The following is a 72,089-nucleotide window of genomic DNA, read 5'->3' as shown; positions in this document are numbered from 1 at the left end:
CAAGTAGGGTTTAAAACTAATTTTTATTGAACAAAAATGCTATAGAACATATATGTGGCGCTTAAATAAAGTTTAGAATTTGAACTTTGTAGATGACAGTGAAATACTTGCTGTTGAAAAATGATATTACTAACTAATATTTCTACTAGTCTAGGAATTACAAATTTCTAAGTTTGTTAACAGTTAGACATTGCTATGTTTAGCAAATTATTTTGAGAGATTGGGTTAAAGGGTGATGTAGTGTTATAGCTCGATTTGGTAGTCTCATATGCCATCTTGAGTACGGTGACGATGGTTTAGGTCCAGAAGCAACTGTTTAGTTTTTATAGGCGCTTTAAAATTCGTGCACGACACGGTCTCGGGCTAGTTGGCCGCGTGGGCACGGTCACCACGCTCGGGCGCTCGACGTCGCCACGTTGGCTGTCCCGCGCGCACGCGCGCTGCTGCGCATGGCCGGCCACGGCTGCTCTACCCTGGCTGTGGTCTGGCTGCCGCTGGCCCCTAGCGCACGAAGACGCTGCTGCTGCTTATGTAGCGAGGCGGTGTTGCCGCCGGCCCTGCCGCGTTGCCACACTGACGACCCGCCTCGTGCCGCACCGCAGCCGCTGCCGGTGCCATCGCCTCGCTGTCATGTCCGTGCCTCCCTCTGCATCTCTATGCTGCTGCTGGCCCAGTGCGATGCCGCCTCTACCGCACGCACGTGGTCGAGCTCGCCGTCGCCTTGTCATTGATGGCACTGCGGCGCGCGGGCCACGCCGGTCGCGAAGGCGCGCACCTGTCTGCTAGCGCCTGAGCGTGGGCCTCCACGATTACGCCGACCGCATCCCGCCAAGGCGAGGCCGAGCCAAGCCCACCTGCCGCGCCCCGTCTCTCTCTTTCTCTATTTCTCCCTCTGTTGCCGCCGTCGAACCGCACCATCAAATTACCCAGTGAACGATCACCTCTGAAAGGATCAAGATGCCCAAGAGGGGGGGGGGGGTGAATTGGGCTAATTCTAAATTTCTTTGCAATAATTAAATCCTATAGTTAGCCCAATTAACCCCTTGTGCCTAGAGAGTGTTCCTAATTGTTCTACCGCACAAAAGACTTGCAACCTAAGTTCCAATCCTACTCTAGCATGGCAATTCTAAGAATGTAAAGACATGAAATGAATTGCTCAAAGTAAATGCTCAAAGTAAATAGAGAGGAAGGAACGCGGCGATGTTTTGCCGAGGTATCGGAGAGTCGCCACTCCCCACTAGTCCTCGTTGGAGCACCTACGCAAGGGTGTAGCTCCCCCTTGATCCGCGCAAGGATCAAGTGCTCTCTACGGGTTGATTCTTCAACACTCCGTCATGGTGAATCACCCACAACCGCTCACAACTTGAGTTGGGTCACCCACAAGCTTCGTCGGGTGATCACCGAACTCCCAATCACCACCAAGCCATCTAGGTGATGGCGATCAACAAGAGTAACAAGCACGAACTCTCACTTGACCACGATAAGCCTAATGAGAAGGTGGATGCACACTTTGCTACTCTTGATCTTCACTAATGAGGGCTCTCTTTGGGATTCTCAAATCTCAATCACCTCACTAGGACCTTGCACTTCTTGGCACTCTCTAAGGTGTTTCTCAGCTGTTGGAATAAGCAAAAGTACCCCCACACATGAGTGGAGGTGGTATTTATAACACCGGCTGAAAAAACAAACCGTTATGTGCCTCTGTGGGGTGACCGGACGCTTCGGTCATGTTGACTGGATGCTTCGGTCAGTATACCCCTAACTCTAGTGTTTATAGTGTGACCAGACGCTGGCCAGCGTCCAGTCAGCACTGACCGGACACGTCCGGTCATGATTTTCTCTCTTTTGAACCTTACTGGAGTCGACCGGACGCTGGCCCTCAGCGTTCGGTACCATGACCTAGCAGCGTTCGATCACTTCCAGATGCTTTCACCTTGGTCAAATAAACTGACCGGACCCTGAGCAAGCGTCCGGTCACACTGGAGCCAATGTCCGGTCAGTATTTGACCCTCCATTCACTTCCAACTCTCGAACATATGTGAATGAAGTTTGCTCCATTGGATCAAAGGGCTGTTGTGGAGCTACCTAGTGCTAGTTTCAACAAGTGTGCACCACGCCTAACTCACTAGACTCACCCAGGTCAAGCTACCCATTCATACCCCTCTTAATAGTATGGCCAAAGGACAAAACAAAGTCCTAAACTACTCTAAGTGTCTCTCCAACTCTAATTGACACTTAGAACTAGTCTATCCTTAACCTTGTCGTCCATCCTTTGAAAACCAAAACGATTTCCATCGTAGGGGCATGACAACCATGATTGCCCGATCGATCTCCATTACCATGACCTAACTCAATTGTTTCTACAAAACACACATTAGTCACAGTAATCACGTATTGTCATTAATCACCGAAACCCAACTAGGGGCCTAGATGCTTTCAATCTCCCCCTTTTTGGTGATTGATGATAATACTACCTCGAGTATGTGAAAGAGATGAGGTTTTTAACATGCTTGGATCATATAAGCTTTAGGCAATAAGAACAAAGGTGTTAGACAATCTTATATGACCCAAGCCAACATGATGTACTCAAAAGATATGAAATAAGCATGAGTACAAGTAATAAAGCTCATTTGCATCGGAGTATAACGCGGAAGCAAAGGCAAATGAGCAACACACAAGTGATATGACATACAAAGGATTCAAAGTAGAGAGCACACAAGTCATATATCACGATCACGTAGATATCACTGTCACATAAATATAGTAAACATGAATGCATAATATATCTCACACATAAAAATTCCAAATGTAAATAGATAAGCTAATATAATAATTAAGCTCCCCCTAGATAAGTATCTCCCCCTAAGCCTAACATACTCAAACCCTCTCCCCCTTTGGCGTCAAACACCAAAACCTACAGGTCGGTCGGTGGGGCTGCAGCGGACGAGCCAGACACTAAGGTACGAGAAGCAAGGTGGAACTGGGTGCCATCATCGTCTAATCCTAAGCTCTGGGCTGCCTGACCCTCTGAAGCTGGAAGTGATGCTGAAGCAATCTGGGCCAGATCAGGAACTGGTGCTGCTGTAGACTGAGCTGGTAAAACTGAAGCAACTGGCTCTAATGATGCCACTGAGGAGGGGAGCGTCTTTGTCGTCGCTGTGATAGGTGCAGCCATAGAAGGTCCTAGAACATGCAGGTATGGAGGAGTGGGCTGCCCTATTAACTCACTGAAGGAGGCTCCAAGACTCCTAGAGACTAAAGTGTCTGGCTCAAGTAGCAATGATGTATGTGCCGGTGTGAAGCCTGTCCAGAGTGGTGTGAACTGCGGGGCTACCACTGGCGAAGCAAACCACTAGGTCACCTGCTCTGTAGGAGAAGCATACTATGCTGGTGGTTGACCCTGACTCTGAAGCCCACTAGGCTGTAACGCTGGAGTCATCGAAGTGGTAGCAGGCTGACCAAGCTGGGGCGTAGGCTGTGGCAGTGGGGCCCCAATCGCCTGCACTACATGCTGCATGAACCCGAGAAGCTACTGCTGCTGCATGAGTATCTACTGCTAATGCATAGCCTGCTGCTGCTGCTATAGTGCCTGGGTCTGCTGCTAAATGACAAGCTGCTGGCGCTAGAATTTGTCCTGCCGAGTCTAGAACTGTGCAAGTGTAGCAGCTGTCTCCTAAGCCTGTCTGGCCTGGTCCTGCCTCATCCACTCAAGTATAGCTAGAAGAGCAGGGTCAGTCTGTGGGGCAGGTGGCACTGAACTGGAGCTACCATCCTCAGCATCATGTCAGTGTGGAGGCATCTGTGGAATGGGCTAGTAATCATCATTAGAACTGTCACTGGGCTCGCTAGTGACCAAACCCTCCTGCTAAGCAAGCTCCTCCTCCTCTGTAGCTACAATACCCCTGATGATATCATCCTACTGGGCTGTAGTCTCTGGCACCTCTGGATGATGGCGTGGCTGACTCGGTGCCTATGGTGTACTGTGCCGGATCATCTGAGACAGGTTATAAGCAGGGAACTCTGTCGTTTTACCACTATACTCAGCAATCATCTCAGGCGACTTCATAGAAACAGCTCTGTGGATAAGAAAAGTGACCTAGTGAGCATAGGGTAGCTGCCTATGACCTTTGAAGCCCTTAGCTATAGTGTCCTCCATCTCTGATAGAAGGAGATCCCAAATCTCAAAGACTGTCCGCTGCATCAGAGAGTTGAGAAGTCATAGCTGAATCTGAGTCAATCCCTCTCTGTATCCCATCCTCGGGAGTAAAGTCCTCCTCATAACAGCCTCAAGCATGTGAGCAGTGGGCGTGAGATCACTAGGGTTCCTCCTCGAACCCTCACCAAAAGGCTCTATAAAGTAGTGACGTACCAAGTCTATAGGGGGTACCATACCACCATGAGAACATCTAGGGGTGCAGTCTATCCATAGCACACCTCATGGAGCCTGACTGGCTGCTCCTAAAGCCTAAGGATCTCCCTGACCCTGGTGCTCGTCAACCGATAGTCTCTGCCACCAAATGCAAAGTGAATGAACCTATGGTGGGGGTCAATCCAGAGAGATGCGTAGAACTAACGAACCTAAGATGGAACATATAATCCGGTCCATCCAATCAGATCTGTCAGCCCCGGCAGATATGCAAGGTAGGGGCGAATGTGCTCTCCAGCTGCTGCAACAATAGACTCAATGTTGCATACTCTCTGAGGTCTAAAGACTGCTCCACTATTCTGATAGGCATTATAGAAGTCCTCCTGTAGGGGTGTATAGAATCCCTCTACTGCTCTCTCATCCCTCCTAGGTGGAAACCATACCTCAAAGTCAACAAACCACAGCTGCTGCACCTGCTTGGCCATGACGGCCCTCAGGTCAAGATGGGTCACTAGAGGCGGACCCTGTGGTCGAGGCGGTGGATGGGAACCCCTCCACTGAGTGACTGGCCTCGGTGAAACTGGGACACGAGTACGACAAGAGCGGCGTAACTATGGCTGTGGTGCCATCTCTATCTCCTTGGCCTGCTGGACCTGCTCACCCTCCTGAGACTGCTGTGATGGCTGTGGCTCCTAAGTCTGCTGAGCTGGCTAAGGCTGCTGCTGTGGCTCCCCCTGAGGCTGAACCTCGTCAATGGCAACATGTCGTCCTCCAATCATGAGGGTCCTAGCTAGACCACCATGAAGACGCTCAATACGCTGAAGTGAAGCCATTGCCTCTGGTGAAAGCGGATCGACAATCCAGACTCCACTACGAGCGCCTCCTCTCTCGGCATGCTCTGCGGCCTCTGCAACTATGGTGGCTCTCGCTGTATCTGCATCTGGATACTTGCGCTTCCTGACTGCCAGCTTCTTAGTCGCCTTGCCTTTAGGATCTATAGGCTAGTGAGGCGGGGGCCTCCGATCCTCATCACCGGGACCACCACCGACATTCTTCACGAGCCATCTGATAATCTAAAGAAAAACTATCGCTAACAAAGAACAACTATCAATCTATCACTTCCGAGGCTTGGCCTCGATCCGTACTCGTGAGCTTGGCCCCGAGTTAACTGACAACTGCTACACGATCTCAACGGCACCAACTCGCTGCATGATGGAATAGATAGGATATACAAATAAATATGATATATCTAATAGATGCGAAACCCTAGGAAGCAAGCAATTTAGATACAAAATTGAAATGACTGGCTTGCTACCTGATGAACCAGCAATTCGATGAAAAGATAAGCGATACATGGGGAACCACCGAATCTAGGGTTAGGGTTGTGGTGAGCAGTGAATCGACGACCCTGAATGAGATTGAAATCAGTGCTGTGATGAATAGCAAGGTCACATCGAAGTCATGATATGGATGCTAGGGCATGATGGCAGGGTCTTACCGGTGCTGTGCAGAAGCTGGGGCTAGATCAAGGCAAAGCTAGGGCACGGCGAAGACGTTGGCGCTGGAGTGGGGCAGTGGCGGTGCAGGGGCGCAGTGCAGCGCGCGGGTGAGCGGCGGCGGCACGCGGGCTACGGTGACGGCATGAGGGTGAGCGGCGGTGGTGCGTGGGCTAGCGCGGGAAGAGAGGCACGGCATGGAGCAGGGCTGGCACGGCGGCTGTGGTGGCGCGCGGGCAAGCGGCGATGCAGAGCTCGGGCGGCGGATCCGACGAGTTGACGGCTAGGGCAGGGAGCTTGGCGATGGCGGTGGATTAGGACTTGGTAAGGGCCAAAACGGCGTGGTGCAGAGATAAATAGGTCTCCCGGTGGATCCGAAGAGGAAAGGAGAAAAGAGATCTGATGCCACACGTTTTCTACTGACCGGACGCTCTGGTGGTAGCGATCGGACGCTACCACCCAGCGTTCGGTCGATTCCAGTAAGGTCCAAAACCCCTGGAATCACGACCGGACGCGTCTGGTGGACACCGACCGAACACAGCTAGAGTCCAGTCACCTAGCCTTGATGTCTTCATGAACGACCGGATGCTGAGAAAACACTGTTTCAGCGTCCGGTCACTCCTTCAGCAGCATGTTCATCTCCTGTGAACTGACCAGACGCTGGACATCAGAGTCCGGTGCAGCGTCCGGTCACTCCTTTAGCAAATCTTCAAAGTCCTTCGCGCTGCCTGTTCCCAATCAAGTCCCAACTTGAATAAGATCCAAATAAACATCAATTGGGACTGATGTGAGTGATCTCTCTCAAACCCTCAAGTTTTTCAAAATATTTTGCCTTAGGCTATAATTCTTTTTAAGAAATTAGGCAATAAGAGGGCAATTTGAAGACAAACGACAAACAACAATCATGCATATGCAAAGCAATACTTGAAAGTAAATCTAGTTGCTTGTCAAGTTTGATCCAAGGTTAAGCTTCTTCACACGCTTTTCGGCGGTTATCTTAACCATGTTAGACAAGCCCTATATGCATTATAAAGCATTAAACATGTTGTATATTACAATGCAATGCAAGGGACAACACAAGCTTAATTTTTAGTGAAGTTACTAAAATCAAGCACATTGAGCTCATTCCGCAATCTACAAAATGTTGCCTCATCTAGCGGTTTAGAGAAGATATCCGCCAATTGATCCTCGGTCCTTACACCTTCTAGTGATATATCATTTTTAGCAACATGATCTCTAAGAAAGTGATGGCGGATATCTATATGCTTGGTGCGAGAGTGTTGAACCGGATTATTTGCAAGTTTTACCGCACTTTCATTATCGCACAAAAGAGGTACTTTATCTAGAACTACACCATAGTCTAGCGAAGTTTGTTTCATGTAAAGTATTTGTGCACAACAAGCACCCGCGGCAATGTATTCCGCTTCGGCGGTGGACAAAGCCACACTATTTTGTTTCTTGAAGGACCAAGACACAAGTGATCTACCAAGCAAATGGGACCCTCCGGATGTGCTTTTTCTATCAACTTTGCAACAGGCATAATCCGAATTGGAATAGCCAATTAATTCAAATCTAGCTCCTTTGGGATACCAAAGGCCAATGCTTGGTGTGTGCTTAAGATACCTAAGGATTCTTTTTACGGCAATTAAATGAGTTTCCTTAGGATTAGCTTGAAACCTAGCACATATACACACACACTAAACATGATGTCGGGCCTAGATGCGGTCAAATATAACAAGCTACCAATCATAGAGCGGTAGAGAGTTTGATCAACCGGGTTACCTCCCTCATCTAGGTCCAGATGTCCATTAGTTGGCATTGGAGTCTTGATTGGCTTACATTCATCTATCTTGAATCTCTTGAGAAGATCATTAGTATATTTCTCTTGAGAGATAAAAAATCCCTTCTCTTATTTGCTTGACTTGAAAACCAAGAAAGAATGTAAGCTCTCCAATCATTGACATCTCGAACTCCTTCGACATCAATTCACCAAATTCTTTGCATGAATCTTCATTTGATGATCCAAAGATGATATCATCAACATACACTTGACAAATGAAGATATGCCCATCAAGCTTCTTGGTGAATAGTGTGGTGTCGACCTTCCTAATGATGAAGCCCTTCTCAATAAGGAAGTCCTGAAGGCGCTTATACCAAGTTCTTGGGGCTTGCTTAAGCCCATATAATGCCTTAGACAACCTATAAACATGATTAGGATATCTAGGGTCTTCAAACCTGGGAGATTGATCAACATAGACTAGTTCATTAATAAAGCCATTTAAAAATACACTTTTCACATCCATTTGATAAAGTTTTATTTCATGATGTGATGCATATGCAAGGAGGATATGGATGGCTTCTAATCTTGCAACCGGGACAAAGGTCTCTCCAAAATCCAAACCTTGAACTTGAGAGAACCCCTTTGCAACTAGTCTTGCCTTGTTCCTCACAACAACACCTTGATCATCCTGCTTGTTTCGGAACACCCACTTTGTTCCAATGACTCTTGCACCTTTTGGCCGCTCTTCAAGAGTCCAAACTTCATTGCGAGTGAAGTTGTTCAACTCTTCATACATGGCATTGATCCAATCTGGATGTTGAAGAGCTTCCTCTACCTTAGTAGGCTCAAAGCAAGAGACAAAAGAGTGATGAGCAATAAATGAAGTAAGTTTTTTAGATCGAGTCATTACACCCTTTGAAGGACACCCTATGATGAGATCTTGTGGATGATCTTGAAGTAGAGGTGTATTTCTTCTATTGACCACTTGAGGGGGAGGTTGTGGAGCATCAACATCTTGTGCTTGTACCACCATTTGTTCATGGGAGACATGAGTATCTTTATTTTCTACTCTTCCATCTTTTTCATCATTTTGTGGCACACTTGATGAAGAAGGTGGATCAATCACTTGTACATCATCTTCATCATCTTTAGGCTTGATGTCTCCAACTAGAATGTTTTTCATAGCCTCCCTCAATGGTTCATCACCTACATCATCAAGATTCTCATGTGCTCCTTGGGAGCCATTAGATTCATCAAATTCCACATCATATGTTTCTTCAACCAAGTCGGTGGCATGATTAAATACTCTATATGCTTTAGACTTTGATGAGTAACCAACAAGAAAACCAATATCACAACATTTTTGAAACTTCCCTAGGGGTTGCCGCTTCTTGTAGATGTAGCATTTGCAACCAAACACCATAAAGGAGACGTTCGACTTCTTCCCATTGAGCAACTCATAAGGTATCTTGCCAAGGAACTTTTGAAGGAATAGGCGGTTTGATGCATAGCATGCGGTGTTGATTGCTTCCGCCCATAGAGCTTCGAGGGTGTTGTACTCATCAAGCATTGTTCTTGCAAGAGTGATCAATGTCCAGTTCTTCCTGTCAACTACACCATTTTGTTGAGGAGTATATGTTGCGGAGACTTCATGTTTGATTCCAACTTCATCACAATAAGCTTCTATGTTTGTGTTGTCAAACTCTTTCCCATTGTCACTTCTTATCTTCTTGAGCTTCACTTCAAATTCATTTTGTGCTCTCTTGGCAAACTTCTTGAAGCAAGATGCAACTTCGTATTTGTCATGAAGGAAGAATACCCATATATACTTTGAATAATCATCAACAATCACAAGACAATAAAGATTTCCTCCCAAACTCTTGTATGTTGTTGGTCCAAATAAATCCATGTGAAGGAGTTCTAGCATTCTTGCGGTTGACATGAAAGCTTTTGTTGGATGGGTATTTGCAACTTGCTTGCTGGCTTGACTTGCACTACAAAGCTTGTCCTTCTCAAACTTCACATCCTTCAACCCTCTCACCAAATCATTCTTCATAAGCTTCTTGAGTGAGCTCATCCCAACATGAGCAAGTCTTCTATGCCATAGCCACCTAAGTGTTGTTTTGGTGAATAGGCATGTCTTCAAGTTTGCATATTCGGAGGTGAAGTCCACTAGATATAGGTTGTTGTATCTAAATCCTTTGAATATCACATGATCATCATCCTTCTTGGATACAACAACCTCCTTCTTGGTAAATAAGCATTGGAAGCCAAGATCACACAATTGTCCAACGGATAGCAAGTTGAAACTCAATGAAGCAACATATAGCACATTGGAGATGGAATGATCATTTGATATTACCACTTTGCCCAATCCTTTGCCCTTGCCCTTTGAGTTATCTCCAAATGTGATTCTTTCTTGCCCATCTACTTCTTCATCTAGTGAGGTGAACATACGAGGATCACCGGTCATATGTTGTGTGCAACCACTATCAATAACCCAATGACTTCCACCAGTCTTGTAGTTCACCTACACACAAGAGATCAAGCTTTAGGAACCCAAACTTGTTGAGGGCCCTTCACCTTCTCAACAAGTGACTTTGCAACCCAAATTTTCTTAGGCCTATTCTTATTTGGAGCTCCTAAGAACATCACTTTCATCTTTCCACTAGAATCCTTTCTAAGCATATAGTGAGCATTGAAGGCAAAGGGTCTAGCATGCTTGGGCAAGGGTTGTGGTGGTGGAGTTTGGCACTCATGAGCAAAGTGGCCTTCTTGTCTACACTCAAAGCATCTCTTTGGCTTTGGCTTTGGCTTTGATTATTGTTGTTGAGCTTGAGCTTTCTTCTCTTTGTTTGCCATGTACTCAATGCCACTTCTATCCATTTTCATGATGGTATTCATTAGGAGCTCACTTTGAAGATATTTGCCTCTAGTGAACTTGCTTAATCCAATCTTGAGATGCTCTTTTTCCAACTTGAGCTTCTTGTTCTCTTCCTTGAGTGCATCACTACTTTTATCTTCCTTGAGTGCAACCTTGTTTCTTTCTTCCTTTAGTTTCTTGTTTTCTTCTTTTAGCTTCTCATTCTCAAGAATCAAGTTGCCATCATGATCAAGAGTTTCTAGCACAATGGTGTTGTGGGTTTTGAACTCTTCAAACTCTTTCTTTAGCTTTTCATTGTCATGCTTGAGCTTGACATACTCATGATAGTCATTGCACTCAACCACTTGCTTGCCTTTGCCACTAGATCCTTGCTCAATGCTCTCATCAATTAGATCATCACATGATGTAGCTATATCAATCTTAACAACATCATTAGTGGCATCATGTGGCTCATTGGGTAAAAATTCTTGAGCAATAACAAGGGTATCATGATTAACCTTAAGAGTGGTATATTCATCCTTTAGCTTGATATGACTAGTGATGAGCTCTTTGTGCACCCACTCAAGTTTATCATGTTTATCTTTGAGCTCTTTCTTAGAAGATTTGAGCTCCTTGAGTCTGGATGACATAGCATCATTTGCTTCTCTAAGCTCAACACTAGCCTTTTCGGCTATCTCACATTTAGCTAAAAGAGAATCATTCTTAATCTCAAGCTTTTCATTTTTAGCTCTAGTCTTTATAATGATCTTAGTGTATTTCTTTAGTAATTTAGCAAGATCATCATAAGTAGGTGACTCATATTCATCATTGCTATCACTATCACTATCATCATTATGAGCATGATCATCACCACTACTATCATCATCATGTGATACCTTGCATTCACCCTTGGCCATAAGGCATAGGTGTGTAGAGGATGATGGAGGTGGTGGCGGTGAAGATGATGAGTCAATAGCAATGGCGGCCACCTTCTCGTTGTCACTTTTATCATCGGATGATCCACTAGATGAATCAATATCCGTGAGCCAATCACCGACGATGTAAGCCTTTCCACTCTTCTTCTTCTTGTGGAAATCCTTCTTCTTGCCATCTCTATTCTTGTATGGCTTGTTCTTTTTCTTCTCATCTTCATCCTCATTGCTTGAGTCATCTTTCTTGCCCTTGTTCTTGTTCTTGAACTTGTCTTTCTTGGGCTTTGTGCATTGGTGAGCTAGATGACCAAGTTCTCCACAATTGTAGCAATCCATCTTGGAGATTGGCTTCCTTCTATAGCTTGTGAAGAACTTCTTCTTCTTGCCATCAAACTTGATGCCACTCTTGTTGAGCTTCTTTAGCATCTTGGCGGTCTTCTTCACCATGAGAGCAAGACTTTCATCATCAACTTCATCATCACTTGAGCTCTCATACTCAAGTCTTGCCTTGCCCTTCTCTTGGCTAGCTTTGAATGCTAAGTCCTTATCTTTCTTCTTGGTAGAGGATGAGCCATCTTGTGGAGTGATGTGCATGTACATCTCATGAGCATTGATCTTCACCAAGATTTGCGTCGGTGTAGCGGTGGAAAGATCACCTTGATGTAGCACGGTCATAATATGCCCATATTTGTCAATGGAGAGGACACTCAAGATCTTTCTTATAACATCGGATGGTTGCATTTGAGTGAGTCCAAGCCCATTGACTTCCTCTACAAGAACATTTAAACGTGAATACATTTCATTAGCACATTCTTTAGGAAGCATTTCAAAAGAGTTGAGCTTTTTCATGACAAGATGATAGTGTTCCTCATGCTCACTCATAGTTCCCTCATGGAGCGCACAAATGTCCAACCATAGTGCATGGGCGTCTTTGTGGTTCCTCATCCGATTGAACACATCTTTGCAAAGGCCTCTAAAGATGGTGTTTTGAGCATTTGCATTCCACTTCTCATAATTTACCTCATCGCCTTGTAGGTTAGTAGTATCCCAAGGTTTTGGGAAGCCTTGTGAGGCGGCTCTAAGTATACCAACATCTAGATCCTCTAGATACGCCTCCATGCGAATTTTCCAATAAGGAAAGTCATCTCCCTCAAAGATAGGAGGAGGTCCATCCCCGTGAGACATCTTGCTCTCGGTAGTTAAGCCTAAATACGTGAACACGAGGATCTGATACCAATTGAAAGGATCAAGATGCCCAAAAGGGGGGTGAATTGGGCTAATTCTAAATTTCTTTGCAATAATTAAATCCTATGGTTAGCCCAATTAACCCCTTGTGCCTAGAGAGTGTTCCTAATTGTTCTACCGCACAAAAGACTTGCAACCTAAGTTCCAATCCTACTCTAGCATGGCAATTTTAAGAATATAAAGACATGAAATGAATTGCTCAAAGTAAATGCTCAAAGTAAATGCTCAAAGTAAATATAGAGGAAGGAACGCGGCGATGTTTTGCCAAGGTATCGGAGAGTCGCCACTCCCCACTAGTCCTCGATGGAGAACCCACGCAAGGATGTAGCTCCCTCTTGATCCGCGCAAGGATCAAGTGCTCTCTATGGGTTGATTCTTCGACACTCCGTCGTGGTGAATCATCCACAACCGCTCACAACTTGAGTTGGGTTACCCACAAGCTCTGCCGGGTGATCACTGAACTCCCAATCACCACCAAGCCATCTAGGTGATGGCGATCACCAAGAGTAACAAGCATGAACTCTCACTTGACCACGACAAGCCTAATGAGAAGGTGGATGCACACTTTGCTACTCTTGATCTTCACTAATGAGGGCTCTCTTTGGGATTCTCAAATCTCAATCACCTCACTAGGACCTTGCTCTTCTTGGCACTCTCTAAGGTGTTTCTCAGCTGTTGGAATGAGCAAAAGTACCCCCACACACGAGTGGAGGTGTTATTTATAACACCGGCTGAAAAACGAACCATTATGTGCCTCTGCGGGGTGACCGGACGCTCCGGTCATGTTGACCGGATGCTCTAGTCAGTATACCCCGTACTCCAGTGTTTACAGTGTGACCGGACGCTGGCCAGCATCCGGTCAGCACTGATCGGACACGTCCGGTCATGATTTTCCCTCTTTGGAACCTTACTGGAGACGACCGGACGCTGGCCCTCAGTGTCCGGTACCATGACCTAGCAGCGTCCGGTCACTTCCAGACGCTTTCACCTTGGTCAAATAAACTAACCGGACCCTGAGACAGCGTCTGGTCACACCGGAGCCAGCGTCCGGTCAGTATTTGACCCTCCATTCACTTCCAACTCTCGAACATATGTGAATGAAGTTTGCTCCATTGGATCAAAGGGCTGTTGTGGAGCTACCTAGTGCTAGTTTCAATAAGTGTGCACTACACCTAACTCACTAGACTCATCTAGGTCAAGCTACCCGTTCATACCCCCATTAATAGTACGGCCAAAGGAAAAACAAAGTCCTAAAGTACTCTAAGTGTCTCTCCAACTCTAATTGACACTTAGAACTAGTCCATCCTTAACCTTGTCATCCATCCTTTGAAAACCAAAACAATTTCCATCGTAGGGGCATGACAACCATGATTGCCCGATCGATCTCTATTACCGTGACCTAACTTAATTGTTTCTGCAAAACACACGTTAGTCACAGTAATCACGTATTATCATTAATCACCGGAACCCAACTAGGGGCCTAGATGCTTTCAACCTCCATTCAATTCATCGCATCCACGGCTTCACCATCTTGCACTCTCGCTGTCCGACTCCACCTCACCATGAAGAAGGCACTGCCAAGCTCCAATTTTGGAGTTTCCCCACCGTCATGCTGATAAGGCCGCGTCTGGCCGTGGATGTGGACAGCCCTCCTACTGTCCCTCCCGAGCCAATTCACCTGCACCACTAGCTTCACCTTGCCTTTCTCTCCACCTTGTGCACGCCAGCGAAACCGCTACCGCCTCCCCGTCATTGCTGATGCGACCACGCCACCATGGTGCGCCGCCGCATGGCTTGGCCGCACGTGGCCACACCTCCTCCGCCATCCTCCACCCCAACCGTCACCTCGGCTAGGTCCACGGTAGCCTTCTTATGCTCGCGCGCTAACCAATTAGGCCTATAGCTACCCCAGCTCACCAGAATAGTGGCGTCACCGTCGTGGATGGCCACGCGCTGCTGCAACCTTCCCCAACCAGTCATGTCACCCCGCACTGCTACATAGCGTAGCTTCTCGGGTTGAAGATGGTGACCGTGCCGTTAGGTGGTCTGTCGCAGGTCCCTGGTGGCCGACACAGCTGCCGCGCCGCTGAGTGCTGGGTGAATTAGGGAAAGGCCAGGGGGTTAAGTGAGAAGTTCTAAAAGAGGAGAAAATAGTGTTAGTGCTTAATTGTAAATTGGGAGGAGTTCGAGGTCCCTTTTGCAAAGTCATCTTCGCGCACGAGATTCCCCGACGTGGGCCGGCATCACGTGGGCCGCGCCTGCGGGCCGCCGCGTGTGCTGTGTCGCATGGGCCGCACGGGAGATTTTGTTTTTATTTTCCTAAGGAACTAGAAATGATTTTCTAATTTAATTTTTGAGTTGATCTTTGGTAAATCATATAAAATCACGTAGGTGTCCAAAAATTGTGAAACAAATTTTGTTATGTTTCTAAAATTGTGCTCTATCTGTTAGTGTATTTAGTTCATATATGTACATGTTGATACCAGGAGCTATTAAATTATTTAAAAATGTTTAATATTGTTAGGAGAATTATTGTAGGAATTTTTGTGGTAAATTGGTGATAGCTTTAGTTCTGAAATTTTTATAGTAGCTTCATTGTATTATTAAGTGTTCGTTGTAATTTTTGTAGCTTTAGAATAGACTAAGCATTATGGTAGTGAAATGCTCTTTGTTTCAAATACACATTAAATCGTTAGTAGAAATAAAGATATATCCTTTATTTATAAAGCTAGGTGTTTGTTAGTTGAATCCAACACTTTATTTGGTAAAGATGATAGTTAGCTTAGTACCTTAGTCATTAGAGCTAGCTTAGTAGCTTAGTATGTGTATTCTTAGTTTAGGAGTTGCTATTGCTTAAATGTTAAGTGTTGCATTATCATCGCATGCATGTAGAGAATGAGTTGGCGGAGATCGTGACCACCGACGATCACGAGTTTGAGGAGATTGTCGAGGAGTACGAGGAGGAGATTCTCATGTAGGAGGAGGTCCTGGAGCCGCCACTGACTGACTCAGCTGACACCGCGTCTGCCCAAGGCAAGCCCCGGTGCATAACCCATATTTTTTATAATCACTGAATATATATATGTGATGTGCATTTACGTTACAGGAATTTTATAAAAACCACATGCATAGATATATCTGTCCTATGAGTCTTACTAGTGTAGGTTCGAGTAGATGCTATGCTTAGGTTTTCGGTAGCGTGAGTAACCCGCCGTTACTCACAATAAGTGATTATTATTACTCTCATAATAAAATGATGAAAGGAAAAATGGAGATGGGGCGGGGATATGGTATGGGTATTGGTGGGTGTAACAAGTTGTGTCCCGCGGCCAACGGGGCTTAGCTTGGTTACACTGTTTTTCCCTATTCGTGTCGATTAAGGACCATCCATTGCTGTGGATGGTAGTCAGATCACAGACTTATTATCCTGAGCACATAATTGCTTATGTGAGCGGGAAGGCTCATTACACTCTTATCGTGGGTTCCGACTCTTTCCGGACCGACTGTTTGGGGCGGGGAAAGGTGGAGGTCTAAGCACCATATTGAGATCGGGTCTCAAGTGTGGGGGCTTGGAGTCCCAGTTTGGATAGGTACCTGGATCTCGTGACAGGAGTGGAATGGGTTGGTCTTGTTTGTGCCTGGGGTACAAACGAGGCGTGTGTTTCGGGGTACCCAGCTGGGATACATTGGTTCGTGAATCGTCGTTTCTGTGAGACGGTACGACTTGGCTATGGTCAGCACCGTAGTAAGAACTGGAAGATAAAAGATGGTAAAATGGTTCTGATTGCTCAATTCTTGCTTGAAAGTAGAACAGGTGCTTATCTAGAATGGTTGGCTAATGAAGTAATCATGACTGCTAATTAAACTTGATCTTAAGGACGTGCTTCTAGTAATGCTTTTGTAAATAAAAAAAAGAAAACAACAAACACATATTGCCTATCATATCCTTGAGAGTCGGAAAACTATTTCCACTAGTCGGGTAAGTCTTGCGAGTACATTGTGTACTCAGGGTTTATTTTACCCCTGTTGAAGGTGCAGCTTGAGGAGTAGCTCTTGTGTGGAGGATTCTTCTGGTGGGCATAGACGGATCCTTGTATCGTTTTCGATAGATGTTTATTTTTATTCCGCTGTTTAATTATCGCACTCTGAACTCTGGTATTGTAATAAATAATTTTCAAGAACTCTTGTTGTATGAAATGGACTAAGTATTATAACTTGTACTCATTATTGGATTTTGGATGTAAAACGTGGATTGCTTCGAGTTCTCCCTTAGGGTGTGCTTGACGGAACTGTCCAATGTAGCTCACTTTCGAGGTGTTTAGTGTCTAGTGGAAGACGAGCGTCTCCGAAAGCGTGTTATTTCGAACGGTTCTGTCACAGTAGGTATCTACGTTAGAGTGCTAATGATATCCCTGTATGGGCTGGAACAAAAATAGGTAGATCAGTAAATCCAAATATTGCTTTGTGTTATCGTTTTCTTCAGCAGGCTGAGTGTCAATGCCCCTGTGCATCTAATTTCATTGCCGGTGCACATAGGTTCCTGAGAAAATACAGTTATTAGTCCCTGGTTATCTCTCTCATATTTGTTATTGTGCACAACTACAATAAACTTCATTCCTCTTGTGATCTTATGGAAAGAACTAATTTGCAGCCAGAATATGGAAACCATTGATTCTTAGTTTCTTATTGATATGTTTATATTTGCCTTTACAAATTACAGTACTAAATTGGTTAACCAAAAGGAAACAACTTCCAGTCCAAAAACTTTCCCATTCTAAGTTGCCTCGATTTTCCATGTCATAAGAAATTAAGTGAGGGCATTCATGTTTGGTTAGTATTATTGTCGCTCTTTTGCGTACCTTGGCTTTCATATTAGTTCCCCCTTTCTAGGTTTATATGATCAATATGATTTTATTGCTTTTGCAGCGTGCAACGTCAACAACATGTCTAATTCCGTGTAACATTAACATCTCTAATTTGGTAAGTATATGCCTGTTATTTACCTGTGCTTCTCACCTTTTTTTTTTGAAATTTTGCAGAAAGAAAAATAGGACTCTTTGCCTCTTACAGCCTGACAGGCTGGACAGTGGACATATAGAGAAGATTACTATGGACATGGATAAACAAAAGGATATAGTAGAGACATCATATGCTTTTTTTTTTCAAGATGATCCTTTGTTATTGTTATTTTCATGCACCGATTTAACATGTATGTTTAGAACTTTAGATGTCCCAATACATCATGTATTGTTTGCCTACAGATACTTCTTTTTATTCAACTTGCAATTTTTTGCAGTTCTTTTACATATTTGGCTGGCCATGTAGAATATTTTTGGTCCGCTGCACGTGAAACTCTAATCAGCAGTTAGTAAAAAAATGTTTATACTTTTCGGCAGCCTTCTATTGTGTTTAGTTTCCGCTGGGACTCTGCACGGCTTCTCCTCTTCGTCATTAAAAAAACTGAAAACAAATCGCAGACAGATCGCTCGCCCCCGCACCAAATCGCCCCCGTCCACTCCCACCCTCGCTTCCTCCGCTAGCGATCCCGCGCCGCCGCGTTCCACTTCCACCTCCGTCGCCGTCCGCTCCGAGAATCATCACAGCGCCTTCCTCCGTGCCTCCCCGCGATGGCCTCCAACAAAACCCTAGCAGCCACCATCATCGTCGATCTCAAGCCCCGTGCCGCTGCCCTCTCTGACTTCTCCATAGCGGCCGCACGTGCCTCTTGCCGGTGACTAGCTTAGCGAGCTTCGGCCACGGCGTTGCCTGCGGTTTCGGTCACATCTGCGGGCCACGACCTTGCCATGTGGGCGATACAGCGAAGCGACGGTGGCGTCTAGGTCAAGTGGCCACGCCTCGCGACGCGGCACGAGGCCGGCACCCAGCACCGCGACATCACGTTGCGTCCCGTCAAGATATCTCCGCCACAAGCCAGTCGTCCGCCGCGTCTCCAAGCGAGGACGGAGGAGCCAGACGGTGGCCTGCATCAAATTTGGTGGGAGCGCGATCCTCCTCAGGCAGGACTCTGCACCTACAGCGGCAGTTTGGAAACGCCAGGTTGTATGGTGTGGTTTCAATCGTGGATATCATCCAGATACAGTTCTGTTTAGTTTGATTAACAAAGTTACCTTTCCTCCATCTGTGCTTAATGTGTATGCCCCATGGACAGTTACAAATTACACAAGGATATGGACGGTGGCTTGCATTGCAGTACCATAGCTTAGCTTCTATGCCCCGTTCGGCTTACCTTGTAATCCGCACTATTCAGCTTATTTTTTCAGTCGGAATAGTATTTTTTTCTCACAATAATTTAACCAGAACAGTATTTTTCAGCCAATTCAGCCAAGTTTCGGCAAGCCGAACGGGAGGGGCCCCTATTTCCCCTGCCAAAATCATGATATCCTTATTTAGTTATCTATATTTACCTAAAAAATATTACCCTCTGTATGCCATTTACATTTTGAACATGATCAAATTTTATGGAAACCCCATAGGAGTAAACAAGGTATATTAATTTCATTTGTTTGTACTATTTTATCATTAGGGCTTCAGTAATTTGTGTATCATTTTCAACGTAACATAATTTATGTTTCCTTATTCCAGGCTTCCTACAACAAGAAGAGCTGGCATGTTGGAGCAAATCCTTTTATTGCCTATCTTGATCCAGAAATCGTAAATGCTATTTTTATTTATTTATTTCTCAAGTGAGACTGTGAGAGGCTCCTCTATGAGACCTTCAAGCATTTGGAGTGATTATGACTAATCATTCTATTGTCACCTACATCAACTTTGTCTTCGTGTGAGGCTGTATAATTTGTTGTTATGTGCAAATGATCTTAGGCCCTGTTTGGAAGCTCTGTAAATTATTTCATCTGTAGTTTGCTTCCGTCTGTAAATTCTTGCGCACAAGAAGACAACCGGAATATCTTTCCCTTGTAAAACATTGTTTGGGTGAATTGAACTGAAAACCAAGCAGGCTATAATCCATGACCATGGAGGAAACGAGCAAGAGCCATGAGCGTAGGAAGGAGAACTAATCAGGCTCCAGGCCGCGTGCTCAGGCTGCCACTCGCCGAAGCCATCGCGCGTCCAGGCCGAAGCGAGCCGAGGCCGCCGCACACGCCAGCCGCCGCCCAGGCCAGCTCGCGTGCAGCTTACCACTCCTCGTGCACGGGGCAGGAGCAGGAGGAAGCCGCGGGCGCCCGCACGCCCCACGTCATGACCGAAGCGCCTCGCGCCGCCGCTCGCCATGGATTTGCTCGCACCGCTGCCGGATTTCGTAAACCACTGCGATATTCGTCTTGGATCCGTACGTGCGGTGCCTCAGTCGAGTCGAGGGATCAAGGAGCCCCTAACCCGGCGACGCCGCCACTAATCCCGCGCAACTACGACCGGCGAGGAGTCTACCGTGAAGACGAGTCAAGCGGAGAAGCCCGACATTCGCCGTTTTCTTTTCCAGGCCGAGGGAGGAGGCGTTTTTTATTTTACAACGGTATTGGCTCATTCCAGATGTAAAATTAGTAGCCTCACCGACCATCCAAACAACAAATTTCTATTTCAGTTGTAAAAGTTTACAGGCCTGTAATTTGCAAGGGTTTTGACCTAATTACCGGGCTTCCAAACAGGCCCTTAGGGGTACATTAGTACCTGATTTATGCATGCGAACCTATATAGTCTGTAGTTTTCTGCTGATTATTTGGGGGTACATGAGTACTTCATTTATGAGCTGCAGCCTTATTTAAAATGTGACAGGCAACAACCAAATGGGTAATTTCTTCTTCCCATTACATTTGACTGAGTAGATTGACTGTATTGCTTACTGGGGATCTGATCTCAAATGTGTTTTTCTTTTGTTCTTATCTTTCCTTTTGGTTCTACACAGGTCCAAGAAAAGATGGAAAGGTGTTGTGTTTGCAGTCTGATCTGCTTCAACTGCTGCAGCTGTTCGGCGTGATCTCGAAGATTGCCGTGCTGCATGCCAAGAACCAAGTGGGTAATTTCTTCTTTCCAGCATTTGACTGAGTAGATTGACTGTATTGCTTACTGGTGGTTGTTTCATGCTGTGGCCTCTTCTGTAGATGGAGCACATACATGTGTCCGTGAGTGCGCATGTCAGTTCTGTTCAACCTAGCAATTACAAATGCAGTCTATGCGTATTGGCTGCAATGCTTTATGGATGCAAAGGGCTCCAAGAGAGATATCCATACATGTGTTACAATATAAGCTGCCAGGTAGCATGGCCATATGCCCGGTAGATAATGTGTAAATTTATGGATGCCGAGGATATATTTTTTGGGCTTTTTGTTGTGATAAGTGTTGAGCTTAAGTAGCCTCTGTTTAACAATTGCGTTTGGCATTCCATCTTATATATGATTTATCATTTCTGTGCATCATGTAATTGGTACATTACAGATGACATTTTCTTTTGATACAGATGTTTGCTTCATTAATTCCAGGCCAGAGGTTTCTCATCTAAAGTGGTACATAATAAGTTAGTTTTTTTGCGGAAGATGTAGATTTCCTTTTCTATCATGTCAGTATTAAATTTGCCTTTGTAATTGCCTTCAAAACTGGTGTGTACGTGCATTTCCTATGCTATTAGTTTCATCCCATCTTAGTTTATTTAATTTGCATCGAAGGACCTTCTGTGATTATTATTGTTCTTGAATGGATATATATAGAGACTGAAGTGTTACAGTACTGCTGTTGATTATTCACTACCGGAATCAGTAGGTAAGCCGAGTCCAATCCATCGGGCACTTGACAAACAAGCTCTTTGCCGAGTGCTGCAAAAAAAAAAAAACTCTCGGCAAAATAATTACACTCGGCAAACGAGGCAAAAAAACACTCGGTAAAGTTCGACACTCGACAAACTAGAAAAAAAAGCACTCGGCAAAATTAGGCACTCAGCAAAGAAATATGTTTGCCGAGTGTAATTATTTAGCACTCGGCAAATAATTTTATTTTTTTTCTCTTCTGACCTTGAAACACGTTATGGAAAAAAGGAAAATAAAAAAATGGGTGGCACTCGGCAAAGATGTGGCTTTGCCGAGTGTCCCGATCCGACACTCAGCAAACTCGCAACCTTATAAACTCGCCCGGCCGCCGCCCCCTCCCCTCCCTCCGTCTCCCGCCGATGCCCCCTCCCTCTCCCGCCGACGCTGCCCCCTCTCCTCCCTCTCCCGGCGCCGCCCCCTCTAATCCCTCTCCCCACACCGCCCCCTCCCCTCCCTCTCGAGGATCATGTTTCTTGTGGGGCAACGTATCAGGTGCAAACCAACCAACCTGTGTAAACTTGAAAACTATCGACCAGGACCGCTAGATGTTGATCCAATGGATGGGGTGAGAGTTGGGATTTTTTTGCGCTTAAGCCCCCTCACCCCATCCATTGGATCAGCATATAGTGGTCCTGATCGGTAGTTTCCAATTTTGCACAGGTTGGTTGGTTTGTACCAGATATGTTGCCTTCTTGTGGAGGCGCACGTGGATCTCGAGGATCCGGCCGCGGGCTTCCTGGACGAGGCGGCGGCGCTTGCCATAGGCATGCTCGAGGCGCCGCTGTAGCTCAGTGGTGTGTGCCTGCGCCCGCTCCAACTCTACCAGCGCCTCCACCAGGTGTGCCCACGCCGCCATCATCTGCAGGTTGCAAAGCAACGCCGTCCATCGCCTTGCTCGCGCCGCCAGCGTGTGACCCGGCCCTGCGTCCCTAACCCCTCCGCGTCGCCTCATAAAGTTTGGAATCCAAATTTAGATCTGAAACAAATACTAACATGTGCAGGCCTGAAACCAAAATTCACAAAACAATTATGATTTGAGACTTGAGAGCCTTTTTTTCAGTGTATAAATAGACCAGTGCGCTTTACCTATTATTATATATATAGATGAGAAGAGCATAACCAAATACAATGACATTAGGCCTTTATGTTTAAAGTTATGGTAGCCTGACAGGCGGCGTCCTAATAAGCAAGATAACTGAACCATCTTCTATTGGGTTTTGGTCATCTAAATCATTCTCTACTGGTAGAAAGTAGAAAGGAAGCATATCAGTAAATTTATAATTACAAAGCCTGCCAACGTATTTAAAAAATGAGTAAAAAAATATACCTTCTACAGATTCAAACATTCTCGAATCAGTTTTATATTGTCAGAAATTGAGCATAGGACTGAAAAGTTTCAGGTTTATAAACATAACAATTTAACTCAATGAACATGAAGACCTCAAGAGTACCTCCGGTTTGTCCATGGCGCCAGTCATTGCCTGCAGCCCAGTCGTGTGCCGGCACCACCACCAGCGAGGCCGCAATATGAACCAGATCAAAACCAGAGACCTGAAGGGGCCATAGGGGATGGAGTGAGATCCGACCTTGTCGCGGTTAGGGGCTACGACGATGCGACCTTGTCACCCGCTCCCGGACACGCCGTTGCGTCCTCCACGGGCACCGGCGCTGGCAATGCCGGCGCGCCCTTCTCCTCCTCGCCCGTCGGGCGTCAGAAGGGGTTGCCGGCCGGAGAGGCCCTAGATGTGCACCACGAGGGCCTTCAGGGACTCCATCAGTGCGTCGCGCCTCCAGGGACTCCATCAGTGCGTCGCCATCCGCCGATAGGGCTTGGGGTTTCGCGTCCGCCGGGGCCTGTCGATCTGGGAGTTGGGAACCGCATCTCGTGCTGCCGCCGGAATTGAGAGGTCGCTGTCGCTGCTGCCTAGGGAGGGAAAGGCGAGGCCGCCGGAGATTGGCGGCGCTGATGAGAACGAAAGGACAACCGCCCACGGAAGGAGGCGCCGAGGTGTCAAAGGCCGAAAACAAAATTTAACTGAAGAACACAAACCTAAGAATTTCCTGAATGACGAAGATGAAATAGGGCAGCAGGTTGCCGTGCATGAACCCACACCTTGATGCCAGGTTGCTTGCTATTCGGCGATCAGTGGTAAGCACATGCGTCCTCGGCGTGGTCTCTTCAACAAATAGAAGACACGAATTCACACCAGCAGCAGAGATTGCATCTTTAGAATACCGCGGCGGGGGCGTACCATGTCGGTGCCCTTCTCGATAGCCTGCTTGGTGTGGAAGGTGCCGTTCTTCCCCTTCATGCCCTGGCAGATCACGCGAGAGCTCTTGTCGACGAAGACCACCAGCGACGGCGCGGCCGCGGCCGCCGCGGCGAAGCCCCGCGCGTGGAAGACCTCGTCCGTCTCGACTTCCGTCTGGTGGCAGTTTGGCGGTGGCAAGGCGATGCCGTTCTTCCCCCGCCGCGGCGAAGCCCCGCGTGGAAGACCGGCGAAGCCCCGTGCGTGGAAGCCCTTGTCCGTCTCGACGTTCGTCTGGCAGTTTGGGGGTGGCAAGGCGAACTACTGTGTAGGTCGGAAACTTAATTACGGAGGCCAAGAACCAGTTCTAAATTAAATTTGAAAGATAGACTAGTACTTTCGTGTCTCGGAAGTTGCTCCTTATCTCCCTGTGCTGCACTGTTGCCCCACCTGCTGAAGCTCCTACATGTGCCACGGCCGCCGGTGCTCCAGTAATCCTGCCGCTACTTCTCGTGGTGCTCATACCACCAGTGCATGGTGGATATGTCACCGAACTACTCCGAATGGTATGGTCCTGAATGCTGCAGTGCCTAAGAGCAAGTACAGTAAGGGGTGCGTTTGGTTTGAGAACAATGATGGATGGAATATATGTATCCATGAATTTCTGGATATGGTTATCCATATAACGTGTTTGGTTGGATGGATATGAGACGAGTTATATATTTTTCTGTTTGGTTGAATGGATAGAAAAAAAATGCTGAAGTGGAGGAGAGAAGAGAGGAAAGCTTGGCTCACATGTAACCAACAAGCTGGATATGGATGCATATACAGTGGTGGGTCCATATATACATTAAGTAAATGTAAGGAGGATTAGAAAAGAGAAGGTGAGACATGGGTAAAACTAACGATAAAAAAGTTTCTTATAGACAAATAAAAGATCACTATTATATAGCTTACTCTAATAACTTACAGCCTGTTCGGCTGGTGCTGATACGATCGTATATGATCGTGGATTATTATTGTTGGCTGGTTTGTTGTGAGAGAAAAATATTATTCTGGCTAGAAATTTATGATCGTTTACGACCAAGCGAACATGCTGTTAGCTAATAGCGAAACACTTGGCTCTATTATTGGACTTGCTTGCAAATCAATTTATACCTCTCCGTGATTTATCCAGCCCTAGCCCGACAAGATAATGCATTTTATTTATTACTTTGGATGCTGCATGTTGTTCATCATTCGTACGGCCTGTTCGCTGGTTGGTTTCTGGGTTGGTTTGGGCTGGCTGGTGCTGGTTTGTTGTGAGAGGAAAATACTGTTGGCTGGCTGGTTTGGGCTGGCTGAAACCAACAAGCGAACAGGGTGATAAATGGTAGTGTCTTTAATTTCTCTGAACAAATATCATTAGCAATCTCCACAGAGGTTACGAACTGACCGGCAGCTTTTCCTAGAGAGGAAACAGCTGATCTTACATAACGATCTTGATAAATATGGCCAAGTCATGCTCTTTGATTTTGGCTTATCAGTAATCAAAACTTTATCCAAAATTGTGTCGCCAAATGGATCATCAAAGCATCCAGAACAATTTATATTGGCTTCCTTTCTTTCCGTTTCAATTTTCTTCACTGACAGTGCGTCTTGGATTACAATTTATCATGCCTTTTCAGAGGGGTGATCCGCGCGCTATAAAGTTCGGATTTTGGAAGGAACAGGAAGACTGTACAAAGTGGGGTGACTAAGAAATGCATCTGCATGTCCTATGACGTCTTAGTCACACTAGCTACGGCATGAGGTCAAGGAGCTGAGGTGACTAAGAAAATGCCACCCGGAGTATTATTATTACTGTGAGTCAGCTCAGCTGAAAGTGTACTCGTACGTTCAGGCGTTGCTTCGGAGAGGGCTTCAGTTCTGGAAGCATCATCTATCTCGTCTTTCATTGTTTTCTCTGCTTCTTCCACAAACCCACATCCCACGGAGCTGCTTTCTCATGTTGTATGTATATGTAAACATCAATCATCAATGGAAGAATTATTAGCACTCTCTGTGACCTGAAAAAGATTAACTTGGCTCGCATTGGCACCACCTCTAAGGAGGCAACAGGTAACGGGTATCTCACCTTGCACTGGCTCCACGGCCTCGCGTTCCTCTCTGAAGCAGGGAAAGACCACCATAATTACGCCCGCAACAATGGGTTAGGGCATTAGGCAAGCTGGAGGGAGGATGTGAAGAAAGGGGATTGTAGGCAAAACCAAAATACAATTAACTTTATGTGAGCTCAGCATCAACAAATATGTATGAAGTCCATGGCTTGGTTATCTAACGAATTGTAATGACAAGTTTACAAATAGATTAATAGTGTAATGGTGTCGTGACATTTATACTAGCATGATTCCAACTAACCCATTACCTTTTGGGATCATCAACATTTTTTAACTAATGATAATGCCTATCAGCCTATGACATAAGCAGACAACACAGCACAATTGATAAGAAAATCTTGTACAATTCACCCCCAAAATAAACAAATATGTATTTTTTTTTACATAACAGAAGGGTTTGCTTCATAGATAGATATATTAATAAAAGGAGATGTTACAACAGGAAAAAGAGAAGCAAATTGATACATTACACACTTCAACAGTACATTTAGAGAAACATGATAGAATAAGCTAGTGGTGATTAATATGAACACCACTTAATTATTGAGTAAAAATATATTTATCTCTGATAGCATGCATCTCGGCAGCAGCATCGTTCATTGACAATCGCCCTGTGGGCAATTGCTTTGAACAAATGACACCAAGCTTAATGACAGCCGATAAGCATTCCCAGGTTCTTGTTATATGCGCTATATCATTGCTATTGTTTACTCCATCATGTAGCCAAATGTTGGAATCTGCTATCTCCATGATATTGTCAGGAAGAGCAGCCTTCGCATAATAATGCAAGCTTATCCCATCTCTAAACATATCATCTGTCGGGTTCTTCCCTGTGAACATCTCGATCAAAGTGATGCCAAAACTAAATACATCTCCACATGTTGACACCGCAAGCCCTTCTCCATATTCTGCAGTGGAATAAAATATGAGGATACATAAGTATATATATGTGTAAAACTCAAAGACTACTTGATGTGCATCTTACTACTAGTAATTGGATAATCCTATTGGAGCATCCACACTAGTGCTCACAAGCCTAGACATAACTAAAATTAAATCCAAGATTATATTTTCTCACAAAAATACAAGGCATCGGCCATCAATTTAGTATACTATAGTTATCAATGGCGATAATATGCATTTGATATGTTGTGCTTTCTAAAAACACACACCTCTGCCGTTCTAAAAAATCTTAAATGGCCTTTCTGTCTTGTATATTTAAATTACCAACATATGACATTGCGAAAACTAACTTAAAATAACCCCTCGTCTTCATCTAAATTATCCATAATGACATCATGAAAAATAACAAAGAGTGACCATTAAAATTTGCTTTTGAATTACCCACTTGTACTGTTATATTAACATTTTAAAGTAATCCCGAGTCTGAATCTAGTAGCATGCATCTGTTGTTTTTTTTAAAAAAACTATCTAAAAAGTAACCGTATACATTTTCCAAGTTATCCACTTATGGTATAAATGCATGATGTGTGTCACTATGTAGACGAGGGACATGTTTGAGGGAAGCATTCAATATACCAGTTTCCATGTCCAACGCATAGTAGAAGCTAAGATTCAAACTAAATTCAAACATATGAGCAAATGGGAAATAGCAAAGATAGTAAATTTTGTTGAGCTCTAACCCAATTATTCATGAATTTCTGACTTATTTTTTTAACAATTACTAACCCACGCGGCAGCACATATTGATTAGCTAATATGGATAGATGCTATAATTTGAAGCATGAAATAAAATAATTTGAGTTACCTGGAGCAATATATCCAATGGAACCTCTTATTCCTATGGTGCAACTGGAATTCACATGATGTTTACTTGTTGCTTCATCTAGAACTCTAGCAATGCCAAAATCTCCGACACGAGCTCTCATGTCCTGATTGAGAAGAATGTTACTTGGCTTGAGATCGCAATGGATGATCGATGGTTGACAACCGTTGTGAAGATAGTCCAAAGCATCCACAATGTCCACAGCGATATCCAACCTCTGTGACAAGCTGAGTGCTTTGTGTCCATTTTGGCCATCCAAATTTGGGTGGATCCATCGATCTAAGCTGCCATTAGCCATGAACTCAAAGACTAGTGCTCTGAAGTCTTGACCCTGGTGGTTGATGCTAGAACAACATGTAATGATCTTTAGAAGGCATCTGTGCCTCACTCTTCTTAGTGCCTCACATTCAGCCTGAAAGCTTTTGTAGGATCCTGATTGTTGGAGATGAAACACCTTAACAGCGACGACAATGGCTTGATTTTCTAGCGTGCCCTTGTATACTGTACCATATCTTCCCTTTCCAAGCACATTTGCTTCTGAAAATCCATTTGTTCCCTTCATTATATCGTTGTATGGAACTATTGGAAGCTCTATCTCTGCAAATTGTGGTGCCAAATCTTTCTTCGGTACTGTCTTAAACTTTCTGTGGTGATATCCAGCCCAAAGCAGAAAAAGTAAGATGAGACTTCCTATTATTGGGATTGTTATTATGAGAAACTTCGGTATGCCTTTCCTATTCTTTCTTGCACAAGAGCTTGGGCATTTTGGCAGATGGAGCTGTGGTATCCCCCCGCATAGCCCATTGTTACCAACAATTGATAGTCCGGTCAAATTTTTGAAAACTCCTTCTTTGGGTATTTCACCTTGCAAATTGTTGTAGGACAGATCTAGGCGAAGCAACGATGTTGAATTACCTAAAAGCTCTGGGATTGTTCCGGATAAATTGTTGTGGCCAAGATACAACTCTTGTAGGTTGGTAAGGGTAGCCAGGTTGCCAGGGATGCTTCCATTCAGCTTGTTGTCCATTAAACCAAGTACCGTCAAGCCTACCATGTTTTTGAACGTAGAAGGTATGCTTCCTTGGAATGAATTGTCATCCATATAGAGGATTTCCATGGCCCTGCAGTTGCCAATAGTATTGGGTATCTCACCTGACAATTTGTTTCCATATAGGAAGAGTTGTTCAAGAAGTACCAAACTGCCAACTTCTAGCGGAAGTGGTCCCTCCAGCATGTTGTTGGACAGATCGAGAAACATTGAGATCGACGGCAGCTCCATAATTTCGTTAGGAATCAAGCCAGTAAGGTTGTTATTGTACAGACTTAGGGCCAAAAGTTTGCTCAAGTTTCCAATGCTCGGTGGAATTGGCCCCTCCAAGCTATTGTCGCGTGCATAAAGTTGAAGTAGACTAGAAAGGTTTCCGATGGAGGATGGTAGATGTCCTGAGAGGTAGTTTGAAGTGAGGCCTAGCTGCTGCAATCGTGTAAGCTTTCCGAGGCTTTCAGGAATGACCCCAGTGAGCAAGTTGTTGGTAAAATCAAGCATCTCAAGACCTGCCAAATTTCCAATATCTAATGGGATGACACCGGATATGCTGTTGTGTTCCATCGTCAGCCGATGGAGATTTGTAGACAGATTAACCAACGGACCTGGCAGTTTTCCTGCAAACCTATTCCATCCAAATATCAGTTGTTGTAATCTGCTACAATTCGCCAAAGAACCAATAAATTCCCACTCTTCCTCGTTGTTTGCCTCTAGCATGTTTTCATACAGAGCAAACACTTTAAGTTGTTGCAATCTGCCCAATTCAGCAGGAACAACTCCAGTAAAATTATTAATTCCTAAGTCAAGAAGCTGGAGCCTGGAGAGGTTGGTTAGTGATAGCGGAAGAGCTCCAGTAAATCGGTTTTCTCCAATCCCAAGCTGTTGGATACTGGGAAGGCTATTCCCCAGGTCAGATGGTAGATGGCCACGGAGCTGGTTGACAGCCGCATAAAAGAGAGAAATAGATGACAGGTTGAACAGGGAAGGAGGGAGGAAACCGGAGAGATTATTAAGGGAGAGGTCAAGCACTCCGAGATACGGATTGTTGCCGATGCCTGCAGGGATTGGTCCCTCCAGGAAGTTCCTTGACAAGGACAGGAGTGCCAACCGGGAGAGGTTCCCAAGAGACGACGGGATGGTTCCGGTGATGCTGTTGTTTTTCAGCACTAGAACTGAGAGCGATGGCATGTTGCCAATCTCGGCTGGGATGATTCCCTGCACTCCCTTGTTGCTGTAGATGTGCATCTCACGGAGGCTGATACAACGGCTAATGTTGCTCGGAATGACGCCGGTGAGCATGTTGAGGCCCAGGTCAATGTGTCGGAGGCGCCAGAGGGAGCCGATGCTGGGAGGGATCTCTCCCTGCAGGCCATTGGAGCTCAGGTTCAGCCAGCGCAGGAAAGTGAGGTTACCGATAGCAGGGGAGATGGTGCCGGCGAGCCCCTGGGAAGTGAGGTTCAGGGCTACCACCCTCCACCGGTGCTTCCTGCCGCAGGTGACGCCCACCCAGCTGCAGTAGCTGGTGCTCTGGTTCCACGAGTCCAGCACGCCGGAGTGGCCAGAGATCTTGGCCTTGAAAGCCACAAGAGCTCTCTCGTCGTCAGGCCATGGGTCATGGCCTGGCGGATACAAGGTTGCAGCTGCACTGGTTGTCGCCACGGCGGAGATCAGCAGGAGCAGCTGCAGTAGACGCCTGGTTGTCATTAAGAGTAGGAGCTGCATGACCGGCCGGTGATGGCCTTGGGTTTATTGCGTGGCGGCGTAGAGCTTGGTTTCTTTGCATTGGCTGAGAGGGAGAGAGAAAGCGAGAGAGAGATAATCGCTGAAATGCGCAGATGGCCAGATGGATTGTCTCAGCTCAGGTTCCATGAGCTTTTTATTATGGAATGGAAAGTTCCTCCACCGTAGTGCTAGTGCGCTCTGCCTAATCATTCTGTTCTGCCTGCCTAATCATGAGCGCATGGTTTTCAGAAAGCAGGATTTGACCGTTGACTGACGTCAACTTGTTTTATGCTTCTTTTAGACCATCTGGAAGACTGAGCAGAACCACGTTGCAAGTTCTTCACCTGGATGCTAATGTAGAAAAATCTTGATAGCAAACAATCTACAAAAGAGGGGATGGCCAAACAATCTTATATGTCATTTATTCATGACCGATCCAGAAGACCAGAACACCCAAGCATCTTTGCAAAGATTACCCCTTCACTGAAGTGGATTCAACTATTATCCTGCCTTGCTTTGATCTTAGGCATCTTCCAAATCTCTACAAAGTGTGGCGGAAAGCAAGGGGTACAATCTAGAAAGGAGAAGAGAGATTAATGCGGCATTATGGGATTTTGATAGAACATTTGAAAGGAGCACAATCGAAGAATATTTCAAAATGCATCTTTACAACCATATACTATAGCTCGCAATTCTGGTTAAAAAGGGAGCTTTGCTATGGTACTATCAAATAACTGTGGACCATTGATGTGGATGTCAATTATTACATATTACCTCCTAGGAAGCAATACGAGAAATATAGAAGAATTTATTCCTACTAGATCTAATATACATGATGCAACATGATGAGATCTAATGTTTTATATAACGTGTACAATAATGGTACACACGCATGCAATAGTTGGACACACTGCACACATGTAGAGACGTGTTTTATATGACGTGACAGTTGTATTTAGAACTAATACAAAGATGTTTGTATTTATCCTTTCATATTTAATATATATTTTTCTGGTAACTGGCTGAAACTGGCTGGAAAACACTGTTCTGGCTAAATTGTTGTGAGAGAAAAATATTGTTCTAGCTGAAAAAAACAAACCGAACAAGCTGAATATGGAGTAAGCTGAACAGGGCCAATAGACCTATTTATTTTGGGTGTGTAATAAAAGAGTTGCATTATAAATTTTATATGCATGTAACATTTTTTATGATACTTGGTAGGTCCAATCTTTTTTAAGTAACTAGCAAATATGCCCGTGCGTTGCAACGGGAGAAAAAAAACTACTAAACATTTATGCAAAACGATAACGTGAATGGTACATATCTACTTATGTTTTTTGCTTTTTTAATTTTTTTCATGATGACCATCACATCCATAATATAAGTTAATGGTGACAATAAATAAAATCCTATTAAACCTATATCAAATTAAAATACACCTTAATATATTTTTTCTTCCGTTGCAAAGCGCATAATGATTTAGATATAAATATATCATAACTTTGTAGCTTTTTCATACTAACCATGTGTTTCTATAACTCAATATCAACCTTTGTAGTTTTTTTGACGCATCATATCAATCTCCGTAACTTTTTTACCGATGTGTCAGGCCAATGATTATGACAGGAGATCTCTTGATTTTTCACATGGCAGCCCTTGTCAGGAATTACATAAATACATTTGTTTAGATTTTATTAGTCAATAATCTGCCCAAGATTCCGGTTCAAGAAATAATTAGTTTTACCATTGACTAATCCATATTTTAATAAAAATAAGTTTTATTTCTTATCAAAACTACATCAGATGGTGTAAATCTTTCTTTTCAAAACTTAATGCGCAAACAAACATAATAAGTGCTGAAAAGTAGGGGTTATGCACCGGGGCTTGTCTTAGGAATGAACTGGATAGCGGAAAGTTAGTGAAGGCTTTGGGAACACCGACAACGAGGACATCCTCCTCGTACTCCTTCGGCCACCTCCGTGTATTCCGTGTCTGCCTCTGGCACGATCTCGGTCATCACCGAACCTATATGCATGCAACATATGCAAGGATGATTTAATACACCTATAGTCAAAGCACAATCTAAAAAGATTCATAACATCTATGGATAGATCATATTTTTATGAAGCTAACAAAACTGGTTTGGAATTTTTCTGATTTGTCTATGATTTTTGGTGAATTTTGCAAGATCTCTGTTTTTTTAGAAAAGAGAAAAATGAAAGAAAAGGAAAAAGGCTCGCATGGGCTTGGTGCAACGCACAACGAAGCCAGCCTGACTGCAAGGATTCGGCCCAAGTCGGAAAAAAAGCCCACTCGGATTTAGACATTTTGCATCAGAAATCCGATCTATTTCAAAAACTATAGCCCTCCCATCTTTTCTTTTTTATCTAATATCTTTACATCTGGAACTCTGTATTTCTTTCTATTATCTTCTCCACTCATAATCCCTTCTAACTGACAGACCGACTCAGAAACATATACGGGCGGACAAGGCTAGACAAACAAAAATTGATGATAGAAATTTTGCCTCTTTAGTATTAGGTATGGATTAACGTAACGTATCTTTTTATGAACATGACTTGTCCATTTTTATAAAAAAAGTTATAACTGTCAACATTTTTTTCACAAGCATCATGAGCATACCCTACACTTAAAAAATTCCATTAAAAAAAAACTCATATATTAGTTCTAAACTTTTTGGACGCTGCAGTGTTCTCCCGGTCGGTCCAGTACACTGTCGGACGGTCTGATAGGACGCGTGGACACCCGTAACATGCAAAATCGTGAACTGTCCATCACTCACCTCTCTTGGGCTCACTTGTCATACCACTCACACACTACACCCACACCAGCCCTCTCTCCCTCTCCCTCCCACACACACATTGCAGTTTACAAAGAACAGAGAAAGGAGAGAAGAGAAGCAGAGGTGAAAGGAGAAGATGAGAGGAGGAAGGCCACCACCACACCGGAGCCTTGTTGCAGGACGTCGCTGTCGAGCTCCTCCACACCATCACCTCGCCGGAGTTGGAGGGGAACCCATCCCCCACAGCTTCATCTTCTACCTCAAGCCATGGACGAGCCCCCAAGTTGATCTCCCTCCTCAAGCAACCCCAAGGCAAACTGCTGCAGTTAGAGGTCGTCCACGACATGGTGAACAAGCCCTAATCCATCTCCCTCCCCATCCCCCTCTCAATCACTCACTCCATTGAGCTTCAAGGTCATCCATGGCCACCATACCATGCGTCCCCTGAGGCCTCCCATGGATCCGGAATGCGAGCGCAAAATGCCTTCTCCTCGCCATGGCCGTAGGTAGTGTCTCTTTGATGCGTCCTTCCCTAGCTCGCGTGGCCTCCGCTCATGGCCAGCCCGAGCCGGTGGACCTGAGCACGCGGCCGACGACGGCCTCCGCTCGTCGTGGCCCCATGCTCGCGGCTGGCGCGCCCTCGGCTGCTGCCCCCATGCGGGGGGCCTACTTCCTGGCTTCATATGCGAATGAGAGAGATGGAAGGAATCGGAGGAGACGCGGTTGTAGTTGGAAGACAGGGTGAGGAAGGAGAGGATTATGTTTCATTTTTCAAGAAAAAAAAACTCCCTTGAGGGATCGAACCGTCGCCATGGGGCGGGGGCGTGGGGTGTTGGGGGCGGAGGGAGACGGGGCGGTAGGGACGCGGGAGTGGGACACTACAGAACCATTGAGCGATGACCGTTGGATTTGGTTGAGTAACGAGAGAGAATGAAGGTGAGATGATCCGGCGTGTATGTTTCTAGGGTTTTGTATTTCTGGGTGCATTTGTTGGTGTAGATGGAGTAAAGGTCATTATGTGGAGCAGCTAATTGTGGTGTGGATCTAGGATAATTGTAACCGGGAGTTTGTTTAGGGGTCAAGATAGAGATCAGATCCACTCAGCAACAGCAATCTGGGACCATGGCCTAAGTAAGATCAGAAGGGGAGCGTGGGCCAGCGACTTTGTGGATGCGGTTGGCTGAGTTAACAGGCTGCCCAAAAGTGCAAGAGAGCTGAGGAGCACGTGGCAGTGCGGTTGTGTGGAATTGCCTAGGCCTCCAGCTGAGCTCGGAACGAAGGAGCCCACAAGCCGAAAGCCCGAGAGACATTTAAATGAAACATTTTATTTCGAGGTTCGCACATAATTCTTTGGCCCTGAGATCAAATCTAGAAAGGAGGGGGATGCAGATTGTGCCACGCTGTGTTATGTGCAATTATGTTGGAGAAGATGGCTGGCACCTGTTTCTCAGGTGCAAACATGTGAAAGATCTGTGGTGCAACGCGGGCCTGGAAGAGGTGCGACAGAGATTGCTAGCATGTAGGACGGCGATGGAAACTGTCAAAATGATCTTGGCACTACGAAGCGGTATCAGACTGAAGGTGATATTCCTGCTATATAATTGGTGGAATGAGCGTAATTCAGTCAGAGAAGGGGAGAAAAGGAGACAGGCAGCACACATAGCCGGCCTTAGCTGGAAGCAGGCGATGGAAATTGAAAACCTGCACAAACCAATGCAGCAAGAAAGTGGAGTTCGAAGGAGGATGAGGAAGTGGCAGCGCCCCCAAGCGGGAAAATTGAAAATCAACGTTGATGGAGCTTTTAGGGAGCTGGACAAGAATGGAGGCTGGGGATATGTCATTAGAGATGAAGACGGCAGGGTCATCCAATCTGGCTCAGGTAGACAACGTTATGCCTGCAATGCCATGCAAATGGAGCTTCGAGCTTGTATTGAAGGCGTGAAAGCAGCTAGGGAGCTGGGCATTGGAGAGATTATCCTGGAAACTGATGGTGCACTAGTAGTGGAAGCGCTCCTCCACAATGCCTTCAGCCTGTCCATGGTCGGAGGTGTGGTGCATGAACTTAAGGAACTCCTAGCTGAAAATTTTATCTCTACTCAGGTCAAATATGTTCCACGTGAATGTAATCGAGTTGCACATGAGCTCGCGTCATATAGGGAGTGTGAGTAACGAGGGTATTCCCTATGTGTTGGCCGGAGTGCCGGATTGTATTATGTTTATGGTGTCAAGCGATTCAGCTGACATGGTCGAGTAATGGAATTCAAATTCCCCTAGAAAAAAACTACAAAGCAACGCGCGGCGTTGCCACGCGCCTGCGTGGAGTTCCTAACATTTTGAACAAGTTTGGTCATGCATTTATGTTGCCACGACCTCGTTGGTTGTTTCTTTTTTTATGAAGCAATGATGCACAATTTGGGGATTTGGCTACTGTGGAATTCGGTGATTGTGTATCGGCTAAGGATTGTAATAGAACAGCCAGTAGGTAGTTCGTCATGGAAGGACATTAGTGGTTTTGTTGCCGATTGTACTGGTAAATCATCATATTTTTCTGAACTAAAACAAATTTCGTATGAATTTTGCAATATTAAATGAGATTTTAGGGTTTTAATTGTATAATTGTCAAGGAAAAAAATATTTGGATAATGTTTGGTAAAATATATTTTCATAACTTTTTGGTAAAGTCTATTTGACCCTTGAACTATCAATGTAGTTCATTTTATCTCTCTCATGACTGATGTGGCGCCACGTAGGTTAATTAAAACCGACGAAAAGAAGAAGAAAAGAAAAGTGGTAATATTTATGAATTATGATAATATAATATAATTTTATATGGAGACATAAATGTTCATAAATTTTATATAAACTTGGTTAATAATAAGAAAATTTGACATAGTTTAAACATAGAGTTATACTTTTTGGGATGGAGGGATTAGGAGCAGCAGGTAACTAAATTTGTACCTGTTGATATAGTGATTTGCTAAAAATATGCAGCAACACTGCGAAATGATAATGTTTCCAGCTTGATGTCAGTTACGTAGGTCCTACTTAGCTAGCATACTTTTAGCTTGAGCAATCGGAATAGCTAAGAACTTATAAATGATTAAATAATAAATGATCGAATTTATATGGACCTTGTACCTTCTGAAGGGGGTCACTCCTATGCAGAACGAAGAGGTGCAAGATTCTAGGTTCACAGATTTATATGTGACACAAGCTAACTAATGAACCTATATATGCTATAGTTTTTGCAAGGTTGACTTAAACAAATACAGTAGCTTCTGCTACAAATGCTCTGAATAAAGCCATCTTTGCAAGCCCAAAATTGCAGTGTTCATGTTAGACCTCGGATATCTCTTATTTCTATCGTTCTTACCCTGTATTCTTACGTTCAAATATGATTTCAGAAAATCTACAATTGATGAATTTTTTGAGATATGCTTTCATCACCTCCTTCAGGCTTTCTCCAACATCCAGATACAATAATAGTATTCTTTAGCTACACATCTTGTTAAATGATCTATTTGCAGTAACATTTATACATAATTCACTGCTAGTAGGTAGTAGCTTATCATAAAAGCAGCCATCTTGCACACTAACTACCAGGTAAAATTGTCCGATAGAGTCCCTTCCTCAATATGGAGTGCTTTTGTATACAAGAGAAGCTAAGAACAGAGCTGCAGAGTAATGGATAGATCAATGAAGAAATGATTTTTGCATGAGCACGCCTTGGCATAAGAACTCCATCTGTACACGCATTTATACATGCAGGTGCGATGGAACAATGCTCATCATATGGTGAGTTGATCAAAATTCTCTTAGATTTGAGATGCATGGCCATGGTATTGGAAAGGATCGTGAGAGAAGATCTTACCAAATACCATGCAATGGGCAACCATCAGAGGAACCTGTAAGACTGCTTGCTACATTGATGGCAAGATATCATTAAATATTTTTTTACTACGAAAATGTGTGCACCTTAGCATTATATAAATAATCATATTCAGGCACTAACAGAAACCTTTCTGTTCTATTCATATTTCAGTGCACTGCTGGAAACAGGATTTTTGTCGAGTGCAAACTGCTTTGCCGAGTGTCAAAAATCGGGCACTCGACAAAGAATTGCACTCGGCAAAAAAGTCATTTGCCGCTCTTTGCCGAGTGCCGGGCACTCGGCAAAAAAGGCTCTCAGCAAAGGACTTTTTTGCCGAGTGCCAGGCTCTCAGGCAAAACCGCGGCACTCGGCATAGGCTGCCCCGTGTAACGGTGTTCGGCCACGTCCTTCTTTGTCGAGTGCCTGCAATTTCTTTGCCGAGTGTCCCAGATCTGGCACTCGGCAAAGAATTTTTTTAAAATACTTTGCCGAGTGCCCCTGATCTGGCACTCGGCAAAGATTTTTTTTAAAAATACTTTGTCGAGTGCCCCTGACACGGCGCTCGGCAAAGAATTTTTTTTTAAAATGTCTTTGCCAAGTGCCCCTGTGAAGGCACTCGGCAAAGAGGATATTTAACAAAAAATCCAAAACCCTCTTTGCCGAGTGTCTTATTCTTGGCACTCGACAAAGACCCCCTTTGCCGAGTGCCATGCCCCGGCACTTGGCAAAGTTTTTTTTTGTTTTTGGCCTCCAAATTTTTTGTGCAGCCCTTTTAAAGTACCAGGAACTCCTAGTTAGAATTTGGGGATTTTTTTGGCTTTTTAATATATTTAGTTACTTTATTTCGTTTACTTGAATTTTTTTGAAAAAATATAAATTTGAACTGCACGTTGTACGAATAATGGAATTTAATGATTCAAAAAATGATAGTCATGTTACTGAGTGTAGTGTGAGGCTGTATCCAGGAACGGATCTGAAATTTCGGACATCTTGTTCACGAAACATGACCGCAAACTTATGTGCGAAGTGTTTTTAAATTCTATAAAAAGCAAACGAAGTCCGAAAATCATGAAACTTGTTTAGATGTCGTGATATCGTATGTGGAGGCTATGATAAAAATTTGAGAAGGTTTGGTGCACGTTATCACGTACGATGCTTACAAACCAGAACATCTCCACATGTGATATAACTTTGCCGAGTGCCGGGGCATGACACTCGGCAAAGGGGGTCTTTGCCGAGTGCCAAGAATAAGGCACTCGGCAAAGAGGGTTTTGGATTTTTTTAAATATCCTCTATGCCGAGTGCCTTGACAGGGGCACTCGGCAAAGACATTTCGAAAAAAAAATTCTTTGCCGAGCGCCATGTCAGGGGCACTCGGCAAAGTATTTTCAAAAACAAGAAAAAATATTTGTCGAGTGCCAGATCTGGGGCACTCGGCAAAGAAAATTTTAAAAAAAATTAAAAAACCCTTTGTCGAGTGCCAGATCGGGGGCACTCGGCAAAAGGGGGGATTTAACCCCTCCCGCCTGGGTCGGCCACGCACCCCGCACACACGCCACATGCACGCGCCACCGCCCATTTGCCCGCGCCGCCACCGCCCTGCCCCCGGCCGCGCCCTGCGCTGCCCCCGACCGCCGGCCCTGCTCCCGACCGCGCCCCGTGGACCGGCCGCCCCGATGCCGCCCGTGCCTGACTCCGGTGACCCCGACTCCTACCCCGACGCCGTCCGACCCCGACGCCGCCCGCCCCTACCCCCGGCGCCCGTCAGGTATGCCTTCTCTCTTGTTGTTGTCGTGGTAGTGATAGTTGTAGTAGTATTAGTTGTACTAGTAGTGCTAGTGGTAGTAGTAGTATTAGAAGTAGTGGTAGTAGTAGTACAACTAGTGGTAGTAGTAGTAGTAGAATTAGTGGTAGTAGTAGTAGAAGTAGTGGTAGTAGTAGTAGAACTAGTGGTAGTAGTTGTAGCAATAGTGGTAGTAGTAGTAGTAGAACTAGTGGTAGTAGTAGTAGCAATAGTGGAAGTAGTAGTAGAAGTAGTGGTACTACTTGGATATATTCTTCTGCATGGATTGATATCCAAACTACATGGCTTCTCTTGAGACATATGTGCTTGTCGGCCATCGTGCTGTTGTTTTTTTGCAGGTTTTGGAAACCTCACCGTGCTGGGGAGGTTCTGCCGATTTTTTTAAAATGACAGTATTTTGTTCCATTTTTGTAGAGAAGAGCCCGTCGAAGCCGAGTCGGAGTTCCCATCGCCGTGCCGGTCTGCCTGCACCGCGTCGCCTCGCCACTGCACCGACCCGCCATAGCCCCGCTAGCCTGACTCCGCCGCCACCCTAGGTATAACCCCTCTTTCCGTATCATGGTCGTAGATCGTGTAACCTAGTTAGGCGTCTCCCGTTCGAAAGAGATATGGTTGGAGGTATGCAGATCTTTGCATATCTATGACCGTATCTATTTTGGATTGTCCATGTTTTTTGGACAGCCCGCGGATGCGTAGATGAGTTAGTTTCCATGGTCTACTCTGGTCTGAGATAGAGTTTCGGCATCACCTCCCTATTGTTCTCCAGATACGCACTCTTCTTTGGCAGGACGTGTATCTAGAGAACAGCGGGGAGGTGCTGCTGAAATTCTGTCTCAGATAGGAGTAGAGCATAGAAACTAACCTCATCTACACATCCGCGGGTGGGATTAGGACCTATCCTTACCTATTAGACAATAGGAACACCATGTAGATGCAATTGATGGATGCATTACTCGTTGATACATATGTTATAGGATGAATGACCGTCAGTGGATGTACATGGGCTAGAGAAGTCAGAGTGATTACACCACGGAATGGATGAACAAGACCGATGCTTTCTTGAATAGTGCATTTGGCAAGGCTGCTAAAGGACATTGCCTAGTTTTGTGTCCCTGCAGCAAATGTGGAAACATGAGAAGGGTAAACAAGGTGGAAATGGGTAAACATCTTGTGAAGAATGGATTTACGTCATACTACACCTGGTGGGTCCACCATGGTGAAGCCCATCATATGAGAGAGGAGGTGGTGAGACCACGGGTGGAGGCTTTTGATGCTGATGCCGGGGTAGCAGACATGTTAGATGACTTTCACCAAGGACAGTTCGATGAGGGATGTGAGAAGGAGGAGATGGAGGCAGCCGCACAGGCGTTCTACGACATGATGGACTCAGCACAGAAACCCATTCACGATCGGTCAACGGTGTCTCAACTGGATGCCATTGGACGCTTAATGGGGTTGAAGTCTGAGTTAAACTTGAGTGGACCTAACTTCGATAAGATGTTGGCCATGATTGGCACCCTGCTTCTGGAGGGCCACATTCTGCCAAAGAGCATGTACGAGTCACAGAAACTCCTTCATGCACTTAAGATGCCGTATGAGCAGATACATGCTTGTCCGAAGGAGTGCGTCCTATTTAGAAAAGAATACGAGCATGCAAAGTTCTGTCCAAAGTGTAAATCCTCTAGGTACCTAGAGGTAGACTCTGATGATGGCCAGAAGAGGCAACTTACGATCCCCGTGAAAATCCTATGGTACCTTACGTTCCTACCGAGGATCCAACGGCTATATATGATCGAGGAATCCGCGAAACAGATGACATGGCACAAAAATGGCAAATGGTACAATCCTAACAAGATGGTACATCCATCCGATGGTGAAGCTTGGATCCGCTTTAATGACAAACATCATGACAAAGCAGATGAGGCTCGTAATGTACGTGTCGCGCTGGCAACAGATGGGTTCAATCCTTATGGAATGATGGCTGCCCCATACACATGTTGACCTATCTTTGTTATCCCCCTTAATCCCTCCCCCGGTGTCTCCTTTCAATGACATAACGTATTCTTGTCGTTGATAATTCCTGGACACCCAGAGAGTAATATTGGTGTGTTCATGGAGCCCGTGTTTGATGAATTGGTCCGAGCTTGGGACGAAGGGGTATGGACATATGATCGAGCTACAAAGACAACCTTCAAAATGCACGTTTGGTACCACTACTCCCTGCATGACTTCCTGGCGTATGGGATATTCTGCGCCTGGTGTGTTCACAGGAAGTTCCCATGCCCAATATGCAAGGAAGGTGTGAGGTTCATTTGGTTATAGAAGGCTGGCAAGTATTCATCGTTCGATAGACATCGTCAATTCCTACCTCTTGACCATCCATTCAGACAAGACATCAAGAACTTTATGAAAGGTGTCAAAGTGACAAACCCTGCACCGCGAATGATGACTGGTGCCGAGGTTCATGCTCAGATAGATGCTCTTGTGCCCAATGAAGAAGGTGGTTTTGTGGGATATGGTGAGCAACATATGTGCACTCATATCTCGGGCATGACGAGGCTCCCCTATTTCGATGACCTTCTTCTGCCACATAACATTTGTGTAATGCACACTGAAAAGAATGTCACCAAGGCACTTTGGGCAACACTCATGGATACTGAAAAGTCTAAGGACAACCCTAAGGCTAGAGTGGACCTGGCAATGTTGTGCGATAGACCAAATCAAGAGATGCAGCCTCCTAGTCGTGGCAAGACCTAGAGAAGGCCTAAGGCTGATTTTGTCTTGAAAAAGGACCAAATGAGGGAAGTACTTGAATGGATCAAGACGCTAATGTTCCCTGATGGGTATGCAGCGAATCTAAAGAGAGGAGTGAACTTAGGCACTCTGCGAGTCAACGGGATGAAGAGTCATGACTACCACATATGGATTGAGCGACTTCTTCCGGCGATAGTTCGAGGCTATGTCCCGGAGCATGTCTGGCAAGTGCTGGTAGAGTTGAGCTACTTATTCCGCCAGCTTTGTGCCAAGGAGCTCTCTCGGACTGTCATTGATGACTTGGAAAAAGCGACACTCGTGTTGCTCTGTAAGTTGGAGAAGATCTTTCCACCCGGCTTCTTCTTGTCGATGCAGCATTTGATTATGCACCTCCCATATGAGGCACGGATGGGGGGGCCCGTGCAGAACCGTTGGTGCTATCCAATCGAGAGATGTCTGAAGTCTCTTCGCAAAAATGTAGAAATAAAGCCAAAATTCAGGCTTCCATTGCAGAGGCATACATTCTAGAAGAGGTGTCGAACTTCATAGAGAAATACTACACTGAGAAACTTTCTAGCGTTTATAATCTACCCCCTCGTTACAATGCTGGCGAAAATGAATCGAACCTCAGCCTTTTCCATGGGCAACTCGGAAGCGCATGTGCATCGACCACTAAGCAATTGAAAAATGAAGAGTGGCGTAGTATCATGCTATATGTGTTGACCAACCTTGTCGAGGTGTAACCGTTCATTGGGTAAGTTCTGAACGAACTTGTTTCATTTCGCCGTATGTCCTTGTTTCTTCGTCCAACCCCCTTGTTTCTCGTTGGTACATGGAATTTCTTCGTCAATCCTGGCATGGATCAAGGCAACCAACCCCGCAAGAAAATGATACCCTTCTTTCACAGGGTGCGGGACCAGGGAGCCCCGATTTCATTTGTTGGTTCAAATAGAAAGCCCAAACTGATGCGCCTATAAGTGACGAGCTGAGACAGGTTGCAAACGGCTGTGCCATTAGGGTCAAGTTATTTACCGGTTATGACGTGAATGGATATCATTTTCACACAGCAAGCTACGAGCAGAGTCGGCCCAATCGAAAAACCACAAATAGCAGAGTTGTTACGCCCGGCACTGATGGACTCGACTATTATGGAAGAATTGTAGAAATCTATGAACCATCATTCTATGGTTCCAAACCTCTTACTCCTGTCATATTCAAATGCCACTGGTTTCATCCTGAAGTAACGAGACGGACCCCTAAGCTTGGGCTAGTTGAGATTTGATAGGATTCCGTCTATCCAGGAAAAGATATCTACATTGTGGCTCAACAGGCCATCTAGGTTTATTATACGTCATACACGTGCAAAGACGCCGAGCATCTTAAGGGTTGGTCTATGTCGATACGGGACCCACAGGATACCCCACAAAGGAAAAAGAAGATCTAGTCTAACTAGGATTCTTCCCTTGTAATCCTAGTAGTAGTACTATTCAGTAATCCTACTAGTAACTCTCATTATAAACCGACTAGGACTCTGACCTCCTGACTATATAAAGGAGGACAGGGCTCCTGGACGAGAGGACGACAGTTGTACAACACAACATATCACAATCAATCCAACGCAAAGGCTAACGCCGACTGGACGTAAGGTTATTACTCGATCTACGATCGAGGGCCTGAACCAGGATAAATCGACTGTCTCTTGCGTTAACCATCGAGTTCAGCATACGCCAGAGCCCAAACATACTGCCCCGGGTACCCCCATGGCAGGCTATCGGTGGTAAAACATCGACAGCTGGCGCGCCAGGTAGGGGCTTTCGGCGACTTTGCATCCGAAAGCTCGTTGGACCTCGGTAACATGATCTTCCCGACGAGATCAACTTTCATCTTTGGCTCATGGATCTACGAGGCGGACAACTACGGCAGGCTCCAAAGCCATCTCCTCAAAGATCCAGATCAGCATGAAGAATTTCCTATTTCGACAACTACGACGGATCAGCTCACCAGAAGATTCGCGCAGCTCATAATATCTGATTCGAATAAGATTTCACGGCTACGCGCATCCGACTCGAATTCAAGCTCCGTGTCCAAGATGAAGTCTTATTCGAGTGCTTTCAAGAAACTGAGTTCTTTTTTGGCAGGATTCCAGAGCACAACCCAAAACAACTCGGATTACCCTCAGAGTTCTTTCAAAAAGTCGAGTTCTTTTCCATTTGGGCTCGACAACACGGCAGAATCCTATCAAGGACAGATCGAAAGGTCTTTCAATCCAATGCTTGGGATACCACTGACAGGAGCCCAAGAGGGTCTCGTGCTAACAATAACATCGCAAGACTATATCATCCACTGGCCAGGTTCCATTCCTGAAGATAGCGGAACCCAACTAGTCGGCACAACAACAACAGCTATTCTACCTTACCAAGAAGGAGACTCGATCTGCGACATCGAGGCGTCTACTGAAGTCATCAACAACTCTTACAGTATGAAAACTAACACCAATAACAGAACGGCTCACGCACGGGAAGTGCTCATGATTCGACGTCCTCGGTCACCATTAAACCCCCCAGAAGCACCCGATGTCAGGTCATCAGATGAATCAAAATCCAACATATCACCCTTTGCCTAGGGCTACGATGGAGAAACCGAGAGTCAGAGATAGGCTAGAGAAAGGAAAAACAAGTTGAAGCAAGGGCGCCAACACCGCGCTAGGCAGCGTAGAGAAGCCTGGATCAGATACGAGTCAGATCTGGCTGAATACGATAAAAGAAAATCACAACAAGAAGCCGAAGAAAGACGCACGGTGAATACACCTTACGATAAGATTCGAGAAGCATTAGAAGAACTCAGGGCAACCTCACATCACGGAGAGAAGTACGAACAGCTCCAGGACTTGCTCCGGTCGATGATCCCAAGAACGCATGAAGAGAGAGCCCGATCGAGACTACCTGCCAGATCAACAACCCGCAGGCAAGAAGATCAAAATCAAAGGAAGTCCGCTTTCGAAAGACTTGTGCCAAGTGGAAGCCATAACGGAGAAAGTAGGAAGGAACATAATCAAGGCCACCAATTTGAACAACCAAGGAAGACCAGGAGTAGGGTGCCTACCCAGACAGCCTCGCAGACTTATTCCCATCAAAACAACACTTGGCCAGAAGAAGGAGCCGAATCCAAATTCAAAGAAGCCGGAGCGCACGACAGATTCCCCTATTTCGCGAACAGGTTGGCATCAGTACGATTACCTCACAAATTCAAACCGTCTAACCACTCCAAGTATGATGGCAAAACCGAACCAAGGCAATGGCTTAGAATATATTCACAATCAATTGAACTAGCCGGAGGAGACGACGATATCAAAACCTTGTTCTTTCCCATGGCACTAAAAACTATGCCCCTCCAATGGTTCGACAAGTTAAATCCAGGATCTATCAGAAATTGGGAGGACTTGCAAAGAGCTTTTTGTGAAAATTTTGCAGGAATCATTACACACCCAATCACTCATGCAGAACTGAAAGGACTCAAGCAAAAGGGAGGCGAAAGTCTCAGAAATTATTATCGACGATTCGGCGAACTACGGGCTCAAGTGCATGACATCACCAAACGAGAAGTAATTGAAGCTTTCTCTCACGGAATCATGGCTAGGTGGCAATTTCAAGATTTCTGCAAAGAAAATCTGAGAAACAATGAAGAATTCAGGCGAACAGTGGAAAAGATGATTACTGCAGAAGAAAAAACACGAGAGAGGTTTCCGGATAGAAGAAACCAGGACAACCCGGACAAGCAAAATCATCGAAATAGCAGATATCAAGAAAGGAAACGTAGACCAGACAATACCATGGCGATGGCCGACAAATCAAAGAAGTTTTCCAAACCCAGAAGATATGATGACATTGAAAACATACGTTGCCCATTGCACCCTAATGGGAGGCACACCATTGGAAATTGTTACACTTTCAATGATCGATACGCAAGAAAAGATAGTAAGGAGAACACCAAAGAGGACAATCAAAAAAAAGACGAAGACAACCACGAGGACAAAGGATTCCAAAAACCCAGGGGAACGGTAGCAGTGATCTTCTCAGGGGCTCCAGATTGCAGAAGCAAACATCAAGAAAAACTAGCACTACGGACTATCATGACAGCAGAACCAGCTACACCAAGATATCTCAATTGGTCACAGTATCCTATCCAATTTACCAGAGAAGACCAATGGACTAGCGTGGGAAACGCAGGCCATTATCCACTGGTTCTAGATCCAACTATTGCTGGTATGACTGTCACCAAAGTATTAATCGATGGGGGAGCCGGACTCAACATCATCTTTTCGGAAACACTAAGGAAGATGGGACTACAACTCGCCGGGATGATCACACCAACAAGCACACCTTTTTACAGAATAGTACCCGGCAAAGCAGCCATGCCGCTCGGACAAATTACTCTACCAGTCACTTTTGGAACACCCTCAAACTACCGTATGGAATTCATCAAATTTGAGGTGGCGGACTTTGAGTCATCATACCACGCGATTCTTGGACGACCAACACTAGCGAAATTCATGGCGATACCGCATTACCCGTATTTGCTGCTCAAGATGCCAGGGCCTAATGGAGTACTTTCCCTTCGAAGTGACCTGAAACGCGCCTTTGACTGCGATGTTCAAGCAATCCAGATTGCAGCCAGAGCACAAGATGACCAAAGTAGAAAAGAAATAGCCACAATTGCTGCAGAGATAAGCCAAGAAGAATTAGAAATACCGGCTAAAAAGCCCAGCATCATCACACCACCAAAAGAAGCCGACGTCAAGCAGATCGACTTGGGTACTGGCGATACCTCCAAAACGGCCACTATCAGTGCTCACCTCTCGGCAAAATAGGAACATGCGCTCACCAACTTTCTTCGAGACAACAAAGATATCTTCGCTTGGAAGCCGGCCGACATGCTAGGTGTCCCAATAGAGTTGGCTGAGCACAGAATTGATGTTAATGAAAGCTCCAAGCCTATAAAGCAACGGCTATGACGATTCTCACCCGACAAAAAAGCAGCGATTAAAAAGGAAATCACAAAACTGATGGCAGCCGGATTCATCAGAGAAATCCTTCATCCAGACTGGCTAGCAAACCCGGTCCTTGTGCAGAAGAAGAACACAAACGAGTGGCGTATGTGCATCGACTACACAGATCTCAACAAACATTGCCCAAAAGATCCGTTTGGGCTACCACGCATTGACCAGATAGTCGACTCAACAGCAGGGTCTGCACTATTATCCTTTCTCGATTGCTATTCAGGGTATCACCAGATCACATTAAAAGAACAAGACCAGAGCAAGACATCTTTTATTACTCCGTTCGGTGCTTACTGTTACAAGACCATGTCGTTTGGACTAAAGAACGCCGATGCCACATACCAAAGAGCTATCCAAACTTGCCTTGGGGATCAAATCGGTGAAAATGTGGAGGCATACGTGGATGATGTAGTGGTGAAAACAAAGAACCCAGACACTATGATTGAAGATTTAGAGCAAACATTTGAAAACTTGAAGAGATGGAGATGGAAGTTGAACCCAAATAAATGTGTATTCGGAGTTCCTTCAGGACAACTACTCGGATTTTTGGTCAGTCAGCGCGGGATTGAAGCCAGCACCAAGCAAATTCGAGCTATAACAGAAATGGGTCCACCTAGAAGTATCAAAGATGTACAGAAACTAATAGGATGCATGGCAGCCCTCAACCGTTTCATATCAAGACTCGGCAAAAAGGGGTTACCTTTCTTTAAACTACTAAAGAAGACAGACAAGTTTGAATGGACAAAGGAGGCCGACGAAGCCTTCAAGAAACTTAAGGCATACCTCACATCCTCACCAATTCTCACACCCCCAAGGAAAGACGAAGACATGATGTTATACATTGCGGCGACTACTGCTGTGGTCAGCATGGCAGTAGTCGTAGAAAGAGAAGAAGAAGAACGCGTGTATAAAGTACAACGACCTGTATATTACATCAGCGAAGTATTATCTGAATCAAAGATACGGTACCCGCATGTACAAAAACTACTCTACGCCCTATTGATCACTTCACGCAAGCTTCGCCACTATTTTGAAAGCCACCAGATCACAGTAGTGACAGACTTCCCGCTCAGAGACATCTTACACAACAGAGATGCAACAGGACGCATATCAAAGTGGGCAGTCGAACTCGGAGCTCTTAACATCAATTTCACCCCGCGGAAGGCAATCAAATCTCAAGCCCTTGCCGATTTTGTGGCCGAGTGGATAGAGATTCAACAGCCTTTATCAGATACAATCCTTGACCACTGGAAGATGTACTTTGATGGGTCACTCAAACTAGGCGGAGCCGGTGCAGGCATCCTCCTCATTTTCCCAGAAGGAAAACAACTCAAGTACGTCCTTCAGATATTATGGCAAGCTACAAATAACGAAGCAGAATATGAAGCCCTCATCCATGGGCTACGAGTGGCAATTACCCTCGGAATAAAAAGATTACTCGTATACGGCGATTCAGCAGTAGTCATCAACCAAGTCAACAAAGATTGGGATTGCACCAAAGAAAACATGGGTGCTTACTGTGCTGAAATACGGAAACTTGAAAAACATTTCCAAGGATTAGAAATTTTACACGTCCTACACGATTCCAACATTGCAGCAGATGTCCTTGCCAAGCTCGGATCAGACAGAGCGAAGGTTCCACCCGGCGTATTCATAGAAGAGCTATCAGTTCCCTCTATCAAACAACCCGGTGAAACAACACATGAAATTCAGGCTAAAAGCGTTCAGATCTTGGTAATCAACACTTCATGGAGCCAAGTTTTCATCGATTATATCAAAGAAAACAAATTGCCAGCAGATAAGGTAGAAGCCACCCAAGTTGTTCGCAGAAGCAAAAACTACGTTCTAGTAGGAGATAGACTTTACAGAAGAGCATCATCATCAGGAGTACTCCTAAAATATGTCTCATTTGAAGAAGGTAAAGAGATCCTAGATGAAATACACTCAGGTTGCTGTGGAAATCATGCCGCCTCAAGGACACTGGTTGGCAAAGCATTTCGCACCGGATTCTACTGGCCAACCGCTTTGAAAGACGCAGAAGAGCTTGTCAGAAAATGCAAAGGTTGCCAAATGTTTGCAAAACAAGCCCATGTACCAGCTCACAATCTTATCTGCATCCCACCCGCTTGGCCTTTTTCCTGCTGGGGGCTGGATCAAGTAGGACCCCTGAAGAAAGCAAAAGGCGGCTTCGAGTACATCTTTGTAGCAATCGACAAGTTCACCAAGTGGATTGAATACAAACCACTCGTGAAATACAGCGCAACCAAAGCAGTCGAGTTCATCCAAGACATTATGCACCGCTTCGGCATGCCCAATCGAATCATCACAGATCTAGGCTCCCCCTTCACAGCTACAGAATTCAAGAGCTGGGCACAAGACTATGGTTTCAGTATAGACTATACGTCTGTTGCACATCCAGAAGCCAATGGACAAGTAGAAAGGGCTAATGGACTCATACTAGCCGGATTAAAACCAAGGTTATACGAAGAACTAGTGGACTATGGGTCCAAATGGATTGAAGAATTACCGAAAGTAGTATGGGGGCTACGAACTCAAATAAGCAGAGCAACAGGCTACTCACCCTTCTTCCTAGTTTACGGGTCAGAGGCTGTACTGCCCGCCGACTTGATCTGGACATCACCAAAGATAGAACAATACGATGAAGGAGAAGCAGAACACACAAGAAGATTAGAACTCGACAGCTCAGAAGAAGTCAGAGTAAACGCTACCCTCCAATCAGCCAGATACCTACAAGGTTTAAGACGGCACTACAACAAGAGTACCCTTCCTCGATCACTACAAGTCGGAGACTTAGTGCTAAGAAGGATACAAAAGACTGACGGACGACATAAGCTACTCAGTCCATGGGAAGGTCCGTTCATTGTCACAAAAGTCACCGGACCAGGCACATACAAGTTAATAACCGAAGATGGAAAAGAAGTCAGCAATACATGGCACATCAGCCAGCTAAGAAGATTCTACGCGTAAAAACAACTCAAGAAAAAACAGATATGCAAGCCACAAGGGACCAACGTTCATAATCGACAAAGGACAATATTCTTCAACAACATATGTATTAGTTTATATTCATGATCAATAAAGATGATATTCATCCACAGCATGTCTTGTCATGACTTCCAACAAGTTGTTTTCATGAAACAAAAAGCAAAATGGCTGAAAACATGCCTGAGCATCCCGGCCGAGAGCAAAATAGCTGAAAAGACGCTTGAGCCCGCCGATGAGGGTAGCTAAAAGCTAACACCCGAAACAAAAAGCAAAATGGCTGAAAACATGCCTGAGCATCCCGGCCGAGAGCAAAATAGCTGAAAAGACGCTTGAGCCCGCCGATGAGGGTAGCTAAAAGCTAACACCCGAAACAAAAAGCAAAATGGCTGAAAACATGCCTGAGCATCCCGGCCGAGAGCAAAATAGCTGAAAACACGCTTGAGCCCGCCGATGAGGGTAGCTAAAAGCTAACACCCGAAACAAAAAGCAAAATGGCTGAAAACATGCCTGAGCATCCCGGCCGAGAGCAAAATAGCTAAAAAGACGCTTAAGCCCGCCGATGAGGGTAGCTAAAAGCTAACACCCGAAACAAAAAGCAAAATGGCTGAAAACATGCCTGAGCATCCCGGCCGACAGCAAAATAGCTAAAAAGACGCTTGAGCACACCGATGAGGGTAGCTAAAAGCTAACACCTAAAACTAGTCGATCGAAATTGAACTTCAAAAGACCCTCCAGCTCTTCGTTCCAAAAAGCAAGAGGCTCGGGGGCTATATCCAGATAGGAATACTTTTTCCTCAGAAAAGCACAAGCGCCAAGCATTCGGATGCCAAAGTTCGTCAAGGCAACATTCTATGCTGAGTCGTTTTTACATAGCGCGGACGAAAGGTTATCAACACAAAGATTTACATCTAACAAGTCATAGCGTGGACAAAGCACTCGACGGATCACAAAAGAGGAAGAAAAGAAAAGTACTCGACAAATCGAGGGGTCTCGTCAGGATAACGCACAGAGTTGTTTTGCGGAGCAGAGACGAAAACGGGACAAAGTACTCAGCAAGTCAAGTAACTTCGACCACACCCAGGCAAAGAATACTTCAACAAAAATAAAGAATCTTCATTTAAAGAGGAGTGTAATATTACAAGGGGATGGTCAATCGGATCAGGCATTGTCATCAGAAAGGGAAATGTCAATATTTAGACTGTCTACAACCCTACTGGCTAAACCTTCGACCTCAGGCTCCATCCTCTCAACGGCGTCAAGGTATTCTTGGCTTTCAGCTTCCTCTGCTATCTTGGACAGAGGCGCCTCTGGAGCAAGGACCCGGACCTGGGCCAGCACATTCTTGGTACATACTTGAGCACACTTCTTCGCGAACTCTTGGAAACGAGTCGGAATCTAGGGAATGAACTGCGCCCAAGATTGCCCGTCATCCGCTGGAGTCCGGAGAACATCGGCTACTAAACGAAAAGATTTCCACAAAACGTTCCAATTTTCAGTAGCCGTCGCCAGCTTCCCGGACAAGCCTTCAATAGTTTTTTTGGGCCTGCACAAGATCTCTGTCAGCTCCGCGCCTAATCAGCTTAGCAAGGGCGAGTTCTTCCTCAGCATGAGTAATTACCTCCTCAGCCTTATTATGACTAGAGCGGACAAGAGCCTTCATTTCATCGATACTCTCCGAGAGCTTCTGCTTCTCAACTCGGAGAACTAGACAAGACACCCAAGAACAAGTCAGCGAAAAAAGAAGTCAAAATACAAGAAGAAACAGGCAAAACCCGTAGCACCTTTGCATTCATTCTTCGCAGACTCCACCGCGGCATCTCTCTGCTTCTCCATCTCCACAACCCGGGCACGAAGGGTCTTCTCCTCCTTTTGGTGCATTAGACGCTTTGTCTCCAACTCAGCCCAGAGAAGGTCGAGATCAGCTTTCAGAGCGTCCACCTCAGAAGACAACTTTCTCTCATTCTCAGATGAGAAAAAGAAGCCAGAATGATCACGAGAGAAAGACTGAGCAAAAAGAGGCAAAGAGAAACAAGACGTAAGGACAGAAGAAAAACAAGCACGCAAAAAAGGAGTGGCAGTAAAACCTACCTGGAGCTTTTCACCAAAAGAAGTCGCGAGGGTCGACAAGCTCCCCCAAGCTGTGGTCAGCTCTGATAACCGATGGGTGGCATCGAACTGTTGCACCACGTCACCGGAAAAAGAGGGACCGCCGGAAGCAAGAGAAGGGGAAGGAGAGGCCGGCTGGGGTGAAGAAGGAGCGACCAAAGCAACCTCCAGGGAAGCAGGAGCCAAACCCTCAGAAGGACCCGGCACGATGGCCATAGTCACCTCCGGAGCAGCCAAGTCTGCAACTTCGCCAGATAGCTCCGAAGCCCCCGCAGCAACTTCATCAACAGAATGTTGTGAGTCCTGAGGCTCAGAACTCGTTGGCACGGCGGGAGGCAAAGAAGAAGTCGATGAAGAAATGAGAGAAGACGAAACACTGAAAAGTGATAAAAGGAAGCACCAATAAGAACCAGAAGAAGGAAGATAGAAGCCAAAAAGATAAAGTTAGAATCTACTCACCCAACCACTTTCTTCTTCGCGAAGCCAAAAGAAGGCCTCGCAGGGGGAACCACGACGGCGAAAATGTCCCCGCCACTCGGCGACGGGAGCGGGATAGCCGACAACGGAGCCGCGGAAGAAGCCAGGGCTGGAGCCATGGAAGAACTCCGCACTGGAGGAGCAGTAGAGCTCGGTACTGAGGCTACCAAAGAACTCGACACCGGAGCTTCAGAAGAAGTCGGCACGGGAGCCTCGGAAGAACTCACACTCGACCTCCGATTACTTCAAAAAGTTCAAGACTAAAAGTCAAGACAAAGAGGAGAAATTCAATGCAACAGGAATATGAAAAACAACTCACCGCCGCATGATGAGGGGTACTTCATCATCCTCTTCTTCCTCAGCCAAGGAAACCAGAGCACCTGCTGAAAAGAGGATAAAAAGTACTCGGTTCAAGAGAGAAACAAGAAAATAAAGGAACAAAGAGTATTAAATGTGCTCACCTAAGAGCATGCTAGCAACAACTGGAGTACCTGAGGGAGTACTTGGTTTGCGAGGCTTCTTGGAGACAGGCAGGCTAGATGAAGACCCATCCGTTCGCCCCCTCTTTGGGACACTGCGAGGACCGCGAGGGACTAGACGAGGAACATATTCTTCATATACATCAACAAATCCGGAAGAAACCCCAGGAAGGGCGGTAGAGGTTTAGGACTTACTAATTGCAGAAGTTCCAGCAAGTTTATCCCCAGTCTCCGCCACGGTGGGGAGAACATCAAGAGGGATTGGGTCGACAAAGTTCCGCCCAAGCTCCTACGAAAAAGGATAAAACACCGAGACAAAGAAAAGCTAAGCAAGAACGGATGCAGCAAGAGTACATAAAGTACTCAAACAAAAAGATAGACAACTCACAGCTGGGGGCGGGTTGTTGGCTGAGAACTCGGAGACAGCAGGAGGAATGACGCTCAGTCCTTTCAGCATCTTCTGGAGACGCTCGAGTACCTCCTCACCGGTCAGCTCAAGAGCTAGGACCATGTGTGAAGGATCCTCGGCCCCAGAATACTCAAAGCCAAGGTGCTCCCGCTCTTTCAAAGGTTGAACCCGGCGACGAAGAAAGCTCGAAACAATACCGAAGCCAGTCAAACCCTGCTGTTTCAGCATACTAATCCTATCAAGGAGTGGTTGGATCACTTGAATCTCAGTAGGTGACTCAAGTTTCTTGTCCCATTGGTCATTTACCACAGGACCAGATCCAGAGTGGACGACAAGGGAAGGGATCAAATTGGCAGCGTAAAACCACTCGGCACGCCAATCTTTTATAGAATCGACCAGGTCATAGTCAAAAAACTTAATCTTGAGACCCTGACGAAACTGAATCCCGCAACCGCCAAGAACGCTGGTTTCTTCACGGCGGGGTTGAGGTTTCAGACGAAAGAAAAAGCGAAAAAGAGATAGAGAAGGAGGGATTCCAAGGAAAGCTTCACAAAGATGAACGAAAATAGAAAGATGGAGAACGGCATTGGGGGTTAGATGGTTCAGACTAACCCCGAAATAACCAAGAAACTGATGAAGGAAGGCGGAAGCAGGAAGGCAAAGTCCAGCGCGAACAAAGGAAACGAAGAGGACAATCTCACCAGGACCCGGAGCTGGAACCCGATGCTCGCCCGGAACTCTCCATTCAGCGATGACTTTACTTTGGATCAAGCCGTCACTAACGAGCTCGCGCAGCTGGTCTTCGCTTGTTTTTGGAGCCGGCCAAACCTTCTGAGCAGCCCTCATGGCCACGAACTCCTGGTTTTCGATCAAAGAAAGGGATGACTCCTCATCCACGAAGGTCGCCTGAGACTTGCTTGCGGTTTTCTTCTTTCCCATGAACTGGCGGAAGCAAAGAAGGCACTAAGGAAGATGACGCTAGGATGATGGTGCTCGGGTGACAGCGACGATGATGGTGGCGGATTTCTGAAAGCTAGGGTTTAATGGCAAGAGCTAGGCAGCAAGGGAAAGGAAGATAAAAGGTCTTTAAATAGATTTTTTAGTAATAAAAACGGCCCACAAGGCCTGTTAAAACACAGTGTGAGAACGCAACGGTCTATTTACTGACGCAGCTAAAACGACGGAGGGCACAAATCCACACAACGGTACAAACCAACGGGCAGATTTCAAACTTATCCGTCTGACACCATGGCAGGGCTATCAGATCGCTACAAGAACAACTCGTCGAACCAAGAAGAAAGAAAGGGCTACCTCACAAGGAACGAAGGAACCCGGTTATTTAAGAAAGAACTCGGTAATCCTATGAACGAACAGGGATCACAGCAGAAAAGTAAAAGACAACTCAGAAGATAAGATTCGTTCCATTACAAGTGGCTTCACAAATAGAAGATTACAAATCTTACAAGACCCAACGAACTCGGTACCACGAAAAGCAAAGTAGCAAAGAGGAACGCGGACACGGCTAGGCTCTGGAACGACTACGTGTCCCAAATTGCTACTCGGAAGGACAAACCGCCATCAGCTACACTGTTTTCTTCAAAGAACGGACGCAGTGCATCCAAGGCGGAAATCGGCAGCACGGCAGGGCAACATGGAGCAGAGAAGGCCGGCGGGCATCTATCTACCCAAGACCGATGTGATGCTGGATATGGTGTTGATCTGCACCGAACAGTCTCAAGACAGGCGACGAGGATCAACCCAGAACTGCCAGATGAAGGAACGAAGCCCACATCACAAGACTTCCTCCAACTACCGCCACGAACATCCTGGCACAATGCTATCGCGGGATTAGCCTACCTCTAATCCCTATCACAAGACTTCCTCCAACTACGACAAGACGCAAAGGAACTACAAAATATGCTCGGGGGCTGCTCTACTTCACAAACTACCATATTCATGACCACGAAGGTTCAAACAGAATGTCCGATGGATGAAAACAAGCACTCCGGGACAGTATTTATAGATCAAAGGAGCGGCGCACATGGACTAGGAGTACCAACGAAATAAGCCTAACAAAGGGCACAGTAAAAAAAAAAAGGGGGGACTCAATAATGGATGACTCAGGCGAGAGGGAACAGTACTCGAAGACAGGCATATTCGGAAGAATATACCAGCACAGTACAACCCGTGAACAAAAGGCATTTACACTCAACCACCACCATACAACTACCTCTGACAACAGCAGACTATCAAAGAATACGCCAAGACCTCGCATCCCAGTTCTTCCGGAACAAAACAACAAGGAAATAAGCTCGGAGGCTGCATGCTGCGAAACTACTCAGATGATGGTTTAATCCAAGACTAAAGGGCAGCTTCGAAAAGATGCCGCAAAACTACTCAAATGATGACATAACCCAACTCTCAGGAACTACATCAGAATATAAATTTTCAAACAACATAAAGATTCAAGACCCTCCAACTTTTTGTTCCAAATAGCAAGAGGCTCGGGGGCTACACTCAGTGAGTGCACTTTTTCTTCGAAAAAGCGCATGTCACCAAAAGACTTCTTCAACGCGGACCACTTCAAGACATTACGACAAAAAGAACCCGGAACGAGCCATATTCGAGTTCAAACAGAGCAACTTCAAGACAAGATCCTCCAGCTACTTGTTCCAAATAGCAAGAGGCTCGGGGGCTACAACCAGACGGACATACTTTTTCTTCAAAAAAGCACTCACCACTCGAAGGTCCCAAGAAGCGCTACAAGGTTTCACTCCAGAAAGCACTCGGATGACGTTTGTTACTACTCATCAAGACCTGAAAAAGCAAAACGAGACTTTCAGAGCTCAACCATGAAGTGCTCGGGGGCTTGTCGATACGGGACCCACAGGATACCCCACAAAGGAAAAAGAAGATCTAGTCTAACTAGGATTCTTCCCTTGTAATCCTAGTAGTAGTACTATTCAGTAATCCTACTAGTAACTCTCATTATAAACCGACTAGGACTCTGACCTCCTGACTATATAAAGGAGGGCAGGGCTCCTGGACGAGAGGACGACAGTTGTACAACACAACATATCACAATCAATCCAACGCAAAGGCTAACGCCGACTGGACGTAAGGTTATTACTCGATCTACGATCGAGGGCCTGAACCAGGCTAAATCGACTGTCTCTTGCGTTAACCATCGAGTTCAGCATACGCCGGAGCCCAAACATACTGCCCCGGGTACCCCCGTGGTAGGCTATCGGTGGTAAAACATCGACAGTCTATTATGCACAAGGTATCGCCACACGGTAAACTACCTGTCCCAAATGATGAAGATTACAACTTTAACCCAAACACATATGATGGAGAGTTCTATCAAGAAGAGGGCCTACAAGGGAGGTTTGACATAGACTTAACCGAAGAGATAGGAATGGAAGTAGACAATGAAAGGGATAATGACGAGGACGCTGGAGACAAGGTGTGAAATCTGAATGACATACAAATGCTTGAGCGATTACGTTTAGGCAATGACAATGAAGACAACATTCCTCTTTCGGATAGTGTTGATGAGTTGGACAATGTTGATAGTGATGACGAGACCTATGATCCAGCTAATCTCAATCATGAAGATTATTTCTAATACATGTAATACTATTTTTTTGTTATTATGTTTTGTTCATTTTTGTAAATATTTCTAATACATGTATTACTATGTTTTTGTAATTATGTTTTGTTCATTTTTGCACCTATTTCTAATTATGTCTTGTTTTTCTTTTTTATTGCAGGTGATTGAACAAAGATGGTGGGCGACCGTCATAGGTCCGTGAACTCGATTTACCAAAGACGCAGCCGACTACAGGAGGAGGTGGAGGGGGCATCGGAGGGATCGGACAGGAGGTGGAGGAGGACCGCCAGACGCAGGAGGGGGCCGTCTCCTCCCACGCCACTGAGGAGGAGCCGAAGGAGGAGGTGGTGCCTGTGGATGAGTCGGATGATGAGCTGGTTCGGCAGACGGATGAGGAGGAGGGGCCGCACGAGGACGATGAGTTGGAGGCGGCAGGCACGGGTTCCGTTTCCTCCGACTCCTCTTCGAGTGTCTACTTGTGAGGTCCCACGAGCCTCCCACAGGTTCCACTTCCTCACCAACGCCCAGTTATTCGCTCCAAAGGGCAAAAGTAAGTAACTTTATATGTTATCACCACTACTTCATATGATATGACGAAAAAAACCAATAATTTTTCTTAATCACTTGTGTAGGAACTAGGTGGTTGTGTCGGGTGGTTGCGCACGGCTAGTCAACGACATCCTGGGTCTTCTGTGTAGGCAACACTTCCCCGACATTGTCACATACGCATCGAAGACGGAGCCGGCCTACTCGTTTGACCACTACGCCGTCGCCACCGATGCGTAGTACCCCAACAAGGCGACGCGGGTGAAGGCAGAGTTTTGGGTAAGTCTCCCTCACACAACATTGCTCAATACGTCGCATTCATTGGACTTTTCTTGAAATAATGAATGGATACATCGCTTTTGTATGTAGACTTATTACAGATGCGAGGAGGGATTTGAGGCCAGGGTGGAGCAGGTGACTACCAAAGCCTGTAAAAAACTCGTCTCCGACATGCATCACAAGGTGTGCATCCAGGCCATCGTAACCTACTATGGGTCGAAGCTTGGAGAGAGGAAAACCAAGAAAGATGCAAGAGAGATGCAGCTGACCCGGGAGCAGTACCTTGAGGTAAATGAAGAACATCAATATTGATTTGTTTTGAGATTAAGTTGGTTTAATTTGATCTTCTTATATGTCCAATACTTGATGACGTGTAGATGATTTCCTGGTGGTGCCAAGCGTATCCCGAGTGCTGGGCGATGATGGTGGAGAGGTGGTTCACGGAGGAGTACCTCTAGATGCACAGGGATGCCCGAGACCGTCGTTTGCAGATGCAAGGTCCAGCACACCATCAAGGCAGCCGCAGCCTCGCCAGATACAAACAAGCAAGGGTATGCGAATTCATTTATTTATTGTGGCGCTCAGTTCTGCCTGATTTCTAATCATCATGCTGTCTTTCTCACAGTCGGTGTCACATAGTGGCCAAGCTTGCTCGGACTTCTAGGCTTGGTGTATGGCCCACAAGGGCAAGGCGACGTCCGATGTCTCCTTCAACCTGGAGGACCCGCCCGAGGCATACACGAACCCGAGTGTCCACTCCCGCATCAGTGAGTACACTAAGGTGGCGAGGTCGCTCCATGGGTCAGACCACGATCTGAGCACCCAGGACTTCGATGGAGAGGCCGTCATGAGGGCAGGGCAAGGCAAGAAGCATGGATGGTTCTGGTTTGGCGACGGCGTCATCGACACGGCCTCTACTCCCTCTCTCTCCCAGATCCGAGCACGGAGCACGAGCGAGAGCCCAGCCATTCGCACACGGCCGACCGCTGCACAGCACCGGGTCAACGCACTCGAGGTTATTCCTGTTTTACTCGTCATACATTGATCTTTACACACCTTAATTAGCTTTGCATTACTAAAATATTGGAGTGAAATATTGCAGGCCCGGCTGGAACAAGAAATGAGGCAACGTCAGAAGCTGGAGGCCAGGCACCAGAGGATGGTGGCCCAGCGGGAGGCCGAGTGGGCCGAGCAGGAGGCCTAGGCGCAGAGGCTGACGGACATTACGGAGTTCCTACAAGGGCTTGGCCAACGTGTGGGCTTCTCTCTGCTAGCTGGGCTGTTGGTTCCACCTCCGCCTCCGCGTTCTGCAGCTGCAGCTACTCCTGTGAGTATGAAAGTTTTTTACTTTCGCTTGTGCTTTGCTTGTATGGCCTCTACCTTCCTAGATTAGCTATCCAAATAATCTTGTCTTACATGTAATCTTTTCTCCTTTGTGCAGTCTTCATCTGACGGCGGTTCAAATAATCCACCTCATGCACCTCCGAATGATGGACCTTCACCACAGTCGCAGTGGTCGAGATGAGTGCACGTTGTATTTTTTTTTATTTGTTGTTCACTTGGTGATGGACTTGTGATATACTTATGATGCATTTGTGGACTTTGATGGACTTATTTAGATGGACTTGAGCACTTATTATTATATATGTGATATATATTATGATGGATGTGATATGTGCGGATGGATGTGTAGATGAATGAGATATATATGTGATAGATGAGATATATATATGTGATGAAGGAGATATATATGTGATGGATGAGATATATATGTGATATATGTTTATATGAATTTATTTGTCATGATGGAATTTTAAAAAAAAATTACTGTTTTGGGTCACTTTGCTGAGAGTTGCACTTGGCAAAGGACCCCGTTGCCGAGTGCCATGGTCACAGCACTCGGCAAAGCTGGAAAAATGGGCGCTCGGAAAACCATTTTTCCAGCTTTGCCGAGTGCCATGACCATGGCACTCGCCAAAGAATTTTTTAAAAAAAAATTAAACTTTGCCGAGTGCCGGCCATAGGACACTCGGCAAAGAATTTTTTTTTAAAAAAATTCAAACTTTGCCGAGTGCCGGCCAGAGGGCACTCGACAAAGAATTTTTTTATAAAAAAATCAAACTTTGCCGAGTGCCGGCCAGAGGGCACTCGGCAAAGAATTTAAAAAAAAACAAACTTTGCCGAGGGCCGGCCAGAGGGCACTCGGTAAAGAATTTTTTTTAAAAAATTCAAACTTTGCCGAGTGCTGGCCAGAGGGCACTCGGCAAAGAATTTTTTTTAAAAAAATTCAAACTTTGCTGAGTGCCGTTCAGAGGGCACTCGGCAAAGAATTTATAAAAAAAATCAAACTTTGCCGAGTACTGACCAGAGGGCTCTCGGCAAAGAATTTTTTTTTAAAAAAATTAAACTTTGCCGAGCGCCGGCCAGAGGGCACTCGACAAAGAATTTTTTTAAAAACAATAAAAAAATATTTGCCGAGTGCCTGCAGGGTTGGCACTCGGCAAAGCCACCGTGAACGGGGCTGGCTCCGTGACGGTCGCTTTTCTTTGCCGAGTGCCCGATAAAAGACACTCGGCAAAGAGATCTTTGCCGATCAATTTTTTGCCGTGTGTTCTTTACCGAGTGCCGCACTCGACAAAGACTTTGTCGAGTGCCTCAGGCACTCAGTAAAGAACTTGAATCTAGTAGTGGTGTGAAGCAATGAACCACTTTATTAATAAACTAAGAGTATACACAGGCACATAATTTTTCACTTTGGCGAACTGACGTAGCAATGTCAAATATCTATAGCAAGCATACTTGAACAAATAAAGATGTCATGTACAAAAAGGCAAGAAAATGTTCATACCTGTATCAGCGGTTTGGTATTTTCATAGACACACAGTGAGCACTGCGTTATCGCCGGATTAATGATGCAGCAGTGGAAACAAACAAATATTCTAACTATGAAATGTGATAGCGACTAGCGTGATGTTTGCATAGGCAATAAAAAGGGAAATAAGAGGAACTCTGTCGATTCACTCTATCCTTGATTTTTTTTTTCTTCTAGGAGCTTTGCTGGCTTGTTTGGAGAAGGCCACAAGAAGATAGAGCGATCATTGATTGCTTTCCGTCTTTAATTATTGCAGCCAATCTAATATAATGCACTTGGTATATAGTTGTTGAAAAGAATATCAATGTACTTTAGAGGCCATGTCTTGGAGATTCGAAGTACCTCTGTACTATAGTAGTATAGCTACTTGAGATAAGTGTAGACTATGCACATGTAGCACATGAACCAGCATGAGCAATGGAGGAACCTCTGTTAATTGTGTATCATCAGAGAGATTGTCGGGAGCCGAGAACTGGGCTCTTTTCAGAGACATGGGGGAAGCACAAACCTCCGTGTGTCTAGTGAAGGTGCAGAGGAAGACGAAGCTGCCGCCGCCGCCGCTCGGCCCGGCGGGATGGGCACAGTGAACCCATCGGCGCGTCGCTTCGCCGCTGCGTCGCACCCGCGCCGCCCGGCTCTCTCCTCCTTCTGGCATTTCAATGAACACGTACATGGTGGGTGTTCTTGTTTTCATATCGAAACGACAGCAGTCCTCTTCGCGGTGGGCGGCGGTGCCCGCGCGTATGCTGTGCGCCTGGCAGCGGTGAAAGCTCCCACACGCGCCAGGCCAGCGACGGTGGAGCCTGCATGCGCCAGCTCCAATAAAATTGCAGAGCTTGGCTCTGATTTAGAGAGATAGAAACGGGAAGTAAGGGAAACCCTTTTTATTTTCGGAAATTTGGGAACCCCAAACTAAATCGATTTCTAAAATAAATAAATAAAACAAATCAGTATAAGCAAACGAAAAAATATGCAACAGAATGAGTGCAAAAAATATGCAAATATCATAAGACTTATTAGTTTAGTTTAGAAAACAATATTTTCCTTAAACAAATATTGGGACTTGCTAAAATTCATAGTTTTCTTTCAGGCAACGGTTATTGCATATATTTTATAATAAAATTGCATATTTCGCTCATTGCAATTTCTGTAGGCGCAATCTGCGATTTTCGGTACCGGGAATAAAAAACCCATAAGACAAAACCACAAACCCGACAAAATCTGATTTGTATTGGCACAAAGACTGTTAACAATTTACAATTATTTCTATATAGGTGGACAAGGACAAAAATTTAATATGTTATGACACAAAGACAAATAACAAATCACAAAAGTAACAACATACTTATACTAGTTGGTGGTATAAGAGTGTTGCCTGAAATCATCTTAAAATTCAGGCACCTGAAATATAGGAGAAGTGACAAATATTCCAACCTAATTACTAAAGGTTGGCCAAAAAAATAAAAATCGATAAAAAATCATTTGATTTTTTATGCTTCTTATTATTCGCATTCCTAAACCCAAAAACTTAAAAAGAGTGTTTGAGATGCTCGTGCATGTATGCTAGTTTTTTTTTAAAAAAAACAACTTACTACAAACTTAAAAAGGTGTGTTTGAAATGCTCGTGCATGGAAGCCAATCTATGGTGTAACATTAGGGCAAATATCTTTAAGCAAAGTTAGTTTTTCATGCCCAGGAAATTGCTGGAGATAGAGACCCTGTTTGATAGAGCCCTAGCTCTAGGAAATCTTGGATCTGTGCAGGCATGTCAAGTGCATTTACAAGGCTCAATTCGTTTACATTTTAGATTAAATATAGATATTTAAACAAATTTTATTTAGTCTACAAACTGTAGATCCAACATAGATCTCGGAGTTGAAGCTACGTCAAACGGGCCTATTGTTCACCTCCTCAAACAACAAAGTGCGGATATGTTCAAGAACCATGCAAACTTTTCCATTTTAAAACTGAGCGGGAGTCCTGGGCAAGTGAACTGTAACAAAACTTATGTATATATCTAGGACTTGTGATATAATGATCTGTTGTAGCCTGATTAGAAGTGTTATGTCATGAGCCGGCGTCAGCAGAGAAGGCGTCAACAAAAGAGGAGTGCGTGCGCCAGCTGATGAGAAGGGAAACGTTATGAGCAAATGGGCTGATTGTCCTTGGTGGGCTCGGCCCATAGAAGCAGCGGACTGCGTGCCGGATATAAGGCGCCATGTAACAGAACAGGGCTGTAACCATCCGGTCTTCTTGCCCTGTCCTCTGGTCTGTTCTTCTTGTTCTTGCTGCTATCACAGATTATGTATCTTGATCTTGTGGATTCTATCGTTCTGAGTATCAATTGAGCAGTGCAATCTTGTCTTGGATTGTAACATGTTATTGGTTTCTGTAACTTGTTGCAGAATCAGAGGAAAGCAACTCTCTGCTTCTTCCACAAATCCACATCCCACGGAGCTGCTTTCTCATGCTGTTTGTAAACATCAATCAATCTATCATCAATGGAAGAATTAGCACTCTCTGTACCATGAAAAAGATTAACCACAGCACACACAAAGTTGACTGGATTTGATGGCTATGGCCGGCAACCGGAATGATGGGCGTGCCAAGGGCGCAAGGCTATGGCCCCTTCCCTCAGTTTATTAATTTAGGTCTTCTTTCATTTAAAAGAATGAAACTTTGTAAGTTTTAACCAAAATTAGTCAAAATTATGTGTGTTCATAGCATAGAAAAGTTACTTTGTTAGATATCATATTTAAAATACCTTTAAGATAGTGTTTAGTATTTGTAGCAACTGACAATACATTATTATTTAAAAAATAATGGTGAAAATTCCCTTTTTAAATATTTTCCCCCCCCTAATATTTACCTTACATCAATGAACCTATAGAGTTCTAGCATTCAGTAGCGCACATCATCAAAACTATACGTGGTTCGTCAAATTATCTAAAATCAACCTTGTGAGGAGGAATGAAAAAACAAGGATATGCAGAAACAGAAAAAACATGTGAATCCAGTAAAAATGTAGATACTGTATACTCCCTCAATCCCTAACTAAAAGTCATTCTCACTTCTCGAAAAATCAAACACTTTTAAGTTTAACCAAATATATATAATATAAAAATATTAATATTTATAATATATAATTAGGCCCTATTTAGTTCCACTTCATTTTGCCAAATTTTTCAAAATTCTCCGTCACATCGAATCGTTGGACGCATGCATGAAGTATTAAATATAAATAAAAAATAAAACTAATTACACAGTTTAGACGAAATCCACGAGACGAATCTTTTAAGCCTAATTAGACTATGATTGGACACTAATTGTCAAATAACAACGAAAACGCTACAGCGTTCATTTTGCAAAAAAATTTGCATCTAAACTGGGCCTTAGTATCATTATGTAGACCATTAAATACACTTTCATAATAAACTTATTTGCATATATAAATGTTGCACGTCTTTGGCCCCGTTCGCTTCGCTGAAAAAACAAGCCGAAATATTGTTCCGGCTGATTTGTTGTGAGAGAAAAACACTGCCAACTGAAAAAACAAGCTGAAAAAGATGGATTATAAGAGAAGCGAACATGACAAAAGTTTGACTTGTAAGCATCCCATAGCGACTTCTATTTTGAGACATAATGAATAAAACAGAGGATCAAATAACAAGGAAATAAAATGCGTCCATTTCAATCAAAAACCATTTTTTGATGTCAATATAGTCACAGAAAATTTGAACATCGAAATTATTATTTTTTTATTTTTCAATCGTTTAAATTTGATTTCACGTGTTGCTTCCAAAATTTCAACGGCTATCAGGTTATCACAGGGTAGTTCCCGATTCGAAAATTTCTTTGTGAACCTTACCATGCTAGCCTCATGTATCTAGCAGTCTATTGACCGGTAGGAGCAGTTACTCAACCGCATCGTGTCTTGGTTACTGACATACTGGGTCCCAAGCGTCATGGATCCCACATATCAGTCGCAGCTCGCAGAGTATTCTGTGATTTCTGTCACATAGTATGTAATTGTTACTAGTATCTTACTTTTTTTTTTCCAAATTATAAGTCATTTTGGTATTTCTACGTAAAAGCTATGTATAGAGATATACATTATAGCTAGATAAATAATAAAAACAATGTACCCAGAAAAATCAGAATGACATATATTTGAAACGGTTGAAAGGTTCTAATGGCTAGAGGGGGTGAATAGCCTATTAAAAATTATACAACAACACTTAATAAACCGGTTAGACAATTATGAGGCGAATCAAGTGTTGCGCTAGCCTACTAAAAATGCAAGCTACCTGCCACAATTCTAGTTTCTATTGTTTCTAACCACACAATGACTATGGCACTACACTAAGTTAGTGTGCTCTCAAAGGCTAACTAAAGAACAATACTAACTAAACTAATAAGCTCTTACAACTAGCTACACTAAAGAGCTTGATAACTAGTTTGCGTTAATGTAAAGAGAGAGAGCAAGATAGCTATATCGCCATGTCGAAGAGTGAACCAATCAATACAAGAATGAATATCAATGAAGACCAATCACCTCGGAATCAAATGATGGCACAATGATTTTTACTGAGGTTCATTTGTTTGCCGATAAGCTAGTTCTCGTTGTGGCGATTCACTCACTTGGACGTTCACGCGCTAATTGGCATCACACGCCAAACCCTCAATAGGGTGTCACACAACCAACACAAGATGAGGATCACACAAGCCACGAGCAATTTACTAAAGTACATTTTGGCTCTCCGTCGGGGAAAGGTCAAGAACCCCTCAATCACCACGATCGGAGCCGGAGACAATCATCAACCTCCGCTCGACGATCCTCGCTGCTCCAAGCCATCTAGGTGGCAGCAACCACCAAGAGTAACAAGTGAATCCCGTAGCGAAACACGAACACCAAGTGCCTCTAGATGCAAACACTCAAGCAATGTATTTGGATTTACACCCAATCTCATAAAGATATTGAATCAATGATGAAGATGAGTGGAAGGGTTTTGACTAAGCTCACAATGTTGGGCTTTCTACCATTCAAGAGTTCATATGGTGTCTTCTCTTTTAATGGGTGATAATAAAGACGGTTGCAACAATAGCAAGCCGTGTTGATAGCTTCGGCCCAAAAAGATTAACTCACATTGTACTCACTAAGCATAGACCTTGCCATATCAATGAGTGTTCTATTCTTTCTCTCAACAAGGTCATTTGATTGTGGTGTGTACTTGACCAAAAATTAATGTCTAATTTCAAATTCATCACACAACTCATCAATTCTAGAGTTCTTGAACTCACTACCGTTATCACTTCTAACTTTCTTGATGGTTGTTTCAAACTCATTGGGAATGACTTTGACAAATGATTTGAATGTTGCAAAAACATCACTCTTATCCACTAGAAAGAATACCCATGTGTATCTAGTGTAATCATCCACTATCACAAAGCCATATTTGTTACCACCAATGCTAGTATATTGAGTTGGCCCAAACAAATCCATGAGCAATTACTCAAATGCTTTACCAAGGCTCATCATGCTTTTCTTAGGATGTGTGTTTCCAACTTGTTTTTCGGCTTGACAAGAGCTACAAAGCTTATCCTTTTCAAACACAACATCTTTCAAGCCTCTAACCAAGTCACGCTTAACCAATCTATTCAATTGTTTCATTCCAACATGACCAAGCCTTCTATATCATAACCAACCCATGCTAGACTTAGTGAACAAACATGTAGATAATTTAGCTTCACTATAATTGAAATCCACTAAGTATAGATTCTTATATCTAAAACTTTTGAAGATTAAGTTAGGTCCACCTACACTTATGATCTCTATATCATCTACCATAAATATGCATTTGAATCCAAGATCACACAATTAAGCCACGGATAGCAAATTAAAGTTCAAGCTCTCTACTAGCAATACATTGGATATGCTCATGTCATTGGATATTGCAATCTTTCCAAGCCCTTTGACCTTCCCTTTGCCATTGTCACCAAATGTGATACTGTCATAACCATCATTGACATTGGTGTTGATTGACTTGAACATTCTTGCATCACCGGTCATGTGTTGACTGCACCCACTATCAAGAACCCAATGCCATCCTCCGGCTTTGTAATTGACCTACAAAAGAAGATCAATTCCTTTTAGGTACCCAAACTTGCTTGGGTCCTTGAAGGTTAGTGACCAAGCTCTTTGGCACCCAAATGGCTTTCTTCTTTGAGCCCATCTATGGTTTACCAATGAACTTAGCCTTTACATCATTTGCACCCTTGGTAAACATATAGAAAGAATTAAACTTAATGGAGGATACATTAGCATTTTTTCTCTTGTTGTTGCATTCATGCTCTTTGTGACCAACTTGCTTGTAACTAGTGCGAAACCGACCATTGTTCTTCACAAAACTAGTCTTATGAGGAGCAAAGGCCACCTTGCCTTTCTTGGGGATATATCACAATCCCTCTTTGTAGAGAGAATCTCTTTGGCTATCCAAGGACATAAGCAAGCATTCCTCACCACCATAGGCCTTAGTCAAGGTGTGAGTGTGCTTATTGACCTCCTTCTTGAGGTTCTCATTCACAACCATTAGTGAGGCATCACAAGTGAGACCATCACAACTAGATGAGGTGGAAGTAGAAGTACTACAAGAAGGGTTAGCGGGAGGAACAATGATAGGCATAGATAATGATTCATCAATTAGATCACAAGTTAAGCCTACATTACAAGTTTCAACATGCTTCTTTTTATCTTGTTCATTAAGCAAAGAGGAATGAGCTTTTTCAAGCTTCTTGTGAGCCTTGCCAAGCTTCTCATGGGCTTCGTCTAACCTCTCATGGGTTGTATTGAGCTCATCAAAGGCTTGCTTAAGGGCTTTTAGTTCCTTACGCAAGCTTTTGCATTCTATTCTCTTAATGCCAAAGTGTTCTCTAGCATCTTCTAGCATGTCAAATAGTTCATCCTTAATAGGTTCATCATCATCACTGTCACTATCATTTTCATTTTTATTTTTATGTTCTTCATCACTTCCATCATCACAAAATTTGTACCTTAGTGGCCTTAGCCATGAAGCATGATGAAGTATCGAAGAGAGAAGGCTTCTCATTGATAGCAATGCTTGCAAGTGCTTTCTTCTTGGTGGCTTTGTCATTATCACTATCATCATCATCACTTGAGGAAGCATCACTATCCCAAGTGACAACATATGAACCACCATTCTTCTTCTTTAAGGTCATCTTGTCCGTCTTCTCTTTCTTTTCCTTCTTGTCCTTCTTCTTGTTCTTCTTGTCATCATCTTTATCACTATTATATGGACATTGAGCAATAAGATGATCTTTACTTCCACAATTGAAGCACCTTCTTGACTCTTCCTTGTTCTTGGATGAAGATTTCTTTCTTCTACCACGGTACCCTTTCTTCACCATGAACTTGTCAAATCTCTTGACAAAGAGAGCCATCTTCTCATCATCATCATCATCCCATGAGCCATCATCTTCACTTGATGTATCTTGCTTTGCCATGCCTTTGGATGATGTGGCCATGAATGCCATGCTCTTCTTCTTCTCATCCTTCTTCTCATCTTTTTTCTCCTTCTTTTTTCCTTCTCATCATCATCTCTATATGTATCATCGGTCATAATATCACCCAACACTTGGTTTGGTGTCATGGTGTCCAAACCACTCCTCACTAGAATAGTGACCAATATGCCAAATCTTGAAGGCAAGCATCTCAAGAACTTGTGGGAGAAGTCCTTATCCTTCATCTCTTCTCCAAGTGCTTTGAGATCATTGACAAGCACTTGAAGCCTTTGAAACATCTCCAGCACACTCTCATCCTCCTTTATCTTAAAGCTTGCAAACTTCTTTTTGAGAATATATGCCTTTGTATCCTTCATGGCTTGAGTGCCCTCAAATGATTCCTTCAATTTTTTCCATGCCTCATGAGCTCTCTCAGTGTTCTTGATTTGCTCAAAAGTTCTCTCATCCAAGGCATCATGGATTGCACTAAGAGCAATGTCATTATTTTAGAGTAGCATTTCTTCGGCGGCGGTGGGAGCCTCTTCATTTTCAATCTCAATCTTTGTTTCTACCACCTTACAAACCTTTCTATTGATTGACTTATATAAGTTGTCATTTTAGCTTTTCAATAGGGATAATTTTAGCCATCAAATTGGGGTGGCTTCTTGGTGTTGTTGATTTGAGCCACGTTTACACCGAAGGTTGTTAAGCCTCAAATCACGGTGACCTCGGCTCCGATACCACTTGAAAGGTCCTAATGCTAGAGGGGAGTGAATAGCCTATTAAAAATTCTACAACAACACTTAATAAACCGGTTAGACAATTATGAGGCGAAACAAGTGTTACGCTAGCCTACAAAAAATACAAGCCACCTAATACAATTCTAGTTTCTATTGTTTCTAACCACACAATGACTATGGCACTACACTAAGTTAGTGTGCTCTCAAAGGCTAACTAAAGAGCCACACTAACCAAACTAACAAGCTCTCACAACTAGCTACACTAAAGAGCTTGATAACTAGTTTGCGTTAATGTAAAGAGAGAGAGAGCAAGATAGCTATACCGCCATATCGAGGAGTGAACCAATCAATCACAAGAATGAATATCAATGAAGACCAATCAACTTAGAATCAAATGATGACACAATGATTTTTATCGAGGTTAACTTGCTTGCCGGCAAGCTAGTCCTCATTGTGGTGATTCATTCACTTGGAGGTTCACGCGCTAATTGGCATCACATGCCAAACCCTTAATAGGGTGCCACACAACCAACACAAGATGAGGATCACACAAGCCACGAGCAATTTACTAATGTATCTTTTGGCTCTCCGCCGGGGAAAGGTCAAGAACCCCTCACAATCACCACGATCGGAGCCGGAGACAATCACCAACCTCCGCTCGACGATCCTCGCTGCTCCAAGCCATCTAGGTGGCGGTAACCACCAAGGGTAACAGGTGAATCCCACAGCGAAACACGAACACCAAGTGCCTCTATATACAAATACTCAAGCAATGCACTTGGATTCACTCCTAATATCACAAAGACGTTGAGTCATTGATGGAGATGAGTGGGAGGACTTTGGCTAAGCTCACAAGGTTGCTATGTCAATGCAAATGGCCAAGAGAGTGAGCTTGAGCCAGCCATGGGGCTTAAATAGAAGCCCCCATGAAATAGAGCCGTTGTACCCCTTCACTGGGCACTGCTCGGGGTGACCGAATGCTCCGGTCCGATCGACCGGACGCTGGACCTTAGCGTCCGGTCACTCGATGCTTGCCACGTGTCATTGGCTTCAAACATCATTCATCTGATCTCAACGGTCAAGTGATGACCGGATGCGCTGCTCAAAGTGACTAGACGCTCCAACACCAGTGTCCGATCATTTCCAGTAAGGTACCAGAAGCGAGAAATCATGATTGGACACGTCTGGTCTTGCTCGACCAGACTCACCTAGCCTCCGGTCACACAATGCCTCCTCTATGCGCGCCACACCAGTGCGACCGGATGCACCCAGCCAATGTCTGGTCACTTCAACGCCAGCATCCGGTTGAAGACCGATGCCTACGCGTTCTCTGCTGCCACTGACCGGACACGCCGATCCTACCGAGACCAGCATCCGATCACTGCATGAACAGTGTGACTAACTTATTTTCAACTCTATCTTCTTCACCCTTGCTCAAATGTGCCAACCACCAAGTGTATCACCTTATGCACATGTGTTAGCATATTTTCACAAACATTTTCAAGGGTGTTAGCATTCCACTAGATCCTAAATGCATATGCAATGAGTTAGAGCATCTAGTGGCACTTTGATAACCGCATTTCGATGCGAGTTTCACCCCTCTTAATAGTACGGCTATCAATCCTAAATGTGATCACACTTACTAAGTGTCTTGATCACCAAAAATAAATTGACTCCTACCATTTATACCTTTGCCTAGAACCTTTTGTTTTTCTCTTTCTTCTTTTCAAGTCCAAGCACTTGATCATCACATGGCATCACCATCATCATGTCATGATCTTCATTTGCTTTACCACTTGGAGTGTGCTACCTATCTCATGATCACTTGATAAACTAGGTTAGGACTTAGGGTTTTATCAATTCACCAAAACCAAACTAGAGCTTTCAATCTTCACCTTTTTGGTAATTGATGACAACCCTTTCACAAAGATATGAATTGAAATTCAATTGAATCCATGTTGCTTGTCCAAGCATACTTACCATGTGTAAAAAGGTATGGACAAGTTTCATGAACCCCAAATAGTAGCAATTGCTCCCCCTATATTTGTGCTAAGAGTTTGGATTGAAGCTTGCACATACGATTAGATAGGAAATATAGGAGACAATGTCTACCAAATGATGCCAAGGTATAAAAGATGGACCTTTAAAGCGTGATACCAATCGGAGTGCACCAATATAGCATCCTTAGCATCATGGTTAGCTCTATACCACTTGGAAATGAAATCACTAGATAACCTAAGCATGCTAGTTTTTCATTTCATTATTCAAACTTACAACTAGCATACACCACACAAGCATAGATATTGAGATTTAAAACTTGTGCCATGCAAGCAAACATATGAAATGCACCATACAAGTTCATGAGCTTGCTCCCCCTACTTGTGTGCTAAAAATTTTAATTGACCTCTTTCCTTTGTTATTTCTCTCCCCCTATGTCAAATTCTCCAACTTTGTTGACTTTTCTCTCCCCCTATATCAAATTCTTCTCCTTTGTTGACTTTTCTATCTTTGTACACTATTTCACTATTTCTCCCCCTTTGTTATCAATAACCACAAAGGCTTAAATTATAGATAGATGAGGATTATCAATGTCAATCAATGGGGTGAGGATCATTTTTCCAAATTTGGTTCAATCTAGAATACTTGCCAAAGATATTTAACTCGGTTTGATCCAAGGACAAACTTCTTCACACCTCTAAATAAGGGTTATCTTGTACCATGTTGAGTTAAACACTTAGAGCTCATTTTCTAGATTAAACACTAGGTTTACAAGCCCACAAACATGTCATGTGCTACCACTAGATCAAGTCAAGTATAGAAGCAATAGTGGTACCATACAATTATCAAATTCATTTGATTTTCATGAATGAGTCTATTTAATGTGAAAGATGTCTAGATGCACTAAACAAGTCCTTAGCAAGGATGTATGCCATACCAATCAACTTTTACCTTGGATTGCTCGAAGGAGAGGCATGTCATATAAGTGGGGGGTGTATCAACACATATTTGAGAAATCCAATATGTTCAACTCATTCCTTAGCTTGCAAAACCTTTTCTCATCCAATGGCTTGGTGAATATATCGATAAGTTGATCTTCGGTGCCTACACTCTCAATACAAATGTCCCCTTTTTGTTGATGATCTCTTATGAAATGGTGGCGGACATCAATGTGCTTTGTTCTTGCATGTTGAACCGGATTGTTGGTCATCTTGATTGCACTTTCATTGTCACATAGCAATGGCACTTTCTTGAACTTGATTCCAAAGTCGCTCAAAGTGGCCTTCATCCAAAGTATTTGTGCACAACAACTACCGGCGGATATGTATTCGGCTTCGG

General features: G+C 44.6%; 2 protein-coding genes and 1 long non-coding RNA gene across 3 annotated transcripts; 1 reads left to right on the top strand and 2 right to left on the bottom strand.

Annotated features, from left to right (window-relative positions):
- Positions 1-23,251: 23,251 nt before the first annotated feature.
- Positions 23,252-24,020, bottom strand: LOC136545458 (uncharacterized). The gene is made up of 3 exons (XR_010781035.1): positions 23,712-24,020; positions 23,510-23,636; positions 23,252-23,383 (listed from the first exon to the last, which is right to left on the bottom strand). It is a non-coding gene; the product is annotated as an uncharacterized lncRNA (long non-coding RNA).
- Positions 24,021-26,335: 2,315 nt separating this feature from the next.
- LOC136545457 (probable LRR receptor-like serine/threonine-protein kinase At3g47570) lies at positions 26,336-30,517 on the bottom strand. The gene is made up of 2 exons (XM_066537476.1): positions 27,636-30,517; positions 26,336-26,775 (listed from the first exon to the last, which is right to left on the bottom strand). Exons 1-2 carry the CDS (start codon positions 30,418-30,420, stop codon positions 26,408-26,410), a joined length of 3,153 nt encoding a protein of 1,050 aa, XP_066393573.1. The 5' UTR covers positions 30,421-30,517; the 3' UTR covers positions 26,336-26,407.
- Positions 30,518-34,753: 4,236 nt separating this feature from the next.
- LOC136543531 (uncharacterized) lies at positions 34,754-35,392 on the top strand. Its single transcript, XM_066535954.1, has one exon. The coding sequence runs from the start codon at positions 34,754-34,756 to the stop codon at positions 35,390-35,392; it is 639 nt and encodes a 212-aa protein (XP_066392051.1).
- Positions 35,393-72,089: the final 36,697 nt, after the last annotated feature.

Source organism: Miscanthus floridulus, chromosome 3, assembly GCF_019320115.1.
Source record: "Miscanthus floridulus cultivar M001 chromosome 3, ASM1932011v1, whole genome shotgun sequence".
Classification (NCBI taxonomy): domain Eukaryota; kingdom Viridiplantae; phylum Streptophyta; class Magnoliopsida; order Poales; family Poaceae; genus Miscanthus; species Miscanthus floridulus.
Note: the sequence above shows the minus strand (reverse complement) of the source record. Positions and strands in the feature narration are given on the sequence as shown.

Bases quoted from the DNA above. Each gene is read 5' to 3' on its own strand.
- LOC136545457 (XM_066537476.1), bottom strand. From the start codon at position 30,420: ATGCAGCTCCTACTCTTAATGACAACCAGGCGTCTACTGCAGCTGCTC. The intron at 26,776-27,635 runs GTAACTCAAATT...ATTCCACTGCAG, and splicing joins CATTGGATATATTGCTCCAG to AATATGGAGAAGGGCTTGCG.
- LOC136543531 (XM_066535954.1), top strand. From the start codon at position 34,754: ATGGAAACTGTCAAAATGATCTTGGCACTACGAAGCGGTATCAGACTG.